A 72,089-nucleotide genomic window follows, 5' to 3' on the forward strand; every position below is an offset into this window, starting at 1 on the left:
ACAATGATAACCGATTTTTTATTGCCATTTGTTCGTGAAAATAAATTGGACATTTACTGGTTCCAACAGGACGGCGCTACATGCCATACAGCGGCTGCCACGACCAAATTATTGCGCGAAATGTTCCCCGGAAGATTGATATCGAAAAACGGCGATTATGACTGGCCACCGAGATCACCTGATTTGACGCCTCCTGACTTTTTTTATGGGGATATTTAAAATCCAAGGTAAACACTGGTAAACCAAGGACCCTGGCTGCACTGAAAGACAATATCCGACAAGAAATTGCTGCCATATCGGCCGAAACATTGGGCAAAGTGATGGAAAATGCCGAAAAAAGGGCACATTTTGCGGTCAAGGCCAGAGGCGGTCATTTACGAGATATCATAATCAAAAAGTAGTTAGAACAAATCTCCTTGGACCAAAATAAATGAATTTCAAAAAAAAAATATTTAAAATTCCACTTCTTTACTTTGCTATTGCAAAAACAAATCCTTCCACTTTAAATGGCCCACCCTGTACTTAATTTTCCGAAAATTTATCTAGACTAACATATGGAAAGGGCTAAATATTTTTGATCATTTTTTATAACACTTTTTATTTGAAAATGGTAAGTCCTACAAAAATGGGATCTATGGAACAGTGAAAAGATGTTTTTTGAAATTCTACACTGAAAAAATTGATTTAAAAAACTAAAAGTCGATTTTCTCAAAATAGTCATCTCAGATTTTGATTAAATGGTAGATAAATTGTAGATAAATATGTGCCCTACTTCCATACATCGCAACTTGTGCATATTTATGGTAAAAAAGTTTTTTTAGCAAAAACTTTTAGAGTAAAAAAAATATGGAAAAATGGTCAAAAAAATTTGGCCCTTTCCATATAATAGTCAAGATAAATTTTCGGAAAACTAAGTATGCCAAGTTGCTTAATAAGATAAAGTCTTCACGCCCAGAAAGTTTCATTAGATTGCCAATCCTATAGACGAGTTGACGCGAAATCTGTCAATAATCTCTTTTTGCTTGGTTCACTAAACGATTAGTCAAATTTCTTAAGTGTTTAAAAAAGGAAAAGTCATTTGAATCATATGTATTTTTCCATCTTTTGTACGCAAGATCACGGTCAATCATATCTTTTTGATTTTGTAGAATTGTCAACACAATTATTTTTTTTTTTGAAAGTAATATTCAACTGTCTTTATGTTTATGTAGATATGCATATTGAAGAATTTCGATCATTGTTATTTAAAAAAAAACAAAACTGAGAATGTTCGAACAAAACTGCTACGTGAAAATCTTGTATATACTAGTTTCATCCCCTCATCACGATGGGGTGGGGTGCGGGGTCAGATGAAGCGACGGGGGGAGGCGGGTCTCGTTACCGGTCGCATCCCTTTCGCTGTTTTGCCGGCATATGTTCTAATTTCTGTTACGTAATTGAAAGTGGTTTCCTTCGGCCCGCCACAACCGGTGTGGGGCCCACAGCGCACCACCCCATGCGTCATTTGCGTGTGCCACATTTGCCGATTCGCCGAAGGAAAAGTCTCGCTTTGATGTTGCGGGGGATGAGATTGCGAACGAAAGAATTCGAATAAGATATGTGGGAAGGTGTTGGAGAAGGGTCAACGGGGCACAAATGTGCGTATGTTCATATCATCGTCCAACCGTACCTGGTTGAGGCACAAAATTTAGCTTGAGATTGAGGTTATACATGCATAGATATGCAAACTCGCCATAGTTCGCGACGCTAATCTTTTGCCGGCAGAATTTTTCATCGGTGAAAAAAAAACGATTTTCTTGACAGCATCAGCAGCAGCAAAAGCAACGGACATGGCCAAAGTAATTGATAGTCATCGCTTAATCTGAATGACAGCCATGACGTGGAAAAAATATTTTTGCTGCCTCATCGGAGAGTCCCGAATAGAGACGAGTGAAGGAATATGAAGGCTTCGGAGTGCTTCGTCGAAATTTTCTCAACAGACAGCCCCAACACTGCCCAATATCAGCGGGCGGCGGAGAGCTGGTGAGCTCTGGCGAACATTCCGGAGATTGTACCGATGCTTTCGCCGAGAGATGAGAAATGAAAAATAAATATTGGCTTGCACGCAAAAAAAAAAAAGGAATGGAAGATAGAAGAAGCGCCGAAGAATCCGGTCGCGCTAGAAGCCGATTTCGTCATGGCTTTGGGTCCGGATCTATGAGGCCTCATCACAGGGCCTCTTGTGTTGTTGTTGGTGAATGAATAATAGAGGAGCGAACCATCGATCTGCGTTGGGTGACTTGGTAACGCGTCGAAATAAAATGGCATGCATTGTGTTCCAGTGTGGGAGCCTTTAAAAACTGTGGAGGGCTGGGTCCCGGGATGGGAGGCCACACCATAATGAGTTTCTTTCGACGAGCGAAAATATACGGGCCAAGGAATGAAATGTGCCATTTTATTGGCAGAATTTGCCGAGGCGGTAGAGAGTGGAGAACAATTTCTAAATTGATTGGAAGATAGTGAGAAGTTTCCGAGTGTGGATTCATTACGTCGGCTCTGGAACCCGTTAACGGACCCAACACTGCTGCTATGTTTGAAGGGGCATCCGGACCATCCGACAAATTATAAACTATCCTCTCCAATTGTACCCAACAACAGAACTAACCGCATCTCGATCCCTGGGTGAAAACGGATCATCCAATTCTTGTCCTGCGTTCGCTTTTGTCTATAATTCTGTATAATTTACTGCAACAAATAACACTTGCAAATATGTAGCAAAAAATCGCGAGCGCCTGGTTGGTTAACTACACTCACGAAAAGATGGAAAAAAAACTAGAGCTCAACTGCAGCGGTCCATCGAAGCAAGCGTAGACACAAACAAAAAAAAAAACGCACGCGGAAAAAAAGAACATAAAATGTGCATAATATTTTCGCGAAATTAACACGCACATCCGCCGCGGCCTACTGCATTTTCCACTACACAAAATGTAACCAAGAATAGACCTCCTCCCCCCCAATTACTCATCCCACTGGGTGGGTAGTGCAGCATTTGGTAGTGCGAAAGCGAAATAAATTGTTGCCCATGCGTGAGCGCGGTGCTGCGAACAGGCGCACACATACAGACCCCAGAACGTGTGCACACATACAGCTATGGTATGGAGTGGCACCGGTTGCTGCTGTGAGAGCGGCAATGAAAATTTAAAAGATGCGGTGTGTGATTAGCAGCGAAATAGGAAATCGTTAAATATGATACCGAAACACAGTAGCAGAAGGAAATGGGGAAGGCATTCGACAGAAAAAGAAACAAAAAAAAATTATTAACAGTAAAAAGGAAACTAGTTTATGAGTGAGTGGCCATTGACACTGGCGAATGGGGGGAAGCGTGAACATTTCCACGAAACCCTTAACTACATTGTTTTCTGGAAGGTAGGGTTCATGTCGAATGGTTCCCGGGAAATGCATATAATTCTGGTCTTTAAAGATCGATACAAGGTATGTTTGGAGTTTCATTCTGATTTGGATACATTCGGCTTTTTGCAGTCTCTGCTCTTAAACTGTGTTGATTACTCCTTGGAAATAACAAAAAAATATAATGCGCGATATGTCATAAAATATCAGCCATTCTATGCCAAATCGATGTAATGGTTTTCTGAATTCCGGTAATTGGTTTTCCCTTCTGCAGGTAATCGATGAAGATTATGCCATACGCATCCCAAAAACCGGAGGCTGAAACCTTCCCGGCCGACCGTTGGTCTTTTGGTCGCTTTGGCCGGCTTTCGTGGCTTGTCAGCCACTCTGCAGACTGCCTATTGGACTCAGGAGTGTGGTAATGGATCCACGTTTCATCCATTGTCACAAAACGTCGAAAGAAGTCCACTCGATTACGCTTCAACAACGCCAAACCGGCTGTTGAATCATCAACGCACCGCTGTTTTTGGTTGACGGTCAGCAAACGCGGCACCCGTCGCGCATATAGCTTTTTGATGTCCACAATGTCATGCAAAATGTATCCCACCATTTGAATTGCCTACGGTCTCAGCTAACCCGCATAACTTCACTTAAGATTGTTCAAAATGAGTCGATGCACTTATTTTTCGATTTCTGTATTCTTTTTTTGGCCTTTCATAGTGAGGTGCATCTGCGGTGCTTGTACGGCCCATTTTAAATTCACTAAACCACCGATAAACTGTTGTTCTCGAAGGAGTAGAAGTGGAATAACATTTCGTCAACTACTGCATAAAATCAACAATGTATACGTGTGAGATTCGATACCATTATATACAAACGCTCTCCATCTGACGTTCTGGAAACCTTTTAGTCGCAACACATTATCGATCCTCTGAGAAGTGATTTCGCTCTGAAACTTCACGTCGACTAAAATGCAATCTAGAATCTAAAAACCACAGGATTCATTTTTCGGATTCCTAATTTTTCCCTGCAAATGGAATTTAGCATAGGAAGTCGATTTCTGGTTTCAGAATCCGAAGAGTGGAATTCTAAATATTAAAATCAGCGTCTGGATTCAGATATCTGTATTAAACGATCTCAGTTTGAACCGTTGGACCGGATCGGCAGTATAGGATATGCACAAAAGCTTGGAATTTGGGAATCTAAATCGAGAATCGGGAACCTGGAATCTGTAAACTTAAATTTAACAAAGTCTTAATTTCAAAATGTCCACAGTAACAGGGTAATCTGGAACTGGAATCCAGCATCTAAAATCTCGATTTTGATGAAATGCTGTATTATGATTCAGATTCAGACATCTGAAATGTGCAATCTGGAACCTGGAATCTTGGATCTGAGATTTGGTTGCTTGGAAATCGAATTCTACATCTCGAACACGACATCTAGTATCTTGAATTTACCATCCAAAATCTTGGACTGGAAAAACATTCTCAGGAATCTTTCTTTCAATCTTTCAAGAAGACAAGATTGATTCCAGTCCAACATTTTTGAATACAGATTTGAGATTCGGATGCTTAATTCAATATTCTAGACTTCATATTCCCGATTGCATAATCAGATGTCTGAATCCGATTGATAATTGAAGATTTCATCAAATGCTGAATGCTGGATGTTTTAGATGCTAGATTCCAGTTTCGAATTCCCTTGTTACGAACACTTGTGAACATTCTGAATTTTTGGATTTTGTTATAGAAAATCTGAAAAAAAAATTAAAATAAAATTTCGGTTTAATTTGTGCAAGCGCCCCGCGCGGTTTAGCCACTTGGTTTTTCTTTAAAAATAACAACACAACTTTTTCCTTTCTGCAGGAGACACGACTGTCCTCCTGCGTGGCATGCGATCGACACCTTTTATTTTTCTCTCTTATCCTAATCCTTCACTGAGGATGTACATCTCTCTCAAAACTAAAATTATGTTATTTACTACCTTCTGCATATATGGAATTTCCCATTAGTATGGAAAATCCCAACAATCCTTGGTTGGATTTTTCCCTATCTCTAATATAAATTTTTACCATTAGAATTCTTATTAAACATATTTCTTATGGGACCCGTGAAAAGGGTAGCTACATCTGTATAGCTGCAAGTTGGGATATGTATATCTGCAATCTTGAATTTAGAACCTGGAGTTCAGATATACGAAGCTTCTGTGAAGAATTTTGAACCAGACGTATACAACCTGAAACTTGAGAGGAATAAATCCGGAATCCGGAATCAACATTCTAGAATCTGGAATCCGAAATATGAATATTTTTTTTATCTTCATGTGAGTCCGAAAAATGGGAATCTGGAATTGCAATTTAGCACCTAAAATCTTGAATTTGAATTCATAAAACCGGAATCTCAACAAAGAGCCGGATTTTGACATCTTAAATGCGCAATCTGGGATTATAGGGAAACTGAAAACAGAAGTCATCATCTGGAATAAATGGAATCTAGAATTTGGCATCTGAATCTGAAATTTAGGCTTTAATTTAAAAAAAACACATGAAAATGAAATTGCAGCGCAAAAAAATTTTTTTGAATTGGCATAGTTTCTCGTAAGCCGGAAGTATGATTCTGAAATCTACAATATAGCACCTGAAAACACGAATTTAGAATCTGAAGCAGCAAGAGAGTTCTGTTAAAAATTTGGAATCAGACGTATTACGTTGGGTTACAATAATGAATTTCGTGGGAAGGCCAACCGTGGATTTGGACTTCACCGATATTGTCAATATTGTACAAAAAAAATTGTAAAATATTTGTTTGTGTTGTATTGTCTTATGAGAAACCAACAGTCGATGTCCACAATTTGTGTTTGACCTTTCTGTAGTTTCGCATATGACAAAAAGAGAAATGTAGTGTTGGGGGTCTGTAATTAATTGTAGTAGAAAAAGATGACGTATGAGTTCAAATTTTTGTTTATATATAAATAAAACAGTAAATCGCAGACCCCCAGGTTGGTGTTTCACAAAGAGTTAATTTTTTCTGGTTAGTTAGTTTTTTTGTTTTTATTTATTTAGTAGAAGAAATATATTTATTTATTTATTTACTTATTCATATATTTATTTATTTATCTATTTGTTTATATATTTATTTATTTATTTATTTATTCATTAACTTATTTATTCAACTCAAAGTTTATATACAATTGCTTGTTTTGTTTGTTCAAAGATTTCTTATTTATTCATATATTTATTTATTTATTTTTCGCGGAAAGCAAGTGTTAGGTTTAGTGCCAAGGTCTAGCATGCTCCCTTAAATGTTCAAATGATAGTTGTAAGTTACAACTATCATTTGAACTTGTGACACCAACCGAAACCAATAGTGTTAAGTTGTGTTTGTGTTGTCGGAGTAGTTATCGTGTTCTTTGTCGTCGCATCGTAAGGGGGACGGCTCGGCAAAGGCATTGGAAACGCTACTTAATGGAAGATTACCAGAAGATATGAATAGGGTAGAGATATTTAATTGCTTTATACTAAAGAAAAAGGAAGAGGAAAGGTTTGAGGGAAGTAAAAATGGAAGAGTTTGGGGAGTCTTCGCGAAGATCTGGGAGTGCACGGTCGCAAGTGATATGCGAATTATTTTTAAAAGTAAAATCCCGCAACCTAAAAGGGATATAATTATCCGTGTATATGAGCTACCGACGCCAATTTGCTAGGCTCTTAAGAAGTGTTTCCGGAACCGGAAAAGAGTTGATTTTCCTGAGTTATTCGGTGCGAACAAATCCTCAGCCGATTCGACCCTCTGAACGATCAGTGTCGCCGGCCACATCCATATCCGGCCGTGCCACGTGGAAAAGGCGTTATTCGTCGTGTGATCGTCCGGCCTGTCCAGTTTATCGAGACTGTCCTGCCTGTCTATTATGTCCAGCCGAAGCCGTCCTGGAACTGTCATTCTACGAGGATTCGTCAAAGTCGACCAACGCAGCGAACGGCCGCAACGAAATCGGCGAGCTCGAGCCAGTTAAAAATTATAATAAAAAAACCAAAAATATGTAAAAAAGATATTTATCAATTTATTTTTAAGTGTAAATTGTGTTGCCATCCAAACCGCGCTGTTTTTTCCTTGTTAGATTGTTCGTAGTAAATCTTGTTTTCCGCCATTCCGTCAGTGATTTTGTAACGTGCTTTTCCACCAAATAGTCCGCCATTTTGTGTCCACCATTTTGTATTGTGTCCTCGTCGCAAGTTTATGTTTGAAGTTTTCCCCAAGATACCTCAACAGACGACCCAAGCTGCGTCGAAAGAACCAGCTTAAACAAAAGTAAAACTATCAAGTTGGAACGAGGGACTTGGATTCTGAACCCTGGAATCTGGGACTCGCAGTATTCTAGTTGAATTGATTTTAAAATCTGGAATCCGAAATCTAAGCTTTAGAGTGTTCCAAGTACACCAAAACAGGGCAATCCTGGACCAGCATTGGGCATCCAAAATCAGGAATTCGTATTTCCTAATGAGGAATCTGAATTCTTTAACCTTGACCGACTAAATCTTCGAGAAATAGTTCTGAACAGAAACTTTCTGTTGAGAATCTGGAGTCAAAGTCTGGAATCTGTAAATGAGGAACTTGCAATCGAAAACTTACAATCTGTAGTCTCCATTAGAGAATCCATAATCAGAATCTTGAATCTGGAATCCGAAATTTAAACTAAAAAATATTCACAGAAATTCGAATTGGAGAATCTGGAGCTGGAATTTGGTATCTAGAAATTTTCTATTCAAAATTGGTAGGTGTTAAGTCAGACCGGACCATGTGATATTTTTCTGATTTCGAGAAAAACGAGTTTGAAGTTTGGTGCTATAAGAGGGTTTTCATTGTACGCTCAAAACAATTTCGATAAGTTGTTCCTGCTGTACGCTCCATTTTCCAAATCTGATAAATGTGGAATGTAGCTTACAAAACGTTTAACCTAATGCAATCAAAAACTCGCAATTTTTAATTTTGCGACTTGGTCCGCTCTGACTCAACACCGACCAAATGCTTGTCAAGAATCTCAATTCTGACAACTTGAATCGGGATTCTCAAATTCTAAAATTTGATATCTGGAATTAGAAATTTAAAATCTGGATCATGGCTTCTGCATTTTGTAATTTGAATCTAGGATCTAGAATCCGGAATCTTTTATCTGTAATCTCAAAACTGAAATTTGGAATCTGGGCTATGGATTCTGGAATGCGAATGTGGAATTTTAATCTGAGATCTGGGATTAAGAATACGGCATCTGTAATCTGTAACTTAACAATAGGAATCGGATTTATGGAATATGTCATTTGGAATAGGGAATATTGAAAATGGAATATGAAATATGGAATAATTATTTTGGAGTATGGAATTTCGAATATAGTAACGAATATTTTATTTAAATGAATATTCCAACTTGAAAATTTCGCTCCAGTTTAAAGAATGAAACGAAAGCGAGCGAAGTGAAAGGAGTTTATTTATAGACCTATTTATATTTTTGAGTTCGAAGAAAGCAGCAATATATCCAGCATGATTAAGGGATAACATGAACTCCTAGAGATTATTAATTGCGTGACTTTGTAAGGCCCTGCCTGAGAAACAGAGGAATCTGAAACTGCGCCTGGAATCTCGAATTTTAAATCAGATATCTAAAATCCTTAAACAAGAATTCAATTAGGATAGCTGAAATGCGAAATATGAATTCTGGAATCTGAGATTGAGAATCTGAAAGTTGCATTCACCATTGATTCGATAAACTGGAAGGGAAGTGATGGTAAACACCTTACGTAACGGAAAATACCCCAAAAAATTACTCGATAACAATTAGAACCTTATTTTTTACAGACGAAAACTTACATCGAGCTGCTATTTGTAGATTACTTTTTTGTTTTTATTCACAACTAGCTGACCCGACGAACCTCGTCTCGCCCAAAATAGATTTTTTTGAATCGAATACTCCCAAACATCCACGTTTTCTTACTAAGTGAACGTTAGTGAGTCCAATCACTGAACTCTTCATTGATTGATTACCCTTTGACCCTTTACAATTTCCTTTTACTATAAATTGTCTAGTACTTCTACAAAAATTCGTCCTTATAATATAAAATTATTTTCAGACACAATTCTCTTTCAAGAATCTTCAAGCATTTGGAAATGACATGTTTCTCCGTTGCATGGAATACATTTTTGATACAGAGAATATTACAAAATAAAGAATGCTCAAATCGGACCATTCCTTCCTCGGATTGAGGGGGCACACCAACACATTTGGCTTTCCATTTTTGTTTATATATAGAAGATTTTTTTTTTTTTTTCAAAATATATTTTTTATTAAGGCACATGTGGCGTTAGCCTGACGGGGCCGGGAGTCCAATATTTTGACAATTTTTGTCTTACAACTATGTTAGTAATATGTAACCGATTACTCGCGGTTGGCTCGAGGTTAGTATTACAAGTGTTCTCATAATTGGTATGTTGCAGTCTTCGATGCTCTGTACGTGTGTCCGACACGGGATACTTCCTATTGGGATGCAGCTGACCATTAATCAGCAACGCCCCCCTAGTCTGTACCCCATATCTAGCGTGGTGCGTCTTTCTCGACTCGAGGAATCCAGTATAGAATGGTCACTAGCCGGCGCAATCATCAGCTCGTGTAGAGTTGTCATGAGCGGTACAACCTTTGGCTTTTGTTGAATCATCAGTGGACTGCACAACCTTTGGCCCGTGTATCTGTAAAGAGTGTGTGTATGTATTGCCGCGACTAAGTAAAAGTTTATAGATCGGATAGGAGGGATACGAAACAGGGACACAACGAAGGAAAAATCATTAAACGTTGACATCGGCGTTTCTGAGGAACAGGTATAGATGAAGCAGAAGATCAGGATCACGGCTACCTAAGATATCCCGGACGGGGATATCCGGTTGTCTGCCTTGTGCTCTCAGTGCTCTAGAGAGCTGAGAGCGAGCAGCATGGAACCGGATACACGACCAGACAACATGCTCGATGTCGTGGTAGCCATCGCCACAATCACAAAGATTGTTTGCTGCGAGCCCAATGCGATAGAGATGCGCGTTTAGGTTGTAGTGATTGGACATAAGCCGAGATATCACGCGAATGAAATCACGACCTACATTCAATCCCTTGAACCATGCACTCGTCGAGACCTTAGGGATAATCGTGTGTAACCAACGACCGAACTCATCTTCACTCCACATGCGCTGCCAACTAACGAGTGTGTCCTGACGAGGAATGTGAAAAAATTCATTATAGGCAATTTGCCTTTCAAAAAGTGTGCCTTCTGAAGCGCCCACCTTAGCTAGCGAGTCCGCTTTCTCATTCCCCGGAATCGAGCAATGAGAGGGAACCCATGCTAAGGTAATCTTGAATAATTTTTCGACCAAAACACTCAATAGATGTCTTATTCTTGTTAGGAAATAAGATGAGCGTTTATCAACTTTCATTGAGCGGATTGCCTCTATTGAGCTGAGACTGTCTGAAAAAATAAAGTAATGGTCGATGGGCAGTGTTTCAATGATCCCTAAAGCATAGTATATCGCACCCATTTCTGCGACATACACGGAACAAGGATCTTTGAGTTTGAAAGAGGCACTGGAATTTTCATTGAAGATGCCGAAGCCAGTGGACCCGTTTATGTATGAACCGTCAGTAAAGAACATTTTATCAGATCCAACTTTCCCATATTTTTCCGAAAATATCGACGGAATAACATTGGAGCGTAGGTGATCTGGTATTCCATGGATTTTTTGTCGCATGGACAGATCAAAAATGACAGAGGAATTGCAAAAGTATGGGAAGCAAACTTGGTTGGAGATGCCTGGTGAAGGGTGCACGTCGTGGGTAAGGTACTCATGGTATAAAGACATAAAACTTGACTGAGGAGTCAGTTGTAGTAGATTTTCGAAGTTATCAATCACCAATGGATTCATGATCTTGCAACGGATGAGAAATCTGTAGGATAATTCTGTGAACCGAAGAGTAAGCGGGGGTACTCCTGCCAAAACTTCGAGACTCATCGTATGTGTCGAATGCAAACACCCCATGGCTATACGCAAGCAACGATATTGTATCCTCTCCAGCTTGAGAATATGAATCCTGGCAGCTGATCGGAAGCAAAAACTGCCATATTCTAACACTGACAATATCGTTGTTTTGTACAACTGAATGAGGTCTCCTGGATGGGCACCCCACCATGTTCCGGTTATTGTTTGGAGAAAATTGATTCTTTGCTGGCATTTCTGTTTCAAATACGCAATGTGTCTCCCCCAGGTACACTTTGAATCAAAATATACACCCAGGTATTTGAAAAACATAGAGTGTTGGATCGTTTTGCCGGATAGGTGAAGCTGGAATTGGGCGGGTTCGTGCTTCCTAGAAAAAACGACCATTTCAGTTTTCTCCGTAGAGAATTCGATACCCAGCTTGAGGGCCCACGTGAACAGATTGTTCAGGGTATCTTGCAACGACTTTTGCAGAACGACGGGATTAGTACCCGTGATGGAAATAACTCCATCGTCTGCAAGTTGTCTCAGCGTGCAGTCTCTAGTTAGACAATCATCCATATCATTGACGTAAAAACTGTACAAGAGGGGGCTTAGGCAGGAGCCTTGCGGTAGGCCCATAAAACTGTAACGAGAAGATTTTGAGTTGCCATGAGAGAAATTCATGTGCTTTTCTGACAGTAAATTGTACAGGAAATTATTCAGAATTGGTGAAAGTCCACGATTATGAAGTTTCTCTGAGAGAATTTCCATGGAAACTGAATCAAATGCCCCTTTGATATCGAGAAAAACGGAAGCCATTTGTTCTTTGCGAGCAAATGCGATTTGGATGTCAGAAGATAGCAGCGCCAGACAATCGTTCGTCCCTTTACTTCGGCGGAAGCCAAACTGCGTATTTGACAGCAAATTGTTCGCTTCAACCCACTTGTCCAAACGAAGTAGAATCATTTTCTCTAACAATTTGCGAATACAGGATAACATTGCAATCGGCCTATACGAGTTGTGATCGCAAGCCGGCTTGTTGGGTTTTCGAATGGCTATCACTCTCACTTGCCTCCAGTCATGTGGGACAATATTCAGCTCCAGAAACTTGTTGAACAAGTTCAGCAAACGCTGTTTCGCCAAGTCGGGAAGATTCTTCAACAAGTTGAATTTAATCTTGTCCGACCCAGGAGCTGAATTGTTACATGAGAGGAGGGCAATTGAGAATTCTACCATCGAAAAATTCTCATAGTCGCATTGGAGCGGAATGTCGCGTACGACGCTTTGTGCAGGAACGGAATCGGGACAAACCTTTTTTGCAAATTTGAAAATCCAACGGTCAGAGTATTCCTCACTTTCATTTGTATGGTTCCAGCCACGCATTCTCCTAGCCGTATTCCAAAGAGTGCTCATAGCGGTCTCCCTTGACAAACCATTGACAAACAATTTCCGCCAATATCCACGCTTTTTTGCTTTAATCAGACCTTTTAGTTTGGCTTCTAGAGCTTGGTACTTTCGAAACCATTCCACTAATCCAGTTTTCCTGAATTTTATGAAAGCGGATGATTTTTCAAGGTAGACCTTTGAACACTCCCTGTCCCACCAAAGTGATGGAGGACGTCGGAAAGTGGTAGCCGGTACACGTTTCTTTTGAGCTTGAAGTGCGCTATCGTAAATCAAACTTGATATAAAGTTATACTCTTCAAGGGGAGGAAGTTCATGCATCGAAATGATTGCTTCAGATATTAATTCCGCAAATTTTCTCCAGTCAATATTCTTCGTGAGGTCATACGCAACATCGACTGACTCACTAGATTTTGATTCATTGGCGATCGATAAAATTATTGGTAGGTGATCACTACCGTGGGGATCTTGGATTACCTTCCATGTGCAATCCAGGGATAATGAAGAAGAGCATAAAGATATGTCTAGCATGCTTGCCCGTGCAGGAGGATTGGCTATTCTGGTTGCTTCCCCAGTATTCAAAACTGTCAATTTGAAGTTGTCGCACAGATCATAAATCAAAGTGGCACGGTTGTCATCGTAAAGTGATCCCCATGCTGTTCCATGGGAGTTGAAATCACCTAAGATTAACCGCGGCTCCGGCATTGCCTCGATAGTATCAAAGAACTGATGGCGGCCTACCGTAGTCCTGGGAGGAATATATATCGAAGCAATGCAGAGTTCTTTGCCATTGATTTGTATCTGGCAAGCGACAACTTCAATGCCTGTAATCGATGGGATAGTGACTCTATAGAAGGAGTGACGTTTTTTGATCCCCAATAGTACGCCACCAAACGAGTCGTTACGATCGAGGCGAATAATGTTGAAATCGTGAAAATTCAGCTCGTCGGCTGAACAAAGCCATGTTTCACAGAGAGAAAATACATCACAGTTAGAACTGTGAACTAAAAATTTAAATTGGTCTAGTTTAGGGATGATGCTTCTGCAATTCCACTGTATGACAGTGGTCAAATCCTTGACCTCTTGCGCTGAATTAGGCATCGAGGGAAATGAACGCTGCTAAAAAGCCACATTTTTCTTTCAAAAATGTTCTCACAACCGGAAGCAAACATAATACTATGCTTTTAAGAGGATTATTTATATTTAAAGCATTTAAAATGTTTTCCACAAGGTCTGAAAGCGCAAGCAGGCCAGGTAGTGGCTGTTGCTTCGACCGCGAAAATGGAACAGACGTGTTCGTTGTTCCGGAAAGTGCTGAGGACCCCTGGTTGGTAGCATGACCACGTAAACCTTCGGCCTATTCTCAGCACGTTCAGTTCGAGGCTTCATTCCAACTTGGGAAGTTTCGGTATTCTTTCTGGGGAGTGATGGAAAAGAAGTAATTTTTCTTTTCCTGAAGGCACCCTGCGATGTACCGGAACATCCGGCATTGGGAGCGTCAGCAACAGGCTCGTCGTTCTGCAGAATGGAGTAGGGATTGTCCTGTGTCGTTGGCACGGAACTCTTAAGCATTTCTGTAAAAGTCCGCTTGGAACGTTCTTTTAAGGAACGCTTGAGTTTTTCCCCTCGTTGTTTGTACACCGGGCATTGAATAAGATCATGAGGAGTCCCGCCGCAATGAAGACACTTGTGCTCTTTCGCGCAAGGATTCTCATCATGGCTCTCTCCACAATCTGCGCAACGTTTTTTGTTGCAACAATAGGCGGCCGTGTGACCGAGTTGCATACATTTGTTGCATTTCATTACCCGGGGTACAAACAATCGAACAGGTAAACGAAGTGCCCCTATTGCAACGTAATTTGGAAGGGCGGAACCCTCAAAAGTCACACGAAAAGAGTTTGTCCGATTGAGAATTCTTTTGTCATTTTTATGTGACACAGATTTCAGTCGATCGCATGCAAGAATCTTCACAGTTTTTAGTGTGGAGTTCTTGAAGCGACCGACACCATCGATTATCTCTTTTCGGGTCAAACCCTTTTCGGTTATTACGCCGTCTATTTCGACGTTGCAACAGGGTACGTATACACGATACTCAATCGCAAAGAGGTCGCAGCGCGTTATTTTGTTCGCTTGGGTCCTGCTTGAGACGACAACTCGTAGTTTGTCTGGCCCCATCCGTGTAATTTCGGTAACGTCAGAAAAATGTTGAGTTAGTTCCTTCGAGATGCGAATGACATTGAGAGGTTTGGATTTTCGTCTAAAGTACACAATGAATGGGCCTTTGGAGCCTTCAGGGTATTCTTTAGGACGAAAATCCTGTTTCTCGTCGATTTCCTCATCTTCGGAACTATCAACTTCGTAAACAGAATTTTCTACCTCAATTTCTGCTTCATCCTCCTGCTCTTCAGGAGGAGGTTCGGTATCAGAAATATTCAATTGCGTCAACGGGGGGTCCTTTCCGCCCTCAGCCATATTAGAAAAATCGGCCAACTGTTCGATATGAACAGAATATAATAATTATCAAAATGAATAAGTAAAAAAAATATTATAAGGTTATGCTGCGGATAATATTTATATTAATTTATTTTATTTATATAAAATTCTAAAATGAAAAAAAAGTTCCAATAAAATTTCAACGGTAATGTTACCAAGAAAAAATAGACACCCCTAATGCCAACGTTTGCCGATTTGGTAAACACACAGATGAACAATGGTGTAAATCGAGCACAGATGGTAGAAGGAATGATAGGAGGACAAAAGAAAAATAAACTTATACTTGCCGCTGCTGTGTGACGTGTGTGATGAATCTGTCTGAATTGTATCCTCTGCGTCTCGGTCGCGCACCACTTTGAGCTTCGCTCTACTCGCAAGCGCAACCGATGAAAAAAAAACACAGTCTGATTCGATGTGGAAAAAAACACCTTTGTTGGATCGTTTCGAAAACCTGTCCGATCTACTTGCGAGTTATCGAACGAATGATATAGGAATGCGTTATTCCGTCTGAAAATCCTTTTCCACAACATGTGGGAATTCAATTTTTCGAATTTTCCGACCTTCCTTCAGGATTTTCCGACAATTTTCCGATTTTTCTCTCCACTATATTGATATACGGGAAGAGACGAATACAACAAAATACAGAAGGCTAAAATCGGACCACCCCTTCTTCGGGTTTTCCGCTTACCAACAAATTTTGCCTTACATTTTTATTTATATAGATAGATAGATATAAGATATGGAAATGCGTTATTTTGCCTGAAAATCTATTTCCACTTACGAACAAAGATTAATTTCGATAGCGCAATCATCGAAAGGATTAACAACGCTTATTATGATGTAATTTTCGAACATGTGGGAATTCGATTTTCCGAATTTTCCGACCTTCCTTCAGAGTTTTCAGAAAATTTTCCGGTTTTCTCTCCACTATATTGATCTACGGGAAGAGACGAATACAACACAATAAAGAAGGCTAACATCGGACCATCCCTTCTTCGGGTTTTCCGCTTACCAACAGATTTGCCTTACATTTTTATTTATATAAATTTAGCAAAAAGCCAGTGTACACAGTAAGTGTCAAAAGTATTAATACACCGTATTGCAAGTTTGTACACCATTAAAATTAAAAATTAAAATGTAATTTATATCCTCTGTATAGTTCGTGTCTTTTCTACCCTGTCCGTCTTTCCCAACTTTCCCCTACATGAGAAAGAGAAACGAATTCAGTCTGGGGGGAGTCACTTCAATATGCAATCAAGTTCATTCGACGGGGAAGAATGAAATGAGATAGTCGTGTTTCACTTTCAATTGAATGCAAAGGCGGATTTCTTCATAGTCCCCTAACTATCCTCAGTTGAATATGACTTTGCCGAGTCCTGATAGTCACGCTTACCACTACACACACATTTTGGGAAATTATCAGGAACGTACCTTTTCAAGATTCACGTCGAGTTGGGCACATCCAAAATTCGCTGCAAGCAACGACGATTGATCGATCGTTCGGCGTAATGAGGCAAATTCGCGCCTTCACGCATCAATTTGCAATCGCGAAAGCTCCACAATCACCACATCACACCTATTATTGACTTATTTTATTACTGAAAATAAAAAAGTTACCTCTCCTCAAGCTGACACCTCTCTCTCTCTCGGATTGTGGATTGTGGATTGTGTTTTCTCGGTTGTCGTTTAATGAGGATCTTGCGTTGCCGGATACTGTCTCATCATTTCCTCCTCCGAAAGGAAGAGGGTAGGGGGATAATATGCAGGAATTACGCGCAATTATCGGGGATATGTGTGTGATGATGACGCTCGAGTTTCGGTCGATTGGACGAAGGCTCGAGTCCCGTTCGAATCGATACCACCGTGCACAAGCGAACGCGGGGGTCATTGACACGTGCAGTAATGGCGCATTTTTACGCAATCACCAGCAGCGCCGGGAGTTAGGAGAGTAATGAATAGTGCCCCACCGCTCGGAACGGTACGCAGCGGAAGTGCAATATAGAAGGGGTGCGTTTTTTTCGAAAGAAATATCTCCCCATTAGCGGAATGGTGTATGCGTCAGCGAGGGAGAATGGAAGACCCGTGAGTGATGTTGGGAAAACGGTGAGGCGTCTATTTTCTTCCTCTAAAATGCTATTAGTTCGAGCCGGCCGTTGTGTTTCAAGTAATAATCAACGCGTAGATATGGCGAAGTGCGTATGAGTATATGCGATACGTGAAGTAGATCGACAGTCGTTGGTTGGCCAGCCTAAGGGGATCCGAAAAGAAAGTTTATTCCAGTAGTATCTGTACGGGACACGGAGCGTAATGAAACACAACCCTTGTAATGGAGGTTAATGTCGCTCAATAACAAGCCCCCGGAAGCGAATGCACTTTCGAGAATCGCATTGTTCTGGGTCAGGATTCGTATTCAAATATTCCCCTGGGGGTTTGCGTCCACTCATTCCTCAAATTCGATCACTTTCAACGCTCGCAATTCCAACGGGTGTCAAACTTTCTAATTGTTGTAATTCGATTTCCACGTGGCAATCCTTTCATCTTCCCCTATTCGCCAGATGTGTTACCTCCCCGTCGACAGCAGCATTAGCAGTATCCTAAATTAATTTCATGTGAGCTTTAATGTGATTAGCACAAGAGTGTGGGAGAGGGTTCCATTATATGTTACGGTGTCAGCACCACGGTGCACCAGCACCGGGACCATTTTCCGGATGCCCTTCCAAGTTTTCTCCATTGAGTGATGGGATGTGGCCAGGGGCGGTGACAGTGGCGAGAGGATTCGCTTTGGTTCCTTATCTCAACCGCCGTCAGACCCTTTTGTGTGACATCGCCGTGATTCGATCACACCCGCGATTCAGGTTCGGAATGTGGGAAGTGACTAACGGACTAACGTTTTGGTTCGGTTTCCCGGAACTCCGGAGTGAGTGTTCCACTTGTCGCGCAGTAGTTTCCTGCAGGTTCCGGGATTGATCGTTCCAAAATCGGATATCACCCTAGTTGGCCTTCTTATTCAAAACATATCCTCAATTCTACACTAATATTGGAACGAAAATGATTAGCGGTTCATTACATCAATGCAGCGACAAGCTACGTATATGTGTACGTATAAGTGACTAGCTGACCTGGCAAACTTCGTCCCGCCCAAAATTTGTTTGTTGTTATCAATACCTTCAAACTATAATATTCAAAAATCAGGAAGAATGGAAATAAAAATTGGGAAACAATCAGGATTGATAATTTTACCGGAAAGTTAGTGTCAATGGGAAAAATCATCGGTTTTATAGGCGAGCCTAATATATGCGTTGGGGAAAAAGTAACCCGTTATTTCTGGGTGAATTTTAAAACTAGTTTGAATATGCTTCGGATTATCCGATTTGGGTGAAATTTGCACCGTTTTGTTGTAAAATTTGTTGCCTTTCCAAAGGCAGCTTGATAATGTCTCTATCCTTAGAGTCTTGGTCCTTATTGGCGAAAAACTCTAGCAATAGATTTTTACAATCTTTTCTTGATCCCTATTTCTTGTCACTCTGGATGTTTTGCAATGCTGGAAAAAGGTGGCAATCGCTTGGTGTCAGGGCTAAACTATATAGTGGATGCATTAAAACATCCCAATCAAGCTCTCGGAATCGTGTGGCCTTGCGTTGTCCTGATGGAACAAAACGCCTCTTCTTTTGGCCAATCCTGGACGTTTCTGGTCAATCGCTAGCTTCAAACGGTCTATTTGCTGACAGTAGAGATCCGAATTTAGTGTATTGCATTTAAAAAAAATAATAAATAATAATTAAATTGAAAATTGGAAAAAAAAATTCCGAAAAAAAATTTTTGAAAAAAAATATTTTACTATTGCAGTATCGGTACCATAAACATTATTCACAATTTCAGCGGCTTGATTCGTATTTGCGCATTTATAAAAGGAAAGTGTAGAATGCACCGAATTTAAATTTTGTTGACCTCCATTGTTAACATCCTGTAGCTCACAACTGAATGAAGCAAACAAAAAATAGCAAAATATTTTTTTTAGTGTGGAATGTAACCTTTACAACGAGCCTAAACTTGAAATTGTATGATCGATGTTACACTATTGATATTGATCACTAAAGCCAACTACCGAGAAAATGATGGAGAACTTTTTCTCCAACCTCATATTTATTCAATATAAGAAAACTATGCGTATAAGTTTTTTCGCGTTATCTACACCCAAAATTGATTTTTAGCACATATTTTGTCATCCCGATTTATGACATTAAATAAGACATAACATAACAGAAAATGTCATGACTCACAAATACTAGTAAGCATATTATACAAATACATGGTACAGCAATATAAGATTAATACGAGCGAGTGATACAAAGTGTCAAAGTATGCGAAAAGCTTTTGTGCGTGCTTATTCACTTATATTGATCTTATCTTGCTATACAGGGCGGACTCGATTATATACAGTTTCTGATTTCTTTTCACTGTAGGGGAAAAGCGGTTAAAATGAACACCCTAAGGAATATGCCCATTTACTGCGTCCACATACTGCTACAATTTCCGTTATTCGGAGAATATTATAGCTTCACTAACTGTTTTTCAAGATATCAAACGGTTTTTATTCAAAAAAAATTCAATAGTACATTTTTCATTAAAAGAAAATAACATGTAAAATCGAGCATTTTTTTATGTGCGGTGGTGGAAAAATGAAGAATTTCATATATCATGCTAAATGGGATAGATTTATGCGTTGTTCCTTATCTAAATTTGTTTAAATCATTATTGAAATAGTAGGTACTCGTATGAATCAAGCTGAGCTTATTCACCTAGAGTAGTAATTAGAATTTACTCATACGTGCGAAAAAGTAGTAAGAAACACATATTGAGGTTTGGTTTTGGTCGGGGTGGCATATTTTTTCAGGGTCAAAGCCACAGAAGGAACCCCTTGAAAAGCAACATTTGATGAGCTTTGGAAAACATGACATTGTTAGTCGTTATCCAGTGGTGGCTCATTTTGCCCCAAAGAACAAAGTAATTTCGAATGCGAATTAATCACTGAAACCAAACAAAATATTTGTTTACCTCTCATTGAATATGTGAGAACAATTGCCCAAACTGATGATTTGTCGAAGATATCAGGTCGAATAATATAATTTTCACGGGAAATTCCTTAAATACGATGCGCACAAAATTACATCAAAATGGCTACCGTGAGAGAAATTATTTTTATTTTTTTATTTTTGAAGCTGTTCTGATGTGATTTAAAACAAAAAAGCTCTTTATCATTATTCTTCTAAATGCAGGCATTTTCGGGATTTTTTAAAAAATATTTCTAATTTATTGTCTTTTTTTTATAGTAAATAGTAAATTATTTTAATATGTTTGTAGTGTTATACCAATGCTTATAATTTTCAACAACTTATCCAAATACATCATTATGACAAAACAATATGTTTAGAAGTTACGTTGAAAAACATTATCGCTAGGTTCATAAAATTTCTTGAACATGGCTACTGGTAGCTATAGTTCGGTTTTCCGCACGAATGAGGTCATCTGCTGTTGCTAGAAGATTCCCTTGTGATTTGTACACTCTACTGCCGATGCACGGGCAGTATCACTGTTGGACCATCCAGAGCTAAGTAGACAGGGAAAGACATTCGCGAATCGCTGCCCGTAAAAACGCCGTCCCATTGTACCGCCCGGTGAGCTCCCCGTTACCCAACACTCAAAATCCACGTAGAAATCGTGATAAGGTGCGGTACTAATTTCCTTCATAAGCGCTAAGCTCCGTTACAAGCACTAATACCCGTAGTATGCTCTGATGGAGCATAAAAGAGAAATGTGAGCTGAGGGAGAGAAGTGATATTGAACTGGTCTTTTTTACGCGGGTACCGCGTTAATTGAAAAGTTCGCGTGAAAAAACCGCGTTAATTGGAAAATCCGCGTAAAAAAACCTCGTAAAAACTGCGCGAAAAAAAGGGGAAAAAACCTGGGTGTACCCCAATATGTTCCCGAAAGACGTAATCCTACGTCAAAAAAAATTCCATCAAAATATGATATTCTTTTTTTTTGCATTTTCTATACGAATGCTCAGGTAGTGGCACTGAAACCACTGTAATTTGTGAACAAATAAACGAAATATCATGAAACTTCACACATAACCTAGTGACAGATGAACCTCTCGAAATTAAATGAACAGCCGATTTCCTGTGATGATATGTTGTACGTACATGGGAAAAACCTTGTTTTATATATCAAGACGAGTATCCAAAGATGCCTAATCAGCTAATCTCTCGTCATCTACAAAGTTTGAATTAATTCTGAGAGAGTGCTAACAACCCCGACGAATTGGCGCGAAATCCCTTTGTATTCTCTTTCAATCCTTTATGTTTATAAACTCGCATCATCTCAACTGAGACAACACAAAAACGACAACACCACCGGCACATGTCAAACGGGTGAGAACGACATTATTATCAGCGCACTGAGCGCCCAGATACAAATACAAAAAAGTTTGGCACGCAAAAAAAAAAGAAATTTCCCTCTTGACAACGCTCCGATGAGCAGTGTAAATATTTATAGTCTAGCGACAATGTTTTCTCACTGTCAGTGCAAAGGAGGCGGCGGTGGCGGCGAAACGCATGGAAAAAAAGTTTTTCCAACTGTATCCGTTTGAATGTCCCATCCACGAGATATCCGGAAAAGGCAGGCTGTTTGAGAATTTGATTTTTTTTCACTCATCTAACCACATCACGCTTCCGATTGGCAACATTTGATGAGCTTTGGAAAACATGACATTGTTAGTCGTTATCCAGTGGTGGCTCATTTTGCCCCAAAGAACAAAGTAATTTCGAATGCGAATTAATCACTGAAACCAAACAAAATATTTGTTTACCTCTCATTGAATATGTGAGAACAATTGCCCAAACTGATGATTTGTCGAAGATATCAGGTCGAATAATGTAATTTTCACGGGAAATTCCTTAAATACGATGCGCACAAAATTACATCGAAATGGCTACCGTGAGAGAAATTTCTTTTTATTTTTTTTTTATTTTTTACATTTGACTGTTTCCTGCATAAAAGGGCGTCTTAAACAGCTTCAAGTGATCTAAGAGTAGGATAATGAAGAAGTATCAATTTGTTTATAGTTAAATTATCGAAGTACTGGTTAATTTTACCAACCCTGTTCATTTTAACCTCATTTCCCCTATATAATCAAATCCTGTATATAATCGAGGAAAAAAATTTTTTTATTGGTTTTTTTTGTATGTATTTTTTGTTTTTTGAATATAAAAGAGGAATTTTATTTTTGATTCATCCCCTTAAAGCCAGAAACACCTTTCTCATATGAAAAAAATAATTTTATTCTCTCAGAAGGCAATAGAAGATCATATTTGATGAAAAACATGCTTCTACGCATATGTTCGAATTTCAACAATGACTGAGTTATAGAACTTTTTTTTGTTTCGGATTATGTTGCCTCGAACTGGCTCTACATTAAAAAGTACGCTACGGAAAACGAACCTGTTGTTTTCATTCGAAAGATGAGAGAATTTAGTACAGGATATAGTAGTGGAACATCTGAATTAGTGGATTTTAATAACATTTTAGAAGTGAAATACTTGAAAGTGAATAATTTTGAATGTGTTATTACAAATTTTATCCTTAAAAATTATATTCAACTACATTTTTTCTATCAATTAAATTGAAGCTCTCAAGCCGCTCTACAATTTGTCCTTTGACACCCAACTTATATCTTTCTTAATTTGGCTGCAGTATCGGTAAAAACGATTCTTGGTGAAAGTAAGCAAAATCCTCAAAAATTACGATTTTTACCCCACTGTACATGTAATAGCCACTTTAATTTCATCTTAACGTTGAAAGGTTTTGTTTCTTCTTGAAATAAGTCATATTTGAAGTATAGAAAAAATATTGTTTTCCAAACTGTATACAATCGAGTCCAAAATTGTATATAATCGAGTCCGACCTGTATCATATATACTATAGTGCAATTCCAAATTGAATCGAACAAAAAAAGCCGATTTGAAAAACTTGTATTATTGATTCGCACGAATGTTGTTTGTATTCCGTTTGGGTTGGAGGAAATATGAGTTTTCCACAGCATTTGGGAATTTTTTTACTCAAGTGCAACTTTTGAAAAGGGCATATCGATTTTAGTAAGATAAATCTTTGATGAGTTATATCTCAAAAACCATGAGTCGTATCGAAATAGTGTCTTTGAAAGAATTGTAGGGTATTGATGTTAAAACGAGAAAAAATGTACACTGAGAAAAAATAATAGGACTCTTTTTTTATTTACAAAAAAAAGCAACTTTAATCTGTAATATCTAAAATACATATTTTTAATTTTTTTTAATTTTTTCATATAAAATAGAAGTTATGTAAAAAAATTAAAAAATGTGTACAAGATGGTAAACTATTTTTGACGAACTTTGTGGAACATCGAATTTTTATGAATTTATACTTATTCTTCTTTATACTTATTCTTCAAAATGCAGGCACTTTCGGGATTTTTTAAAAAATATTTCTAATTTATTGTCTTTTTTTATAGTAAATAATCCCTTTTAATATGTGTGTCGTGTTATAACACCATGTTCAAGAATTTTGATGAATGTGCTTATAATTTTCAACAACTTATTCAAATACATCATTATGACAAAACAATATGTTTAGAAGTTACATTATCGCTAGGTTTATAAAATTTCTTGAACATGGCTACTGGTAGCTATAGTGCGGTTTTCCTCACGAATGAGGTCATCTGCTGTTGCTAGAAGATTCCCTTGTGATTTGTACACTCTACTGCCGATGCACGGGTAGTATCACTGTTGGACCGTCCAGAGCTAAGTAGACAGGGAAAGACATTCGCGAATCGCTGCCCGTAAAAACGCCGTCCCGTTGTACCGCCCGGTGAGCTCCCCGTTACCCAACACTTAAAATCCACGTAGAAATCGTGATAAGGTGCGGTACTAGTTTCCTTCATAAGCGCTAAGCTCCGTTACAAGCACTAATACCCGTAGTATGCTCTGATGGAGCATAAAAGAGAAATGTGAGCTGAGGGAGAGAAGTGATATTGAACTGGTCTTTTTTACGCGGGTACCGCGTTAATTGAAAAGTTCGCGTGAAAAAACCGCGTTAATTGGAAAATCCGCGTAAAAAAACCTCGTAAAAACTGCGCGAAAAAAAGGGGAAAAAACCTGGGTGTACCCCAATATGTTCCCGAAAGACGTAATCCTACGTCAAAAAAAATTCCATCAAAATATGATATTCTTTTTTTTGCATTTTCTATACGAATGCTCAGGTAGTGGCACTGAAACCACTGTAATTTGTGAACAAATAAACGAAATATCATGAAACTTCACACATAACCTAGTGACAGATGAACCTCTCGAAATTAAATGAACAGCCGATTTCCTGTGATGATATGTTGTACGTACATGGGAAAAACCTTGTTTTATATATCAAGACGAGTATCCAAAGATGCCTAATCAGCTAATCTCTCGTCATCTACAAAGTTTGAATTAATTCTGAGAGAGTGCTAACAACCCCGACGAATTGGCGCGAAATGCCTTTGTATTCTCTTTCAATCCTTTATGTTTATAAACTCGCATCCTCTCAACTGAGACAACACAAAAACGACAACACCACCGGCACATGTCAAACGGGTGAGAATGACATTATTATCAGCGCACTGAGCGCCCAGATACAAATACAAAAAAGTTTGGCACGCAAAAAAAAACGCAAATTTCCCTCTTGACAACGCTCCGATGAGCAGTGTAAATATTTATAGTCTAGCGACAATGTTTTCTCACTGTCAGTGCAAAGGAGGCGGCGGTGGCGGCGAAACGCATGGAAAAAAAGTTTTTCCAACTGTATCCGTTTGAATGTCCCATCCGCGAGATATCCGGAAAAGGCAGGTTGTTTGAGAATTTGATTTTTTTCACTCATCTAACCACATCACGCTTCCGATTGGCCGTTTCGCTATTCAAAAAATACGGTGGAAAAACCGTTACAACCGTGTTTTGTCTACCTATCTGTAGATTGTTATGTAAGCTGGGATGGAAAAAAAATCGGCCATCGAGTTTCGTTTTCAACGGCAATAGTTTTCACATTGCGATTACATACATACATACATACACACACAAATGCACACATGCAGGCAAACGACAGACAGATGGATGACAACTCCGCAGCAGCAGCAGCGGAGGGTATTTTTTTCGCCGCCTGCTCCGATCGACCGAAGGCACGCAAAGTATTAATTAATGCGCAATGGCAACAAAAACACTTTTGTCGTCAGTCGTCTGCTGCTCAACGCGGCAAAAATGAACTCCGCACATTGTGAATCTATTTAATGAGCTCGACAAATGTTGTTGCGAGATAAACTTGTTTGTTCAGTAACCTGAAATGTGCTTTTTTTCGAGAATCTGCGCACAAAAAAGGCCAATCTCTTAATCCGTCATCTGAAGTGTCATCATCATTTCGGGTGCAATAGCTTTTTGTCACATGCATACAAAAGCCGTTAGTGGCCGGCAGTTGACTTGCTACCCTTCTCTGAGCCGTGAATGGTGGCCGCCACTCGGGTTCCAAGCGGGACCATTCACGAGAAAGGTTTTCAAAGAATTTTGCATGTGCGTTTAGTTCACCGTTTTTGTTGCCCGTCGTGTGTGACACAATCATCTTACCGTCATCTTGCCTCTGCGGTTGGCCATCAAACCATTGCAGGCGGTCGGTCGGTCGGACGGTCGGTCTTTTGGACCGCGGCTAAATTGAACGACGGCTTAGCATTTATTCGATTCGCTGGTGTTTGGCGGCGTTTGCCACCGAGAAGTGCCTTCCCGCTTTTGCCCGGATAGTGCAGCGCAACCACGGATGGACGGAAACGAAGTAAAGCTGCGTTCCGTGTCGGGAATGCACATTCGCGAGGCTCGACCAGTGGAGACTTCTTCAGATTCGTGCCGTCGTTGTAGCTTTTGATGTGATAATCCGCCTCGTTTCAGACGTGTTTGGACTTCCATTTGGGCGGTGAAAAGTTAGAACGGAATAAGTTGATTTATTTTTATTTTGAGACAACCGAAACATTGGTTTGAAGCTCTACTTTGGATTCTACTCAGCCTACAACAATTTTACTAGTGGAACCACTTTTAGTGGAGTTTAGCTTTATTAATAAAAACATAAATAAAATTGCAGATTTGTCAAGGATACAATAAAATGTAAGGCAAAAAAATCGATCGAATTCAATACAAGAAATATTTGTTTTTTTAACACTGCTATACTCGCGCATTGGTCTGTCAGACCGAGACATCAATAATTCGTTCATTTCTCAGAAAATATCAACACTACGACTTTGCGATTCTCTCTAGCTTCGTTATTCGTCGTCCGTCATCGTTTAGCGTTTCGCATGTGTTGGTACAAAGGGGACGTGTGCCACTTTTTTCACACCTTCGGTCTGACACACCGACGCGAGTATAGGAGTAACTTTTTTGGACAAGTGTCTTTTTCCATATTCTAGAATATTGTTGAATGAAATGTATTAATTAATGTTAGTGGCGTGAAAAATTTATTGAATATAATGCATAAGATCATTACCGGACTATTCTTATTTGATTTCAGTCCCTTTTGTAACTGGATTGAACGGATCCATATATTAACTATTCGTCGATATATTCGTCGTTAGCTTCAAACGTTCAAATGCAAAATAGAAATGTTTGACTTTCGTATAGTTATTCTCTAAATATAATGGTCATACATATACACACTTGTTGAAGAATTTCGCTTGTGGAAGGATTGTAAACAGTAAACTATAAACTAATCGGTAGCTTATGGTAATTTTTAACAGTTACAGTTTCGGGGTTATTTTTGACGTGGGACTACGTCTAACCAGAGAATATGGGGGGTAAAATGAAAACCTAAACACAGAACATGCAGGAAAAAATGAAAGATTCCGAATGCTTATAACTCGAACATTTCTTACTGGATCGGAAAGATGTTTGCATCAATTGATAGGGAATATTTCTACGCATCTATCGCAATTAATACAATGTTATTTTTCATTAGATAAACAATTAAATAACTGTAAAATGTTGGCGTTATCTAAACGCCCTAACTGCCTCGTTTTGATTGGCCCGATTTACGGTTTCCCCAACACAGCCATCATAATCAAGCAGCCTTGGGGAAATCGGCATTGCAAATACATAGAGGTATGGGTACTTTTGTTCTCACCGAAATGTGTTCCCTAACACAGACTTCATAACCAAGCAGTGTTGGAGAAATGGGCATTGCAAATACATGAAAGTCGGGGGTATTTTTGATCCGCCTGAAATTGTGTTTCTCTAACACAGACTTCAAATCCATGAAGCGTGGGGAAATTGGCATTGCAAATACATGCAAGTCGGGGGCATTTTTGTTTCGACTGAAATGAGTTTTCCCTACACAAACTTCACAATCAAGGTGTCTGGGAAATCGGCATTGCAAATACATGCAAATCGGAGGTATTTTTGTTCCGACTGAAATGTGTTTCCCCAACACAGACTCAAAACCAAGGTGTCTGGGGAAATGGGCTTTGCAAATAAATGCAAACTGCGAGTACTTTTGTACTCGCTTGTCTTTGTGCGGACTAGAATATTGTTGATTCATTCAAGGCGAGGATACTTCTGCACCCGTATGTTTTTTTGCACTCCGAAAAGTGTTTTCCTAACACGGATTACAAAAGCGGGTACGAACACAACGCTTTGGCTCGGTTATTCAAGATTGTATTGAAGGATATGCCTTCATTTCTTCTGCTCACTGAATTTCTACGCATACCATTTGATGATTTGGCAAAATGTTGATAACCATTTGCTGCGATAACGCCTATTGATTAAACAATATGCGTTCAACGTACATGTCAAAATCAGGCAAATTCGCGGTTCGAGAAGTACGTACATTTGAGATATGTAAACTTCAGAGGGAAATGTAAAATAAAATAATCGTTTGATAATTCTTCCGTTCACATATTTTGTCCAAATGTACAGCAAACGTAAAAGGACTGTCATTAAATCTACTTGTAATGAAGAACATAATCTATCACAATGCATGAAACATGGCATTTATTCAATCTCTTTACTCACAAAGCAAATATATTGAATTTAATTGAATTCGGAAATTGTTTCAATCAATCAACAATTTGATCAATACAAACAAATGATTGCTAAGCTAAGGCAGTCCCACGTAAACCTTGCGGTTATATTATAGATATAACCCACCCATTTTTTTATAATGGACAATATCGACAAGAAAACAAGAAAAAGAAAAAGAAGTTCCTAGAAATCCTTTTATATCATCTTTTTATGCCCCATCTAAAAAAAGGCATTCACCAAGAAAACAGAGACAAAGAATATCAGAAATATGCAAACTTTATATTCCAGAACCTTTACCATCTGAAGGTCGTTATACATTTTTCTCTTCGATAAAAGACCCGAAAAAAACGTAACAACTGCATGAAATATAAAATATATGTTTGTTTCGAGCATGCAGTTATGCTATGTTCTGATTCTTACTCCAATGAAACAACAATCGATTTATACGTTTTTATGTTATTTTACAGCAATTTCTACTTCCATGTATTATATTCAGTAGCTTACTTTTAATTGATAACAATGAAAAATTCGAATCTCGTTGTTTGTGTTGGAGTATCGAAAAATACTGTACTTAAAGTACAGGAGGCTGAATTAGATGACTATTAGAACATAATAAAGACGAAGAAAACATAGTTTTTTCATTCAATCAAATGAAAACCTAAACACAGAACATGAAGGAAAAAATGAAAGATTCCGAATGCTCAAACATTTCTTACTGGATCGGAAAAATGTTCGCATCAAATGATAGGGAATATTTCTACGTTTCTATCGCAAATAATGAAATGTTGTTTTTCATAAGATAAACTATTGTATAACTGTAAAATGTTAGGCGATATCTGAACGCTGAACCTCGTTTTGATTGGCCCGATTTACGGTTTCCCCAACAAAGCTATCATAACCAAGCAGCTTTGGGGAAATCGGCATGGCAAATACATGAAAGTATGGGTACCGAAATGTGTTCCCTAACACAGACTTCAAAACCAAGCAATGTTGGAAAAATCGGCATTGCAAATACATGAAAGTCACGGGCATTTTTGTCCCGACTGAAATTCCTAACACAGACTTCAAAACCACGGTGTCTGGGGAGATCGGCTTTGCAGATAAATGCAAACTGCGAGTACTTTTGTACTCGCTTGTCTTTGTGCAGACTAGAATATGTTTTCTTAACACGGTTTTCTAAACTTAGGAACTTGGGAAAATTCGGCAGACATTAGAGACGAATGAACTTCCAAGTTTAAAGCCTCTATAGTATAAAAAGTAGAAGTTGAAGTTGTTGATTCATGCAAGCCGGGGGTACTTCTGCACTCGCATGTTTTTTTTTGTACTTTGAAAAGTGTTTTCCTAACATGGATTACAAAAGCAGGTACGAACACAACGCTTTGGCTAGGTTATTCAATATTGCATTGAAGGATATGCATTCATATCTTCTGCTCACTGAATTTTTACGCATACCATTTGATGTTTAATCAAAATGTTGATAACCATTTGGTGCGATAACGCCTATTGATTAAATAATATTCGTTCGACGTACATGTCAAAATCGAAACTGAGTGCCTGAAATTCATCAAATCAAGCAAATTCGCGGTTCGAGAAGTACGTACGCTTGAGAGATACAAACTTCAGAGGAAAATGTTAAATAAAATAATCGTTTATAATTCTTCCGTTCGCCTATTTTGTCCTAGGCATCATACCGAACGTAAAAGAAATGTCATTAAATCTACTTGTAAGAACATAATCTATCACAATGCATGAATTGACCATACATGGAATTTATTCAATCTCTTTACCCACAAAGGAGATATATTGAATTCGGAAATTGTTTCATTCAATCATAAAATTGATATCAATACAAACAAACGATAGCTAAGCTAAGGTAATCCCACGTCAACCTTGCGGTTATATCAAACCCTCCCATTTTTTCACAATTTTTCTTTCGTAGGTCGATTTAGTGGTTGATTTCAAAGGAAACATTGTTGTTTGAAAAAAAAAACCACGAAACAGTGCCCTTCTTTCGATGTATGAATGACTTCTTGATTATTGTGTGGGCTATCTATATATATATATATAGATTATATATATATATATATATATATATATATTTTTTTTTTTTGAAATTTTAAAATTTACGTTTTAGAGAAAAAAATTATTTTAATAATTTTTTTTATGTGTCATTAAGAATGTATTAAAAAATAAAATATTATAAAAATATATATATATAAATATAGTCGCTAACCTTTCGGAATCCGAACGACTCCAGAATGGTCCGTCCGAGTGAAGTAAGTGGTCTGCTTTTCGGTTTGGTATTTGCTCTGTTATTCTTACCAGTGTTTTCGAGCTCTTTCCCTGTTAGGAGTTCTGGCATTGCGGATGATACACTCGGCTGGTTGCGTTCGGCTGGCTGGACTCAGCTGACTTGATTTTAATAGTGAACTTGATTTTGAGAAATAGATACGTCCTGGTTTGCTTCCAATATTGTTTATTTCCTTGCTATCATGAACCTTTTGGTTTGTCTAAGTAAATTGAAGTAAGAATCCGGACTATATATACACAAACTCATACTATAATTAAAAATTAAAAGAGAGAGAAAAGATCTTCCTTTCCTACTCTGATAATTGAAACCGCATCGGTTATCTACCTGAATATTTGCTACATAAAATTCATTCCATGGTTCATCCTTCGCTATCGCCAAAGGGGCTCAAATTGGTGAAGATTCCACGACCTAACTATTTGCTGATTGTCAGCAACGGAATTCCTATCTATATTTTCCTGTTCTTATTCTCCACTGAGCCCCCCGCGTGGGATTCTGAATAAACATTCTTTTTTTTGTCCTATTCCTTTACTGCCCGTCGCGCTCATTCCATGCGGTTAAAGGGCGAGACCTCAACAAAACAATTCTTATCACCTCTCGAGTTATGGGCCAGCGCTCTCGTCTTGGGAGCTATTTAGAGAAATTGAGGAAAGAGAAACGAAACATGTGGTGTCCTTTTGCTGGCATTATTTTGTGTTTCAAATACACGTTGCGCTACAAATTTGATATTTCATTATTTTTATTTATTTTTAGCCCTGCTGTCTAAGCTGAGTCCGTTGCAGTGTTCTAGTTTTTTAGTCAGTAGGGTTTGTAACTTTGAGTTTTTTTTCACTATTTTACAAAACAAAATATAACTAGAAACCAAAAAAAATTAACTAAGAGTAAAATTCAAAAAAATATTTATATTTTCATTAAAATGTTTCAAACAGTTTTTAAGAATACACTGAAAAAAAGTACTTCAAATTTTTTTCAAATTCTGAAAAAAAATATATGAACGTTCCATACAATAACCAACAAGTCGCCATACATCGGAAGAAGGGCTCTTCTACAGGTATCTAGTTTTTCTAACAGCCATAAGAGTTCAAAAATGACGTTTTAATTTCACAAAATTCACATTTCTATATAGTGTCTTACACTATATCATCAACTTGACTTTAAACAACATTAGCATTAGTTGAATTTTTTCAAAGAAAACATGAGAAAGTTATTACTAGAAAAAATCTTTTCTTGTAGAAGCACCCATTATTCGATGTATGGATGACATGTTGTTTATTGTATGATATATTCATATAATTTTATTTGAAAATTTAAAAAAAATTTAAATTAAAAAAATTCTTCGGAAAAAAATAATTTCAATTTTTGACATTTTTTAAGATTTGTTTTTAATAGAAATTTAAATAATTTCCCACATTTCATTCATTGACTGCAATTTTGTGGGTCTTATAATTTTTAAGTTAGAAATTTGTATTAAATATTAATAAAAAAATAAGGTCCTTTTCAAAAATTCGTCTACATTTTTTTTTAATTCCAAGTATGCCAAGCTGTTGAAATGGCTAGTGTTTTTACACCCACAACTCCTAACACGAGTCGGCATGAAATTGGTCAATGCTAAAAATTTAAAGATGAGAAAAAGTATTGTCGCAATAATTTTGAACTATCGAATATAGACTTACGTAGCTAAAACTTGCCTAAACTTGTTAACTGTTAACTGTCAAATGACAGGAAAATCATATTCTCCCACTGCATAGAATTAAAGTGCTGTTGCATGAGAATAGAAACCCCTCATAGATGATAACCTACTACTAAAGATGAATAATTGATTTTTATTACAAGTTATCTCGAGGGTTTTATTTAATAAGCTCCCACCATGGGCCAAAAGGTCGCATTTGACAATTTGTATAATGATAGATATTTGTCAGTATATATTATAAGATTTCATTATCAGATTTGGTTGACCGGATTTGCGGTTTCCCCAACATAGACTTGAAAATCGAGGTACCTGTGGAAATCCGCTCTGTAAATTTACATGCAAGTCGGGGGTATTTTTGTTCCCACCGAGCTGTGTTTCCCTTACACGGACTTCAAAATCAATGTGCTTGGGGGAATCCGCGTTGTTAAAACATGCAAGTCGGGGGTATTTTTTCCCACTGAGCTGTGTTTCCCTGACATGGGATTTAAAATAATGTGCCTGGGGGAATCCGTAATTGCGTAGTTCTACGTCGAAAATATGCGGTCGTGTCTGAGATAAAACCCCTTACAATTTTTTTTTGCAAAATTCAATTTCATTATTCAACATAATTGCCTTCGAGGGCGATACAGCGACTATAGCTATCTTGGAACTTTTCGATACACCATTTTTATAGTACTCTTTCGGTTTTTTCCAAAATGGGCCTCAGTTCCGGTTATCACTTCATCATCGGTCTTAAATTTCTTGCCAGTTACTCATAATTTTTTTTGGGTAATTCCATAATTCCATCCCTGTACAAAAACTTCTGAGGTTTATCGGAGAGTATTTTTTAAGTGATTTTCAAGCTCTCGTACAACCAAAGTAGCGTTGGCCGAAAACATTTCATCTTCGTCAGAAAACATGCTTTTTCGTGTGCTGAAAGGAGAAATGAACAAATAAATTCACCCTTTTCAAAAGTTTCAAAATATTTGTATGTATGGGAGCAGACATCTCTTTCTTCCAGACTGAACGTCAGCTTAGGATTGTATAAAAAAATTCGAGGGGTTGTATCAAATACACGACCGCTTAGGACGTAGGACTACGAAATCTTTTTTTTTTATTTGTTGGTTTATCATTTCAGATATCATTTGCGAATACGTAAAAAGGTCATAAATATCTCTTTAGTAAAATGTTCCGGTTTTGTTTTGTGTTGTTTTGTTTTGCGTGGTTTTATAGAATCATTTCCAGAAGCAACGATTCTTTCTTGCCTTTGCGAGAACAATACACTAGTTGGTCATATGTCGCAATTTGTTTCTTTATATCAATGCACGCATTGCACTGAGTATTTAACGAGAGACATCTTCCGTGCATCGCCATACAACAACCATCAAACACGCGTCTAACAGATGCACACAGTTGCAGCAATAAACTTCAAGTGAATATTCGCTGGTGTTCACAGCTTGAGGGGAAACATAAAACACAAAACGAGCAGAATAAGCGTCCTTTGCTGTTTCGGGCACAGAAAGATTCTGGGCATTTTACTTATCTTATACACTTATACTGCTTACTTACTTCGCAAATATTCTCTTTTCGTTATTCCTCTTCTTTTTATTCTTTTTCTTCTTCTTTTCTTTTGTTCACGGAAACATTAAATCCAAAGATTCTTTCGTCTCCGACTGCCACTACATAAGCTGCTCGTTATTGACAGTTCTGTTCGGGAAGGCACACAAATTGACAGAACAAATGTATGGGGAAATGGGAATACTTCCAATTTTCATCAACTTAAACCATATACAGACTTAGGATTGTAATGTATAGCATATCAAACAAATCTTACAAAATTTCCGATTCGATTGGTATGCGAATCGTTAAAATCCGTTCGCAGCAAAAATAGTTATTAACATTAACTTTATTCCATGATTTGGCACCCTTAATGTAAGACGTAGTCCTACGTCAAAAGTCCAAACGATGTCAACGGGGATCGAACCAAAGCCGGCTGGAATGCATGGCTGTTTTGCACGACCACGCCATTCATATAGCCCCTGGTGCTGTTGCAAAGATGCGTGGTAATATTATAAAAAGAGGTTGGAATGTGTTTTCTAAGAGTAAAAAGGAGAGCATAAACGTGAATCTATTTCGTCCTTGGTCTGGGCCGTGTGTGCGGCAAAGTATGCGAAAAGCTTTGTTGTGTGCTTATTTGTAATGTGTTTTGTTGTCGCTCATATTGAGCTTGTATTACATTAGTATATATTAGGGTGCCAATGAATGTATGGGAAAAAATCGACCCTAAAATTTTAAAAAGTTACCCTACAAAATGTTCACCACCTCGAAAAAACACCCTATGCTGAATTTCAGCTCAATCGGACTTAAGGCAGAGTGGCGCAAAGCGGTCAAAGTTTGAGTTTTTTGAAAATCGAAAAATCACCCAAGGATGGAATAAAGGAAAATTTTGATAAAAAATGTCTTAAAATTGCATGACACGTTGAGATTTACAGTTATCTAAAGAAATTTGTTTGTCAAAAATCGATTTTTCAGGCGAAAAAGCCAAGTGCCAAAAAACCTTTTTTTTTGACAAAAAAAAATTCGAGATAACTGTAAATCTCAACGAGTAATGCAATTTTAAGATATTTGGCATCAAAAATTTGTTTTCAAAACATCGGTTTTCGGTGGTTTTTTCGTTTTTTAAAAAAAACTCAAATTTTAACGTTTGTGACGTTTGTGACAAATCGAGATAACTATTTTTATTAGCACCCAAAACCGTACTTTTCGTTTCGTACTCCGAAAAAAAAACTACGTCCCACAATGCCGATTTTTGACAAAAAATTTTTTTCATCTCGACGTTTCATGCAATTTTAAGACATTTGGCATCAATTTTTTTTCCAAAACCCGGATTTCCTTTACTCCGCCCTTGGGTGATTTTTCGATTTTCAAAAAACTCAAATTTGACCGCTTTGCGGCACTCTCCCTTAAGTCCGAATGTGCCGATATTTTGCATAGGGTGTTTTTTCGAGGTGGTGAACATTTTTTATGTGGTAACTTTTTGAAATTCGAGATGACAATTTCCATTGGCACCCTAGTATATATATTGTACAAATGAGAGGATCAGAAGGAAAGGACTGTAAGTGACTTGATCGATTTGTCTTCATCTACTTTTTTCAGTTAATATCTCAACTGAAAAACGTTCTAATTTGAATTTACTATAGAATCCGATAGATGAGGTTCTGACCTATCTTCCATATTGTCCAATTCAGCTGGTAATGTCTTTGCAGCTATGTTTTGACCAAAAGAGAGAGTCGCTGTAGAGAAATCGATGATGTCACTTACACCCCTTTCATTTCATGTACTCTATAAAGATGCCAAAACATATGCTAAAAATTATATTTGGGTGTACCAAAGTTTCCCATCAAGAGAAAGTTCTACAGAGAATGAAAGAAATGAAAGTCAGACGGTGCAAGGTTCGGGCTATACGATGGATGCAACAATGCTCCTTCCCAACCAAGCTCCCTCAATTTTTGGTGAGTCATCGAACATGTGTGTGTCAACAACATTTTTTCTGTTTCAACTCAATTCTTCAATTCTGGTCGTTTTCTCTTAATCGCATCGTGTAATCTCATCAGGTGTGAACAGTAGGGCTCACAACATCGCCTTATTTGCAGTGTTGGAAAAAATCATCTTCGCTAAGATCAAATGCATAGATTTTCGGGCTAGGTTGCATCGAAAACCTATATATTCCAAACGAAAATTTAAATTACAGATCCAGGCAACCAGTGAATATGAGCAAATGAACTTTTGTCCTTCAATATGTTTTGATGTTTATTTTTTCCACCCAGTTTCATTTTCATCTTTATTATGGGAAACGTCAGAACTGAATACCATTTCAGCCAAATGAATATCAGCTGTTGTTAACTTCTAACCTGAGCCTGCTGTGTGCGGTTGTGTTTTGCAGCTGCCGGATGCCGTATTCGGAAATACCTTATGAAATTCCCGATGTCGCTAATAGCTTGACGGCAGCTAATACCACTCGTTGTATCCATTCTGCATATGCCGTTGCTACCGTCTCGCCAAATAAAATTTACTTTGAACTTAAATTCACTGCCAGAACGAATATCGTTTCGGATGTGATGAATATCAATTTGTTGCTTTTGATATCCAAAGTATAAATAACAGCGAAGTTATGAACCCCACTCAATTTCATGCAACAGCGATATGAACAAAATGAACTCGTTTGTTATTGTCATCAATATAATGAGGGCAGTGTGTTTCAAGATGAAAAAAAGTCATTTGCACTGGAACAAAATCATATTCGTTACTCGTGAATATTTGTTGATATTCTAAGACACTGCTTGTTTGGCGTCGATCCTTCGTGAAATTTCACGCATAATCTCGTGTATCTTACATGATTTAGTTAAAGAACTTCATAAGATACCAAATCCAAATTCTGCAATTTGTTTACGATGGAGCATCCTGAGCATTTTTTGTATACTTCATCATTAGTCGGAACCGGGGGCCGTCCCAAACGAGGAATAAGCAAACAAAAAGAAAACAGAAAATCAAGTAACATTTGAAAAGACTCACCGAAGCAAACAGACCAAAGCCAAACTAGTCGTCATCATCATCAACAAAAAAAAAGGATGGTGGCGTCGGTGGTGGCGGGCAGGCGGACGGTGTATGTGTGTTGCACACACGAAAACGCACCGCACAAAGCACAAAAAATCCGGTGAACACAGAACGAAAAGAAAGAAATAGTAATGGATTTCTGTGAATAATGGCCGAACCACCGGCAGAAGACAAGCGGTCAAATGGTATTCAGCGACAGGCAGAGGGCCAAATGGATGCGGTAGATGGGTCGAGGGAAGGTGGTGGAGAAGGCAATCTAAAAAAATAAATATATGAACGAGAACGAACACTGAGTGGGGGCAAGCGAATGAGACGAGGATGCACTTGGGTGATGCAGAGAGGAGGCGGGCCAAAGCCAAAGAGCGAATGAGTGACTGCTGCTCCTGTGGAAGCAGCAAGAGGAGGAGCGGGGAGGTGACGGCAGGGGACTGAAAGAGCAAAGCGAAACGAAAGCAAGCGGCGAAATAAGTGCATAAGCTAAAGAGGAAGACGGGAAGGTCAACGAACCTGTCTCAATTTTTATTTTGTTAGGTTAGGTTCGGGTTTCAGTGTGTTTATTTTTGTCGTCTGTCTACTGATGGCTGATGGAATACCCCCTCGTCCTCCTCCTTTTATTGCACTCATCCCCTCACCCGATGACTTTTTGTCGTAATGTCGTGAACCCGTCTTTTTTTTGCGCACTACCCAAACAAACAAATAAACAAAGAGCGAAATGCAGGAACAGCAGTGGGCGATGGAATAGAATTACTTATTGTTTCGATGGATTCTCCGTCGGATTCGGAAATTGCGATCCGATGTTTACCCATTCAATTTTTTGAAATCAACCTCTTTTACGCGGCGGCCGACTGCTCAGTCATTAGAGGAAGGGTGGTGGGTAGCGTTCATGAAGGACAAACAAAATACGGCATCCGATTGACACCTCCTTTCCTGAGCTGAGAAAGAGGGAAGCCATTAATTATGCGGCGTCATAATTAATGTGTTAGTCAAGCGAAAGCTCATGCAGTGTGGTTTCCCATTAGGAGAATTTTAATGAATAATTATGAAATGTGAATAAGCGAATTTGATAATTGCTATACACACATCTGTCCGTCGACATGTTGTTGCCTTTTCGAGTGCTATTTCATCAACACACATTGCGGCAATGAAACGCAACAAGAGCCGCATAGGTGGCGCTACCATATGTGGCTCATTTTGAAAGCCCAAATCAGTACTCAAAGGCGGTTAAAGGAAACGAATGAGAGGAGGGGGAGGGGAGTCTCAGAGGTGTGACATTTCGTGAATAGGTGCCGCCATGATTAAGAAAGCGGAACAGTAACATGAATGTTTTTATTTTGACGAATAGAGCCGTGCATAAGGCTGTTATGTTTCGTATGGATAATTAAAAATTATCTTTTGTATGTGAATTTATTCAGAAGCAGCGTGTTCATTACTGGAAACATCTTTTATGACAAGATCCTGGTTTACTATGATTCTTTCATATTTTTGAAAGAAAGCAGAAAAAATACAATGTACAAAATAGCAGACTGGCCCAAGAGAAAAGCTTTTTATATCAACGGATTTCTCATTTTTTTTGCCTTTTTGTGAGAAAATCACCGTTTGGAAGTTCAGCTCATTCAGTTGGATGTGAGGTTAGCCTGGGACATTTAATTGAAGTGGAGGCGATCTGGCGTAGTGGTAACATCCATGCCTCTCACGCTAAAGGTCACGAGTTCAATTCTCACTCCCGACATTCTTCCAAAAATGGAAGTAAAAGTGACGAACCAGCCAAAATGAGTTGAAAGTCACTATAATACAGATAAAAAAAAAAAAAAATTTAATTGAAAATTTACAATAGCCTCCATTATCCGCGAAATAGTCTGGCAAAGTCACCGTGTATAACAACAACTAATAACTGAGGTGCAAACATGGAAAAATTCCAAATGAAATCGTCCTAAGGATTCAGAACATGCATTTTTGATTCGAATGAAGGTTTGTATTCCGTTTGGGTTGCAGGAAATATGAGTTTTCCACAGCAATTAAGGATATTTTGACCCAAGTGTAACTTTTCAATAAGTCGTATCGATTTTATTAAGAGAAATCTTTGATAATGTATCCTAGAAAGTCCTAGAACGTGTTATAGAGTATTGAGGTTCAACCGTGAAAAACATACAGGGTGCGTGACGAGTTTTTGCAGTGAATCACATTTATTAGAAAAATAACGCCAATTAGTCATATATGTGCGATAAATGTTTTATGATATATTTTTTTTCGTAACATTTTGGAATTGTAAATTATTTCGTTCAAAAAACTCGCGTCCCTTTTCGATGACTGTTGATATACGTTTCCGGAAATTGCCGCATGTACATTTTAACATGTTTTGATTCATAGATGGCATCAACTCCATGGTCTTAGCTTTGAGCGACCTAAGTGTGGGTGAGGCGTTCTATTGATATTACACTCGACGACGCCCCACATAAAATAATCCAAAGGATTGACATCGGGACTACTAGGGGGCCGAATTTCCTTCTCTCAAAACTCCGGAACATTTTCAGCGAGTCTTTTCTGTGTTTTCTTGGCATTATGAGCAGGTGCTCCATCTTGTTGGAAGATGAAATTACGGGTAGCAGCACCTTTTTCATTCACAGGACAACAGCATCCTGCAGAACATAGAATACATCGGCTATTACATTTATTATTTTTTTTAATTCGTTTATTTTTACAGCCTCAGTTACTTAAGTTTAAAGGAGCCGAATTCTTAAATATATTTTTAAAACTATATATGTATAGAAACAATTTTCTTACATCTATGGTTAGTAAGGTGGAAAACCGATTACTCGCGGTGTACTCGAGTTTAGAAGGGTGACATATTTTTAGGAGAAGGATGGGATATAAGGAAATTGTAACAATGTTGATAAGCACTCAATTCTTAAATCTATTCGTATATCTATAGTTTATTTACATTTCAACTTATTCTACTATTTATAGCAAGGGGACGAATTACCCGCAAAGGAAGGAAAGGAGGGTATTAGGATGTAGGGACAATCACACACGAAGATCTATAGCTTTAAGGAAAACATATATATGGGACATGTAATCAAGGTCTAACCGAGCCAACACATCTCTCACCGGCACATTGGGCTGTCTTCCTCGGGCCCGAAGGGAGTTTTCTAAATTCGATCTGGCGACCAGATACACCTCGCACGACCAAACAACGTGCTCGATGTCGTGATAACCTTGGCCACAAACGCAGAGATTGCTGCTGGCAAGATTGAAACGGAAGAGTAGTGCATCTAACGAACAGTGATTGGACATGAGTCGGGAGAAGGTGCGAATAAAGTCCCGATTCAAGTCCAGACTTTTGAACCACGGTTTGAGGCTAACCTTAGGGATAATCGAGTGAAACCACCGGCCCAATTCATCTTCATTCCACTTGCGTTGCCAGTTAGCGATGGTATTTTTGCGGACTAAAGAATAAAATCCATTGAAGGCGATTTGACGCTGATAAATATCGCCTTCAATTGCACCTACCTTTGCTAATGAGTCAGCCCTCTCATTACCCGGAATTGAGCAATGTGAAGGGACCCAGACAAAGGTAATGACATAACAGCGTCTGGATAAAGCACTCAAAATTTATCGTATTCTCTCAAGGAAGTACGGCGAGTGCTTTTCCGGCCTCACTAAACGGATAGCTTCGACAGAGCTAAGACTATCCGTTACAATGTAATAGTGTTCAACAGGTCGTGAGGCGACGCTGTCCAGCGCCCAGTATATCGCTGCCAATTCAGCAATATATACCGAGCAAGGATTCTGAAGACTGTGTGAGGTGCTAAAAAATACGTTGAACACTCCAAATCCTGTGGACTCATTCATCGAGGACCCATCAGTAAAGTATATATTATCACAATTGATACGCCCATACTTTGCACTGAAGATTGTAGGAACGAACCCCAATCTAAGATAATCTGGATTTTCATGGATTTTCTCCTTCTTGAACAGATCGAAATGTACAGAGGAATTGATGTAGTCAGGAAAACAAACACGGTTGGGAATATACGAAGAAGGAACAACCTGCATATAGGTGAATTCATGATATGAATTCATGAATCCAGAATGAAAATTTAGCTCGATCAATTGCTCAAAATTTCCGATCACCAATGGATTCATAACCTTACACCGGATGAGGAACCGAAGAGATAATAAATTGAAGCGATTTTTTAGTGGGAGTAGGCCTGCCAAAACCTCGAGACTCATGGTATGCGTTGAGGGCATACATCCCAACGCAATACGGAGACAAAGATACTGAATTCGCTCGAGTTTATTGAGGTGTGTTTTGGCAGCTGATTGAAAACAGAAACTGCCATACTCTATCACTGAGAGAATAGTTGTTCGATACAACATAATAAGATCTTCGGGATGGGCTCCCCACCAGGTGCCGGTAATTGTACGGAGAAAGTTTATTCTTTGTTGACATTTTTTACTCAGATACCTAATATGGGCCCCCCAAGTACATTTAGAGTCGAACCAGACCCCAAGATACTTGAATGACATAGCATGAGTGATCGGTTTACCCAAAAGTTGAAGCTTTGGTTTTGCTGGTCTATGCTTCCTAGAAAAAACCACCATCTCTGTTTTCTCCGTGGAGAATTCGATCCCTAGCCCAATGGCCCAGGTTGAAAAATTGTTCAAAGTATCTTGTAAGGATTCTTGCAGGTCGGATTCGTTTGATCCTACGACAGACACCACTCCATCATCTGCAAGTTGTCTTAGGCTGCAATTTTGTGTAAGGCAATTGTCGATGTCGCTTACATAGAAGTTGTACAAAAAGGGGCTTAAACATGAGCCCTGGGGGAGGCCCATGTAAGAGACCCGACTTACTGCCGAATCTCCGTGAGAAAAGTTCAAATGTTTCTCACAAAGCAAGTTATATAACATATTATTCAACAGAGGCGGCAGACCCCGAGAGTGTAATTTGTCTGACAAAACCTCTATTGAAACAGAATCAAAGGCCCCCTTTATGTCCAAGAATACTGAAGCCATTTGTTTTTTTTCGGCGTAAGCCATTTGAATTTCTGAAGAAAGCAACGCAAGACAATCATTCGTCCCCTTGCCCCTGCGGAACCCATATTGTGTATCTGAGAGTAGGCCATTCGTTTCAACCCATCGATCAAGGCGAAACAAGATCATTTTCTCCAACAATTTCCGTATACAAGACAGCAATGCTATTGGGCGGTACGAATTGAAGTCGGACGCGGGTTTTCCGGGTTTTTGAATAGCTATAACTCGTACTTGTCTCCAATCATCTGGAACAATATTATGCTCCAGAAACCGATTGAATAAGTTCAACAAGCGATGTTTCGCCACATCAGGGAGATTTTTCAGCAAGTTGAACTTAATTCTATCCGATCCCGGAGCAGAATTGTTACATGAAAGGAGAGCAAGAGAGAATTCTACCATCGAAAACTCGGAATCAAGATCGCACCTATCTTGTGAAATATCTCGAACAATTTTTTGTACGGGAACGGAATCGGGACAAACCTTCCGTGCAAAATTCAAAATTCATCAATGTGAATATTCCTCGCTTTCATACGTTGAAGAGCGATTTCTCATGTTTCGAGCCACTTTCCATATTTTTTTCATTGACGTTTCTCGTGACAAACCTCCCACGAAATTTCGCCAATTAGCACGTTTTTTCCCTTTGATCAAGTTTTTAAATTGATTTTCAAGGTCCAAATACGTCTGAAAATTTTCAGGGGTTCCACGTTTCCGAAAAGCTTTAAATGCATTCGATTTTTCTACATAAAGCTTGGAACATATGCTATCCCACCATAGATTGGGAGGCCTTCGACGAATAGTGGAACCTGGGATGGGTTTCGTTTGAGCGCGAACCGCGCTGTCATAGATCAAACGAGAAAGGAAGTTATACTCCTCCAATGGAGGTAAACCATCTCTGGAATTGATGGCTAGAGCAACCGCGTCCGCATATTTTTTCCAGTCAATGTGTCTTGTGAGGTCATATGCCATGTTTATAGATTCAGAAGAATTCGACCCAATGGTGATGGAAATTTTGAGTGGCAAGTGATCACTTCCGTTGGGGTTCTGGATTACATTCCACTTGCAATCTAACGATAGTGAATTCGAGCAAAGCGAGAGGTCAAGAGCACTTGGGTTAGCAGGAGGTTTAGGCACACGTGGTGTTTCCCCAGTGTTCAAAACGGTCATATTGAAGTTGTTACAAAGGTCATATATCAACAATGAACGATTGTCGTCGTACTGTTCCCCCCAGGCAGTTCCATGAGAGTTGAAGTCTCCCAAGATCAATCGAGGCTCAGGAAGGAGTGAGCAGATGTCATCAAGTTGTTTGCGGCTAACCGCAGCTCTCGGAGGCCAATACAAGCTGACAATACAGAGGTCTCTGCCTCTGATGTTTGCATGACAAGCAACAGCTTCGATCCCTCCAATAGGTGGAAGGTCAATTCTAAAAAATGAGTGGCACATATTGATCCCCAAAAGCACCCCTCCGTATCTATCATCACGGTCCAAGCGTATAATATTAAAATCGTGGAAAGAGATATCATCTCGCGAAGAAAGCCAAGTTTCGGACAGAGCAAAAACATCACAATTGAAGTTATGAATTAAAAATTTGAATGTATCCAATTTAGGGATAAGACTACGACAATTCCACTGAAAAACAGTGATATCTCCGACCTCTCTATCTAAATTAGACATCAAGAGAGATAATCATTGCAAGGAGGGGCCATGTTTGCATCAATTGCTGTAAAATTGTCTTTAATACTGGAAGCATTGAGATGACAATGGTTCTGATGGAGTCGGAAACATTAAAACACGTGAAGATTTTATCCAAAAGGTCAGACAACTTTATAAATCCCGATTGGGAACTTAAGCTTGACGGCGAAACAGGGACAGTTGGGGTTTTTGATGTCCCCTCGAGTGCTGGGTCGTTCGAAGATGAACTATTCCCACGGAAGCCAGGAGGAACCTGATTTTACTTGTCCGCTGCACTCGATTTTTTAGGCAAGCTAACTGGGGGTATCACCGGGGGGACTTGTTCTTGAACTTTGGGAGTGGTCACATTTTTGCGCCGGGGATTCCCTTTGAAAATAAACAGTGTGCCCCCGCTAGCTGAGTCCGCTTCCATTTCATCAACTGGCAACGTGGAAAAGGTATTGTGTGTTGAGATTGGTTGTTGTTGTTGTTGGGCCAGTGGAGAAGCTCCCTTTAAAATTTCCGCAAAAGTGCGCTTCGAGCGTTCGTTTAAAGAGCGCTTCTGTTTCTCCCAGCGACTCTTGTAAGTTTCACAAGCTGAGAGCGCGTGTGGGGATCCTCCGCAATATGGACACTTATGCTCAGTCGCACTGCAGGATTTCCCCTCATGTTGCTCTCCGCAAGTGGCACAGCGCTCCTTGTTGGCACAATAATCTGAAGTGTGACCAACTGACTTGCATTTGTTGCAAGTCATGGGCTTTGGCACGAAGAGTCGCACAGGTAGTCTCAATTTGTCCACCATAACGTAGTCAGGGAGGGCGGCACCAGCAAAGGTGACTCGAAACGAGTCGGACGGCGTAAATTTCGTTTGGTCCCCATCATGGGAGAGGTTCCCGAGTTGGCGACAGTCCAAGATCTTTACTTCCATTGAGGGAAGCTTCTTGAACTTGCCTTTTCCTTCTTTTTTTATTTGTTCGCTCGTCAGACCCGTTTCAGTTATCACCCCCTCAATTTCTACGTTATGGGAGGGTATAAATGTTCTATATTCGAGAGTGAAGTGTTGGTCAGTAACAATCTCGTTTGCGTGTTTCCGTTCATTCACGACAACCCGCAATTTGTTCGGTCTAACCCTGCGAATTTCAGATACAGAAGTGTATCTGGCCAGATCTTTCATGATCTGAATCACGTTAAGGCTTTTTCCTTTTGGTTTTGGCCGGAGGAAAACAACCCAAGGGCCAGTTCCAGGTGCATCTTCTGGATAAACTCTGACACGTGGAGCGGAAACAACAGAGGGAGAAGACGAGGACGAGGACGAGGACGAGGATTGGGTTGGATCGGAAACATCAGAAGGGGGAAGCGAAATCGATGATGGGAGAGGGGGAGTGGAAGTAACAGTGGGTTCAGAAGGGAGGCTTGCTATTTTCTTAGAGGGGGGCTTGGAAGGATGAGCAGATTCGTCCCCAGAAGAATTATCTTCTTTTTGAGGGACTCGTTTATGTTTTTTCCCAGATCTTGAATGGGATTCATTATCGGAGATCTCCATCTCTGGAGATCCTCCACTATTCTCCATTTTACAAAAATTTTTGTCTTATTTCTAATCTATTATTGATTTTAACAATAATCTCAAAAAAAAAAAATAACAAAACAAACAAACAAAAAATTATGATGATAATATTAAGCAATGAACATATGAGTTGAACAATAATATTAATATTAAATATGTGTACCTTAATATAAAAGTTGTTCCGATACTGCGCTCTACTGCCCTAACCAGGGAGAGACAGAGGCTACGCGCTATGGATCAACACAATAGCGCAAGAATAGCTCACACGGTCACGTGATGATAATTCCCGTTAACGACAGCCACACGATGGCGATCCCGTTATGCCAATGTTCAACAGCCGCCAAGGGCTGCAAGCTGCAAGAGCGCTGCTTCCTTTGTTCCACTTCACAAAAGGTCAATTCGAAAGCGGACAGCAATGACCTTCACTCGTACACTATACCAATCGCACAATAGTAAAAGTGGCAACGCACAATAACGAAACTGAACTTTACTCGTCAAGAGTTGGATAGCGAATGGCTATTACATTTAGTCCTTGGTCAAAGAAATACGGGGGCATTAGATCCCCCTCACTGGAGACTATGTCTAGAATCTTCACATGAGTCGGAAACTTCGAAACCTGTTATACTTTCGATTCAGCGTTCCGGAGGAGATTCGCATACAGAAACTATCCAAGTTTGCCAAAAAGTACATGGTGTGGCAAGCGATCTGCTCTTGCGGAAAGCGGAGCGCCCCCTTCGTGATGACCGGCACGTTAAACGGGCAGGTTTACCTTAAGGAGTGCCTACAGAAGCGCTTACTATCACTATTGAAGCAGCACGAGGGCCCGACCATCTTCTGGCCGGATCTCGCTTCGTGCCACTATTCAAAGGACGTGTTAGAGTGGTACGAAGCCAACGGGGTCACCTTCGTGCCAAAGGAAATGAAACCGCCCAACGTGCCGGAGCTTCGCCCAATAGAGAAATATTGGGCGATTATGAAGGGGTAAAGATGAAGGTGCGAGCATACGGGCTTGGGCTCGAAGTATGAATAAAAAGAAAATGCCAAAAGTTGTTTAATAGTTTTTATTTTACTGTCTAAAATTTTCAAAAGGATCGGTCTACTGGGCGAATTTCTACAGCGTTTTTTCCGTGATGCAATTTGATGTGACACACCCTTTATGAGGATGCTTCAACCGACTCAGGAGTTTTTTTTACATCTGACCTACATCTGACACTCAACAAAATTAGCTATCCAGTGCTGCCAGATATATCTGAATCATGTTCCGCAAGCAAGAGAAATTGCTATTTGAAGTGTACTGCAAAAATTCGTTACGCACCCTGTACACTGAGAAAAAAAAATAGTACCGATATAGTGATTCTTAGGTTTTCGTGAAAAGTGATTGTTTTGTTCCTTATCGAAAAATATTAGACCCGTATTTCTAATGTTCCCATTAGGCCAATTTCCATCTTAGGGTGGTCCGAAAATTCAATTTTGAACAATCGACATATTAAATTGAAGTTAATGAGCTAGTCTTCTTTAAAAAAATCACACATGAAAGAAAAGATAGATTTCGATTTCGTAATTATTGATTGCATTTGTTTTTTATAGTTATATCATTAGTTAAAGATAGAAGGGCGCTACATTTTTTAAATATTTTTTTCTTGAAAACTGAGGTTTTTCTACATAAGACATCCAAAAATCAGCGATGTGGTTTTTATCGCTTTCGCGTTATGGTTTTTTACAGTTAACTTGTTTTCAGTCTTCGTTCAATATTCTTATGCGAACAGACTAGAACTATGCGACTAGAATCCTTTTTTTTCGCATTTCTAATATTTGTTTAAAGAAGAACAGCTAATTGGTTTTGATTTGATATGTCGATTATCTTAATCGGTTCAGTAGTTTAAACGTTATGATTTTTTAAGAAAGGTCATTTTTGGAAAAAAAAGATTATTTGGAACATCGGTTAACCTTTAAAAATTATAACTCAAAAACGAGAAAAATCACATCATCACTGATTTTTAGATTATACGTAAAAAAAACACTTTTCAAGAAAAATTATTTGAAAATATAGTGCCTTCTGGTCCGAAGCCATGTAAACTATAAAAAAAAAACAAATACAATCAATAATTACGGAAATAAAATCCAAATTATTTTGCAAGTGCAATATTTTTCAAAAAAAAAGACCAGTTAATTGTCTTTAATTTGATCATCTGAATCGGTCTAGTAATTCGAAAGTTATAAATTTTTGAAAATAGTCAAAAGTCAAAAGTCATTCAAAATTTTCACGAAAATCTAAAGGCGCGTCCACTTTATGCCGAATGGTGCCGATCGGCCTGTGCCGGACGGCATGTTCGATTCGTCACTTAATGTGGACATCTCATGGGTTGCAACGCTGCTTATAGCGAACTCGTTTTTGAACCTGTTCCAACCTGACTTTGTAATAAAAAAACGTTTTCGGTTCACGAATGCGGCGGTTCGTTGGTGTGCGTTATATATTCTGAGTTGTTTATATCCGCGTTGACGGCATTGAGCTTCGTTTACTAGTTTAGGGGAGCGTAAAAAAATAATTGATTTATATGCGACTAGAATCCGGAATGAACACGTTTTTGAGGTAAAAATTATGAATGAAAATCAATTTTTCCGTACCAAATTAGTATTCTATTTAAATGAAAAACCTTTTTTTTGACGTAGAACTACGTCTTTCATTAAGGGTGTCAAATCAGAAAACAGGTCACGTTTTTATGAAATTAAGTTAACGTTAATAACTATTTTTGCCGCGAACGGATTTTGGCGATTTACATACTAAACGAATCGGAAATTCCATAAGATTTGTTTAATATGCCATACATTAGAATCCCCTGGTTAGTAAATGGTTAAAATTCATGAAAACTTTAAGTGTTTCTATTTTCCCATACATTTGTTCTGTCCATTTGAGTGCTTTCCCGAACAGAGCTATCAATAACGAGCAACTTATCAACGACCAACGGAGGGGAAATCGTAGGATTAAAAGTCTCCGTGAACAAAGGAAAAGAAGAAGAATGAAGGGGAATACTTGCCTAGAGTATAAACAGTGGATCTCGCTGAGGCAAACTTTCATTCGGCATCGGACTGTTGAGTAATCCAGTTCACTTTGCTTTCGCTGCGCTTCGATATAAGATTGGACCCCCCCAGTGGTAATCCAACTTGGTAATCGTCGTTTGACTTTTTTTGTTCATTATTCGTATCGTGTGTTTTTCTTCCTGCGTCATAAATTGGACGTTTCGCGTAGTGTGTGATGAGCAAGAAGAAGAGGGGGCAGGCTCTAGCCCTGCAAAAAACAAACGCATTGCCAGGGGCAATGAAATTTCGAGGCAAGCGTCATCTAATGATGCACGCGATGTTGGTGCAGTGAAAAGCGCGTGCACTGAACCGAGCCTTCGCGAGTGTGACACCGCATCGAACAACAGCAAAATAGGCGATTTCGGCGCGTCGGTCGAAAATGTAAACGGCATCTTTGATGCCTTTGAGAATGCATCAATGCATTAAACTGACGTTATGGCGAAGCAGGCGCTAAGGTTGTGCTCCAAAAAAATATTTGGGGAATACCAAGCATCATGAGTTTATTTCGCTTGTTTAATCACCAAGAAAGTAAATGCCGTTCTGGAATTTTGTATGTGATTAGGTTTCACTTACCAGTAGCAAAAATTCCTCCACTAAGGGTGACAGCTGCGCTTCTCTCGAACATGAGAAAGTAATGCAACTTCTTTTGAGGCCAGTAATATTAACAAAAGTGTTTCTTTTGAGAATAGCGCAAAATGATGAGAAGTATTTGTATTCCTAGTAGCTTCAAGCCACCAATGTATGGCTCTGTATGCATGCTATGGCGAACGCTTGTTTGGCGCTTGGTTTACGTTGTACGAACGATACGGATTTGTACAGCACAGATCAACACGGATTTGTACAGCACAGATCAACGACAACAAACCTAATGTGTTACACTCGCGTTCTATTTGATGAAGTCGAGAACAGGAACCAGGTCGATTCCATTTACGTCGACTTTTCCAAAGCATTCGACACTGTTCCGCATGAGTACTTGATTGGGAAATTGAAACACATGGGATTTCCTGAACACATAACTGGATGGCTACACTCATATCTCACCAACCGTGAAGCTGCAGTGTGCATCAACTCAGTTTGTTCCGAAAATTTTCCCATTACGTCTGGTGTGCCACAGGGAAGCGTGCTTGGTCCTTTCGTTTTCATTCTTTTCGTGAATGACCTATGCTATAGACTGAAGTATCCGAAGAAAATGTTTGCCGACGACCTAAAATTATATAGAACGATTTCATCTGTCCTCGATTGTCTTGTTCTGCAAAGCGACATCGATGAGCTCATGCTGTGGTGCCGTGAAAATGGTATGGCGATGAACATAACGAAATGCAAGATAATTTCATTCTCACGGCGGCTTGACAAAATCAATTATTCATACAAAATTGGAAACAACACGTTGGAACGGGTCGACTCTATACGCGATCTGGGCGTCACATTGGATTCAAAACTACGATTCCAAGATCATGTCTCAGCCACTGCAGCCAAAGCATTCGCGGTGCTTGGATTCATTCGGAGACAGACTGTTCAGTTCACGGATGTATACACACTCAAAACACTGTTTTGCACACTGGTTCGCAGCATTCTTGAGTATGCAGTTCCAATATGGTCGCCATACCAGACAGTACAAGTTGCCAAGCTAGAACGAGTTCAGAAGCAATTCATTCGATATGCCTTACGACAACTTCCATGGAGCGATCCTGTAAACTTGCCTGACTACGCCTCGCGTTGCATGCTCATCGGTTTGGAAACCTTATCAGCTCGTCGACTCAAACTCCAACAAACGTTTATATTCGATATAATAGAGAGTAATATTGATTGTTCGGAGCTGCTGCAACAAATCAATTTAAATGTACCAACACGAACTCTTCGTAGTTATCCCGTCATCAATCTGCCATTTCACAGAACCAGTTACGGACAGAACGGCCCATTTAACTCATGTCTGAGAGCATTCAACGCGGTTTGCCATGTCCACGATTTTGGAATGTCCAAGAATAGTTTTAAGGCTAGGATTAAAGACATAATTTAAGTTTCAGTCTGTACGATTATAAATCGAAGACGAGGACAAATAAATAAATAAATAAATACCTAGAGGTGCGATTGCATTGAGGCAATACTAAAAACATGTAGCATGATATTTGATACTTGCAAGTGTTGTCATTGTTGTTGTTTCCATGCGGTGCCAAAGATATATTGACGTAGTTATGAGATGTGGAATAATGGTGCTGGTGTAACATGTATATTAGCGACTGTAGCCGAGTCTATGTCAATTGCGAAAAAGGCGAATGGAATAGCGTTCGAGGTGAATTTTCAATGTATTGACATGAAGTAAATTGCGACATACGATCAGCTAGTGTATTGTTTTGCGAGGGCAAGAATGAATCAGCAATCAATTATCGTCAATTGATTCTACAATGAAAAACCATTTCAGAGATTATTCTACTAAGCAGTTTCGAGAATTTAACAGCATTATAGAATAATATCCGAAGGTATAAACAAGCGACTTATATAAAATAACAGCGTAGTTCTACGTCAACAATGCGGTCGTGTCTTGGACACAACCTCCTTTAATTTTTTGTTGCAGGTGATGAGAAAATTACGTACGAAAATTATTTTTGAAGACATTATAATGAAAAGTTTGAAAAGTTTGAGTATCAATGTTGGAAATGTATAGACAAATAGTTAAATAAAAGTCAGAAATACATGTTTCATATAATTAAATGATGTAAAAAATGTCTTTCATATATTAACTTGTTAAAACTGGCTTCGTGTCTTCTAATCTGAGATTACACTAACGAGTTTGGGATTCCTAATTTTTATTTTCAGTCCTTTCATTCCTAATTTTCGTTTTGAAAGCATGATTATTCCACCAAAAAATACAGGCAAAGCTTAGTGCCGTTAACGCGAATGTACTTCGTTTTGCGTCGGTTGGATTTTCTTCGATCCGGACCGACTTGTTTCTAAGGCCGAACGATGCCGATTGGTGTAATGTAGACGCGTCTTAAGAACTACTAGAGGAGATGTGTCTAAAACGCGCCCACCGGGCAATTTGATTTGCTTGAATGTTTCGGAAACCAGCAAGAATATAAATACAATTGTTATGAGGAATCCTGAAGGTTAATGATGGTATCTTACTACGAAAGTTTGACACTTGTAACGTGCTTTAAAAAATAATAAAAATATTTTTCTCTCGAGGTTATTTTCGTCATAAATCCATCACATCGTCATAAATCCATACATCATTTCTGTAAGGTTTTTGTTGGTGGAAACCGATTCAGAGGCGATAATTTTAAGTCAGATTCAGTGAATTGAGTGCCCGTTGAATGCCTAAAATGAAAAACACTGTAACAAAGGATAAATTTTCTTCTCATTTGATATTTTGCGCATTAGCTTAACTTCAGGCAGTACGGCATACCCTCGATCAAGACAGTTTGCTCGCTTTCGACCGAATAAGATTCTCATGATAGAAACGGCTTGTATGCAAGTGATGCCAAAAGATTTTTTTAATATCTCTACATGATACGAAAAGTAATCATAATGTACAAAAATAAGCAAATCATGACGTCATTTCTAAATCATGTTCGATCAATCACATATACAAATGTTTTCCTATGCTCTAAAATAACTTCAGTTTTATTCGCGAAATCAAATGGCTTTAAAATGAAGGCATACCTTTTTTTAATTCGTTTATTTTCACAGGCTCAGTTGCATTTTGTTTTGTTTAAAGGAGCCGAATTCTTAAATATATTTTTGAAACTATATATAAACAATTTTCTAAAACTATGGTTAGTAAGAAGGATAACCGATTACAAGCGGTCATCTCGAGTTTAGAAGGGTGACATATTTTTTTCAGAAAGGATGGGATATAAGGAATTGTTACAATGTTGATGATCACACTCAATTTTTAAATCTATTCGTATTTCTATTGCATATTTATCTTCTATATTGTGTGGTCAGAGAAAGTAGGAAAAAAGTGCAGAGCGAAAAATTCATGCACATAAACTGAGAGAACCCACTCACCGAAGGAACTGTACCTTCTCTTAGCTTGCGGGCATGAAGGGAATACGATGATGAAATCTCGGGAAGAATACATTTTTACACATTTTTCAAATAAAAAAATTAATGAAAATTAACTAGTCCGGTAAAAAGTAAATGTTCTATGCAATCGAGTAATAACTCAAAACGGTTTTAGGAAAACCGTCATAAATCCATTTAATCGGCATGTGTTTTCCGATGGCGATTTTGTACCTTTGTACATTCTAGAACATCTATTCAATGGTTTTTCTTATTTTTCCGATATTACTGTTGTTATGAGTTCTACTGTCAAGGAAGCGACACAGAGCCAGCTTACAACGCTAGTCTTGCATTTGTTGATAGTATAATTGGTGCAGATATTGTTCCTAAGGAAACTTTTTAAGGAACTTTTTATTTCATAGACGAATATGGTTTGTTCACATCACTTGTCGTACAAGAGTACGATTATGATGGAAACATTATCCCGTAAAATCCATGAACTTGCCTATACTTGATCACATTGACACTATCTCAACTGGTTTTGAATGAGGCTCTAGATAAGAATCAGCAAAAACGTCTCAAATTGACTGATAGTTATCATATTTACGGAGAAAAACGCAATCGCAAAAATAAGCTGTCCGATAATCTAGAAAATGTTGTTCTACTGAGTCTTTTATTCAAACAAAACTCCCTTGATGGGATCATGAGTTCCTGAAAGCACCCACCCGATCCAGGAATTTAGACACTTTACCCCATACCGAAAGCAGCTTAAACAGAATCAAGCATGCAGAGAATGGCTTCACATTGATTGCATTTACATAGATGATGATTCCGTTATTTGTTTCTTTGTATTATATTGAAGCTACCCGTCCAATCTACTTGAATCTGTTGAAAATGTTTGTTTCTCAAATAAAATAAGTTGGATTTTAATAAAATTATATCATGTATTCTTTAGAAATATAAATATTTTGAAAGGAAATAGAATGCGACACCATTCCGACCAAATTCTCGTGGATTTTTTCAACAATCTCGTGAATTTATGTGCTAAAGCTGTTTCATTCCGAGAACAACGTTTGTTGCTGGATGCTGATTGTAGGTAGCTGTTTGTCGTCACACTTTTCGATGTTAATAGAAAAAGATAGCGTTATACTCTACTGTTCTGGATTAGCAAGCGTATGCGTTCTGTGAGAATATCGCTACTATGAAGTGGAACTAAAAGGATACTAAAACTTATGAATGAAAGTTAACTAAGTTAACTTACTAGAAAAATTATAGTTGATTATGAATTGGGGCTACGTGTTTTAAGTATACAACGAACGTTAAGGAATAGTTTTCATTCAATTTTCAACAATTCAGAACTGCCTTTAGGTGGGACAATCCGAAAGCGGATATGTTTACTTCACGCTAACTGAAAACATTATATAGATGTCTACACTGTTCCTTTGTTTTGATCAAGGCGCCTAGAAGTATATCCTAAGGTGAGGCCGTTTCGTCACTAAGTTGGTTAGGGGAGCGGTATATGAAAACAGTACGGAAGAAAGCAGAAGGGGCGTATTGTGTTTTGTTTACAACTTCCAAGATGGCTGAAGAGTGGTTTTAGCAAGTTGGCCCACCTTAGGATATACTTTTAGGCGCCTTGGTTTTGATATCGAATACCATAATTCTCTCTTCTCTCATCCACACAGGCTGTTTCTCTAAGCTTCACAGTTGTTGAGCGAATCAGTTTATGAGCATATTATACTTGTGCTGGGTCATTCAACACCGTATGATTGAAAAATGTATAAATTGAGCGTCTTCAAAATAATTGGTTATCTAGTATCTAAAGCACAGAATGGTTATAATTGATTCATTGTTGGCTAATCTACGTGCTTATGTAGTTGTTACCTGATTTTCGAATAGCATAGTCAAGATATATGAGGGGCTTAGAAGGAAAGGGGTTTAAGTGACGATTTCTCTTCATCAACTTTTTCTTTAGTTAACAACTCAACTGCAAAAACGTCTCAAATTGAGTTTGCTATAGAATTCGATAGATGAGGCTCTGACATATCTTCCACATTGTCAAATACAGTTGGGAATGTGTTTGCAGGTAAGTTATGACCAAAAGAGAAGAGAGAATCGATGTAGAGAAATCGATGATGTCACTTACATCCCTTTCATTTTGAGTCCCTCATATCAATTCTCGCTTTGGGGGTGCGTATTACGCACTTCTCCTATATATCGGTTTGGCATGGAATGGCTGTATATTGCAATAGCATATAAGGGAAGGTCAGGAAAGACGGACAGGCTAGAAAGGATTATCATTTGTTTATATCGATTGGAGCACTCCTCAGATCTTAGTTAACTTTTTTACCAGAGATCATTAGATTTTTTGAAACGCACGCTATAATCCAATAATATATGGGTCAAATTGATTGTAAGAATACAATGTAACAACAACAAAAGTGCAATGAACGCGAACGCAAATCGATGTCGTGAAAAGTGGTCAGCAGTAATCCAAATGTCAATTTATTCCTTCCTTGCTTCCTGAGCCTTTTCCCTTTGGCTAATTTGTCCGATAATCAGAAACCCGTCCAAATAGCACACGTCGTCCGAGAGTGCGAGCGTGAACCAAAGGGCAAGTACCTAAACCTTGCAATGGAGGGAGGGCAGAATTAACTTAGGCCAAACCAGCAGCCAATACAATTAGGCACTCATTGGAACTGGAACGCATGGGAGGAGAGGAAAAAAAATAGACTCGACGAAAGGAGGAAATTGTCGAAATTTTCCACCATCTTAGTTGTCTTGCTGGTGGTAACCCTACCATAGCAGGGTAGGGCAAAGTGTTCTGTTCCTTTTTTTGAAATGTCATCATCATTATCATCATCATCAACAGCAGCGGCGGCGGATCCAACATGGCTTGGCTTTTGTTTGGCTGAAATCGACTCGCGTCGGTGGGGAAAAGATGGCCCCATTAAGTAAGAAGAACAAGGGGTATATAGTACCCGGGAGAGATAATGCCCTCCAAACATTAAAAAGTGCTCCGTCCTTCCGCTCCCTCCTCTACTGCGCCCGGCCTTAATGCAGTTTGTGCAGCAAACACAACGCGGTCGACATATGAAGACGAAGACGACGAAAAAATTGATGCATTTTAAAATTACCGACAAAAAATGAAACTAGAACCCGGGGAGAGCGAACCACTAAAAAGCACTAACTAACAACGCTAGAGAAGAGAGTGGCAGCAGCAGCAGCAGCAGCAGTAGGACGATTTAATTCAGTACATTAACCGATTTAATACCGGATTTTTGCCCTCCATGTTTTCTGTCTCTCGACCCGATGAAAAAAGAGGGCTATTAAACTTTAATACTTGCACTGTCATCAAGCGCTCCCTTCACGGTTGTCGGTCCGGCCATGTTGAGGTAGGCCATGTGCCGAGAATGGGGGGGGGGTTGAGGGACAGGGTGGTCGTAATTTGATCTGGCAGCACTGGGAAAGAGTGCTGGGAGGGGGTGAAGAGGGATTGAGACAGAGGAAATAAGTGGACAAAATAATCTCCGTTCGATCGAGCGCTTCGCCGCCACTTCCATCCATCAAGATGGATAATTAAACCGACATTTGCACTTACGTGTCGAACAGTCCAAAATGGCAACGCAATTGGCAACATGGCGTGGTGGCGAGCTTATTGTCATCCTTTGAGGGGCACTTCTAAGTGGATTCATCACAAAAATCACCATCCCTCCTCCCTGGACTGCTGGAGCAGAAAGCCGAGAAAGGAAGAAAGACGAAAAATGCATCTCTGGTTTTGCCAGCGCTAAAAATATCGCCACTGACCTTGAAGCTGGTTGTTGATTTTTCGAGTGCACGCGATGATGTGTAGCGAGCGAAGAATTTACTCTTCGCTCGTTCGTCGGAAGTGCTCGACTCTCGACTGCAAGACGCTTTTGTTGATCGATTTATGTTTGCACATTTTGCCCCTCTCCTCACCACCACAGTCCAACAACACTAACACGATCGCTTTTCGTACTCATCGTCGCCGAATCGGCACCGGAAGTTGGGATGTCGCCTTAAAATGACGCAAATATACTCCAGGAACCTAGAGGCGAATGAACTGAAAAGTTTAAAGCCTCTTTAATCCAACATCATCATCATCCAGGAACACGATACAAGCAGGGAAAAAAATTAAGAATTGCGAGATCTCTGAATTTCAAATTAATTTGATTCACTTAAAGTTTTACGTTCCATGAAAAACAGTAAAGCATTCAAAGTATGCATATGTTTTTTTTAAATTTATTTTTAAAGAGACTTTGCCTAATGTGGCATTCGCCTCTATGCATATGTTATAATCATGCATATGTTATATTTCAAGTTTAATGTCGTTCATGACATTAAACTTCAAAGCAAAACAAAATTTCGCCTTATGTACAGGGTCTTTCAGATTAAACGCTCACGCAAAAAATCGAATAGCTCCTTATATATTTATTTTCGATGGTAACACTCCATTCCTCACTTCGGGACGATAATATTCGGCTACTCGTTCAGTCTGATCGGATGGTTTTAGTGTCAAGATGTACAATTTACAAGAACTTGTTTTTTTAGTGAAATCGTATTACTCGAACAACCGAAGGCTTAATGAAATTTTGTCCTCTTATGGTAAGAATTTCAACATTTCTCGTCGTCGATTAGTTCCTCTGGGGGTACGTGAAGGATCATTGTTATGTTAATAAAGGGTGTGTCACATCAAATTGCATCACGGAAAATACGCTGTAGGAATTCGCCCAGTAGACCGATCCTTTTGAAAATTTTAGACAGTAAAATAAAAACTATTAAACAACTTTTGGCATTTTCTTTTTATTCATACTTCGAACCCAAGCCCGTATACTCGCACCTTCCTCTTTACCCCGTCCATAAGGTTCTGTACAACGTCAGGTTGTAGTTTTTTTTTGAACAGAAATCCATTTTCTCTTGAAGTCCGCCTCCGATTTGACAACTTTTGGGTTCTTCCGGAGGGCCTGCTTCATAATCGCCCAATATTTCTCTTTTGGGCGAAGCTCCGGCGCGTTGGCCGGGTTCATTTCCTTTGGCACGAAGGTGACCCCGTTGGCTTCGTACCACTCAAACACATCCTTTGAATAGTGGCACGAAGCGAGATCCGGCCAGAAGATGGTCGGGCCCTCGTGCTGCTTCAATAGTGGTAGTAAGCGCTTCTGTAGGCACTCCTTAAGGTAAACCTGCCCGTTTACCGTGCCGGTCATCACGAAGGGGGCGCTCCGCTTTCCGCAAGAGCAAATCGCTTGCCACACCATGTACTTTTTGGCAAACTTGGATAGTTTCTGCTTGCGGATCTCCTCCGGAACGCTGAATTCGTCCTCTGCGGAGAAGAACAACAGGCCCGGCAGCTGACGAATGTCCGCTTTGACGTAGGTTTCGTCGTCCATTACCAGGCAATGCGGCTTCGTCAACATTTTGGTGTACAGCTTCCGGGCTCGCGTCTTCCCCACCATGTTTTGCCTTTACGCAGGCCCTCCCGCTGCTTGGTCCGCTGGACGAATGAACTTGACAAATTCAGTTTATTGGCGACATCCCGGACCGAACTTCTCGGATCACGTCTAAACTGCTTAACTACGCGCTTGTGATCTTTTTCACTGACGGAGCATCCATTTTTGCCGTTCTTCACCTTCCGGTCGATGGTTAGGTTCTCGAAGTATCGTTTTAGTACTCTGCTGATCGTGGATTGGACGATTCCCAGCATCTTACCGATGTCCCGATGTGACAACTCCGGATTCTCGAAATGAGTGCACAGGATTAATTCACGACGCTCTTTTTCGTTCGATGACATTTTTCCAAATTTACGAAAAATTGACAGTGAAGCATGGCCAACGTGATCTATACACTCTTATCTGATTATAAGCGAAAGCAGAAGATATAATTCCTAAAAAATAAATTCCTACAGCGTTTTTTCCGTGATGCAATTTGATGTGACACACCCTTTAAGCCAGAAAATTTGGAGGAGCTCAAAGAAAAAATAACTCGGATTTTGAGTGAGAATAACTCGGACGTGAACGTTTGATTTGAAAGACCCTGTATATTTTTACAAGTATATATCAACATGTGTTCTTAATTCTAGGGTTAATAAAGTAGGAAACTGCAGCAATCCTTGAACAATGAATGTATTAGTAATGAACATTAGTCTTGATATGAAGTCGTCATACACTTCAAGGCCTCAACAAAATAAGAACTAGCTTCGGGGAAAGTCGTACTGCTGGGTAATAATGGAGCAATTTCACGCCACATCGGTCAAAAAACAGCAAGTTTTGACCTGACCCGCTCCGATTTTTTCGAAACTTGGTGTCCATAATGGAAGCTACCCAAAATTACAATTCAAAAATTTCATTATAATATGACCAATTCAAATCACGACTGATTTTTGAAAAGGGCGTATTCAAAATCATTTATCTTTGTTTCAAAAAATCGTTATTCAAAACCCAGATGTCTGATTAAAATTCAGGAAAAATAACATTTAAAATACACTGTTGAAAAATATTACTCAAAATTTGAGTACAATAACATTTATATCTCATTTATATTTCAAAACACCCAATCTTCGATATTGACGTACAACTACGACTTTCATTTCTATACCGGGGTGTGAAATGAAAAATGGTATGTAGGGGTTTTTGAGGCCGGCGAAGGTTTTCGTGATAGTTTGAGACCCTTCCCCCCTCTCTAAGGGGGGGCTTTCATACAAATGAAACACAAATTTCTACGTAACACGCGAATTAATCAAGCAAATGCAACCAAATTTGGCATGTGCAGGTTTTAGGGTGTAATAAATGTTTCTATGGTGGTTAGACACTCAACCCCCCTCTCTAAGGGGGGGCTGCCATACAAATGAAACACAAATTTCTGCATTACTCGAGAATTAATCAAGCAAATGAAACCAAATTTGGTATGTTGAGGTTTTAGGGTGCAATAAATGTTTTTACGGTGGTTAGACTCCTCCCCCTCTCTAAGGGGGAGCTGCCATACAAATGAAAGACAAAGTTCTGCATGACTCGAAAACTAATCAAGAAAATACCACATTTGGCATGCGAAGGTTTTAAGGGACACAAATAGATTCTATGACGAATAGACACTCCTCCCGTCTCTCTGAGGGGGGAGGAGGGCTGCCATACTAATGAAGCATACATTTCCGCATAATTCAAGAACTAATCAAGCAAACGGAACTAAATTTGGCATGTGGAGGTTTTATAGGGAAGAAACATTTCTAAGGTGGTTCGACTCTCCTCCCCCCTCTCTAAGGGGGGCTACCCTACAAATGAAAAACAAATTTCTGCATAACTCGAAAACTAACTTAGGGGGCACGAAACGTTTCTATGGTGAATAGACACTCCTCCCCCTCTCTAAGGGGAAAAGAGAGGAGGGGTCTGCCTTTATTCTATCATATTTTATGTATCAAACATTTATTCCATGTAACGGAGAATCATGTTCTTTGCAAGTGGTTGAAAAATCTTGAACGAGAATTGTGTCTGAAAATAATCTGATATTATAATGATGAGTTTTGGTAGAAGTGCTATGATTTTTTTAGTGAAGGGTTAATTCAACGAGGTCGATTTTAAGATCAATCAATGAACAGTTCTGCGATTGGACTCATGAACTTGCGCTTAGTAAGAAAACGTGAATGTTTGAAGGTATTGATAACAAAAAACAAATTTCGGGCGGGACGAAGTTTGCCGGATGACTTTATTTATACCAATTGTTTCTTTTCAGTTCCACGCATGGGCTAACCAATCAAACCATCCGGCAATCACTAATTTCAGATCCACATAGCACCAAACCGGTTCTTTCCAGAACCACTTCACAACTTTGAAAAAGTTCAATTGAAGTTTTCTAAATATATATGATATTTTCATAAATATACTCATTCGCTCACAGATTTACAAGAAGAATTTCCTCCAATCTTGCAATTGATTCATCCGTCCATTCATTGAGAATTGATTCAGATTCAACTTCGAACAAATGATCACTAAATCAACGATAGTCCTACGTCACCCTTGCGGTTATACCACAGATATATCCCACTTCCTGTTTTTTTAATTTTATTTTTATTATAAAGCCCTTCTAATTTAACAAAGTTTGACGTATAGCGGTGCCTTATCGAACTCACCGAAATGGAGATATGAATTTTTGAAAGTTTATGAAATTTCAATATACTTTGTGGAATCCTAACCATTTAAGGGATGTAATATGAAAAATAGAATCTAGATGCGATCTAACATGCAAAACGATATATAACGTTTTATCTTAAGACTAACCGTTTGCTCAATGATCAATTCAGGCAAAATAACTCGGCGGACTCGATTGTATACAGTTTAAGAAAAAAAAAATTTTGACGTGATACTACGTCTAACCGGAGTTTATGGGGGTAGAATGAAAACCTAAACGCAGAACATCCAGGAAAAATGAAAGATTTCGAATGCTCAGAACTCGAACATTTCCTAATAGATTGGAAAAATGTTTGCATCAACTGAAAGGAAATGTTTCTACGCTTCTATCACAATGAACAAAATGTTATTTTTCATGGGATAAACAATTGGAGAACTGTGAAATATCAAGCGTTATCTACACGCCATAACTGCTATGTTTTGATAGGCCCGATTTACGGTTTCCCAACACAGACTTCAAAATCAATGTACCTGGGGGAATTCGCTTTTAAAATACATGCAAGTTGGGAAAACTTTTGTTCCCACCGAAATGTGTTCCCTAACACAGTCATCAAAACCAAGGTGCCTTACATTACACAGCGTTTGTTAGAAATTATTTACTTACACAGAGAATTTTTTTTTCTTTCTTTATTGAAGAGATTTTCAGTCAAAGGCTGGTTCATCTCTAACAGATACAGAGAATATGTTGAATTCAATTGAATTCGAAAATTGTTTCATTCAATCAATAATTTAATCAATATAAACAAATGATTACTAAGCCCACGGTAGTCCCACGTCAACCTTGCGGTTATGTCATAGATATAACTCACCCACTTTTTAATATTCCAAATATGACTTATTTCAAGAAAAAGTGTAATATAGGGTTGGGGAAAAAGAAATGTCGTATTTCCGATCGAAATTTGACGCTTTATTTAACATACTTAAAATTATCCAATTTAAGTCAAATATGCGTCGTTTTGTTCGCAAAATTGTGGCCATTTAGAAGCTACTTCATTATCTTCATTATCTTCATTATCGGTCAATATTTGAAACCTCATCTTAACAAATTACTCATGCTGAAGCTACACCCAAACTAGCGTTGGCAGAAAACATGTCATCTTTGGCAGAAATGATGCCATTTCCTGTGCATGAGAGTCAAATGCGCAAATAATGAGCTATTTTAAGAGCTTAAAAATGGTTTGTATGTATGCAAGCAGACATCTCTTTCTGTTCTCTTTTCTCTTTTCATTTGGGATTGTGCAAAAAAAAAAGTCCATACAACGTTAATGGGGGATCGAACCAAGGCCGGCTGAGATGCAAAGTTACTTTACACGACCACTCTATCCATATAGCTGCCAGCGCTATCATAAAGGAGCGTGATAATATTAAACTTCTTCATAAAATGAAGTTGGAAGGTGTTTTCTAAGACGATAAAGAAGAACATGAACGAGAATATATCTTTCTCTGTTTGGGCCGAGTATTTGGAAAACTATACGAAAAGTTTTCATATGCTTTCATTTAAATGTGTCTCCTGTTTCGCTCCCTTAATTGGCTCTAGCATATATATTATACAAATGATATACATGTATTGGGGAGAAGAACATTTTATGTTATCTTTCAGCTCATTTAATGTAATAAATCAGGATGCCAGAACATGTGCTAAAAATTAACTTTGGGTGTATCCTTCAAAGTCCTATAATAAACACTTCTGAATCGCATTGTACAGATGAATTAAATGTATAAACAAACACACACAAATAAAAATCCACTCAAATGTTGGCCCTTTTCACTTGTTGAATCAAACCCAACCGTCATTCATTGATCAATCGGCTGTGAATTCGAATCGGTAGCGTGTTACAAAAGAGAACACAGAAAAAAACACAACACCAAAAGGCCAACCCAAAGTGCAGCAGACGTGAACTTGTTGTGTTGTGTACAAAATAAACGAATAAAAAAAAAACGTTACTTCAATAGCGTATAAACGAGTGGAGTACAACACATCAAAGGATGCAAAAACAACGATCAAAAAAATAAAAACATTACTTCATTGGGATTTTTCATGCACCTTCCGAAAACCCGACACGGCGAGTAAATGAGGAAGAGTTGGTTGGTTGGTTGGTGTGTGTGTGTGCGAGGGGTGTGCGGATTGGGTTATTACAGTGCATTTTTCGGTTGGCCAAATCGGCGTACTAAACATCATCACAGTTGGCGTAGGTCAATTTGGTTTTACGATGCCGCGCGCATACAGACAAACACACACACAAAACACCGTAAGAGTGTCTGCATATCTGGTTGCATTCACTATCCATTCACAGCGGGAATATTTGAGGTTACACTTTTTTGGCAATCTGCCCGGCACGAAATCTGAATGACGGCGCGGCGGATTGTAACGCGATGTGTGGCGTTGTGTGCATACTACGAACGAAAGGGAAAGTTTTACGCGAAACGATTTTTTTTCTGTTTGCCAATTGCATTTTTCGTCGTTTTGGTGGTTCCTTTCTGGGTGCTTTCGCGAGTGCATTTTTTGCAAGCCGGTTTCGGGGGTTGTTTTCAGAGTTGGATGGGCTTTCGTCATGCGCGACCTTTAGCGGCCCTTGCTTGCTGTGGACAGCAACATTCCGCGCTGGCCGTGGAGAAATGTGCTTGTTAATCGGATCCAGTGGTGAGTTCATAATAGCCCCCTCTCGAGATTAATGGCCATTTATCGGTAGGGCAAGGACCGGTTTTTTCGAATTATTTTTGATGGGCGATGTTATTTTTTAATGTCTGCGGGGCATGGTTAAACTTTGCCGTAAATGTTTCGCGACATCAGACAGCGACATGGTTGAAAACGAAAACCAGAGACATTACCCAAGGTTAAGTCTTTTCGGTTCGGAGAAAAATTGGTTGCATAATCGGCTGAAAAGGTCGGTTTTGAATGCTAATTTTTTCACAATGTCGTATGCGCTGATTCCAATCCAATAACTACCATCAACTTGATCCTGCCTTAACACATCAACTTGATTCCATCAACGCCAGTAATTAATTCCAACTTCGACTTGTAGTCGATGGTAAACCATTCAGTCACGTCTTCTATTCCTGGCCATACGATCCGCCGAGAAGGGTCACCGCTATGGTATGCTCGGTAGACTTTGTAAAAAATACATAAGGATGCATTTGACTGAATGTGTAGCGCAGCGTTTCCCGAGGTACCTCTTCAGAGAAAAGTTTAAAAAATGCTGCGAACCGCACATCGGAGAAGCGTGCAACTTCTAAATAGGATCAGCAATCAATAAAATGCAACTGCGGAGCACATAGAGCAACTACAAAAAAGTTATATTAAAAAAAGGATCGAGAGCGGGTGAATTGAATCGTGAAGCGTCCTTCCACCCCGCGTTCTACTCTAATCGGCAGAGGAAAAAAAACGCATATGTAGCATAGAAACAAAATAATCTGAGCTCATGAAAACAAAAAAAAAAGCTGAAAGAAAGATAGACGGCCAGCGAACGAACGGAAGAACGAGAGAACGCGTACGAATAACACTGCAGCCCCGTATCGAGTTTCGTCCCGTGAACGCACACACCTCTTCACTCTCCACTCCACTCAGCCGCCATCCGCGCTTTCAAAACGCGAGATCCATTAGATGAGTGTGTTTTTATTACACATTGATTGAATCAAACTAAATTTGATCAATAACTTGTGTCTAACGCACACAAGAGTGCTCGCATTAGGCCACAGAAAGCGACTATCCACCGAAACATTGAATAGCCCTCTCGGGTTATTACAATGCACAATAGTCCAGGAGACTGCTCTAACTTTTATATATAAAATTTTACATGCAAACTGTCTTCGAAAGATTTTTAGAGTTTACTAATGCGAACATTTTTCGATGCAGAACTTGTCAATATCTCACCTTTACTCAAAATTATTGATAGTTCAAAACAGTTTTTTTCTTGGTAACCCTAACGTAACTTAGAAAAAAGGTTATTTCAAGAGATAGAGAAAAATATTGTTCTACAAAGATGTCTCAAATAATTGGAGCTACAACATTGTCGAACTATGTTTTCCTCTATCTTTAAAGATAAGAAAGTTAGATTTTTTAATCATCGACAATTTTGATCACCCTATTTTTGACAACATAAAAACGAGCGCTCTCTCATGAGTAACAACTTTGTCTAAGACAGTTTTTGTCTAGAGAATAACTATCAAGCTCTAAATGCTGATTTCCACTTAAATGCATCTCCTGGACCATTGTGCAATATATGCTGCTGATGTCGTGAAGCCTCTCGAAAGAACACAACAGAGTTGAACATGACACTCGCTGGTACCGGAGTTCCTCCGAAGCGACTCACCGAAGTAATTGGCGGATAGATGACAACTTGTGTCGTTTTTTGACGTAGAACTACGTCTTTCAGGAAGGGTGCCAAATCTGCATACCAATCGAATCGATCGAATCGGAAATTCTCTACGATTTGTTCGGTATGCTATACATTAAAATTCGCTGATCTCTAAACGGTTTAAATTCATGGAAACTGGAAGAACTTCCTTTTTTCCCATACATTTGTTCTACCGATTTGTGTGCTAACCCTACCCGTATTTCGAATGCTTATAACTCGAACATTTCTCAACAGATCGGAAAGATGTTTGCATCAATTGATAGGAATAATTTCTACGCGTCTATCACAATTAATAAAACGATATTTTTCATGAGATGAACAATTGAATAACTGTAAAATGCCAAGCGTTATCTAAACGCCCTAACTGCCAAGTTTTGATTGGCCCGATTCACGTTTTTTCCAACACAGATTTCAAAATCGATGTACCTGTGGAAATCCGCTTTGCAAATATACATGCAAGTCGGGGATATTTTTGTTCTCACCGAGCTGTGTTTCCATAACACGGACTTCAAAATCAATGTGCCTGGGGGAATTCGCTTTGTCATAACATGCAAGTTGGGGGTATTCTTTTCCCACTGAGCTGTGTTTCCCTAACACGGATTTCAAAATAATGTGCCTGGAGTGAATCCACTTTGCAAATACATGCAAGTCGGGGGTATTTTTTTGGTGTTGTGTACTTTTGTGCTCGCTTGTCGTTGTGCAGACCGGAATATGTTTCCCTAAAACGTCATTTCGTCATTTCAGATACTAGAGGTGAATGAGCTGTCGCGGATCGAGAATTCCGTAAACATGAGATGTGCAATATTTTCAGAGGGAAATATAAAATACAATGATCGTTTGACAATTCTTCCGTTCACATATTTTGGTAGTCCTAGGCATAATATCAAACGTTAAAAGACGTTCATCAAATTTATTTGTAACGAAGAACATAATTCATTACAATAAATTCGATGCATTCTAAAATAATATTCAAAGTGGTAAACAAGTGGAATGCATAATGTAATTGCGTTGTTCTACGTCGAAAATATGCGGTCGTGTCCTAGATACAACCCCTTACACTTTTTTTTATAAATTCGTTTATTTTTACGGGTTCAGATACATAAGTTTAAAGGAGCCGAATTCTTAAATATATTTTTAAAACTATATATATGAACTATTTTCTTAAATCTATGGTTAGTAATGTGAGAAACCGATTACTCAACTTGTGTCGTTGTTTGCTACCGTTTTGTCTCAAATTCCGAATACTTTTCTTTCGTATAACATCGTTCACAGATGCCAACCATCCTGATTTTTCAGAATTTCCCAGACTTTTTGGTATGCTTCCTGATATCCTGACGAACACTCAATTTTCCCTGATTTTTATAAAAAGATCCTGATTTTCCTGATTTTTTACTTTTTGCTAAATCACAAAAAAAATATCCATAATAAATTCCCTGGCAAAGTTTTGCTGGTTGTGTGTGACAACTGCCATAATAGTCTACATTAAAAAGCTTTTCGGTCTACGCTACTCTTTCTTTCGATTATCATCTGAGTGTTCGCCTTTTCGAAGGTACAGTGTTGACATTTTTTAAATCTTGAAGTTAACGTGAAAAGAGAGATACTCTATCAGAAGCATACGCCCGAAGGTAATTTCGAATCGTTATATATTGTTTTATTGTTATTGATGTTTTTCAATTGTCGTAGTTATATTATCACAAATTACAATCGAAAAACATGTGGTGAAAATGCCTTAAAAAGGTCAAGCACCAGTTGGAAGCGGAAGTTTGCTCAAATATTAGCAAAGCGGTCCGTAAAAAATATGAATCATATGTGGAAGATTATGTTAGTAATCATTGATTATTTTTTTCCCAGAAAATCTTCCAAGTCAGTCGCTTCCGGAAGAAGAGTTGATTCTGATGGAGGAGTTCATTCCGGAGAAGCAATCAGTTCAGGAGGGGCAATCGATTCTACACCCGAAGTTAATTTAAAGCACATGTTATGGCATCCCGATTTATTACATTAAATGAGCCGAAAAACAACAGAAAATGTCCCCAATAGTATATATCATTTGTATACTAGCTGACCCGGCAAACTTCGTCCCGCCCAAAATTTGTTTTTGTTTTGTTATCAATACCTTCAAATATTCACGATTTCTTACTGAGCGCAAGTTCATGAGTCCAATCGCAGAACTGTTCATTGATTGATCTTCCAATCGACCCCGTTGAATTTACCTTTTACTATAAAATCCCTAGTACTTCTACCGAAGCTCATTATTATAATATCAGATTATTTTCAGACACAATTCTCGTTCAATATTTTACAACCACTTGCAAATAACATGTTTTATATGTTTGATACAGGAAATATGATAGAATAAAGGCAGAACCCTCCCCTATTCTCCCCTTAGAGTGGGGGGAGGAGTGTCGAGCCATCTTAGAAACGTTTCATGCCTCCTAAAATCTTCACATGCAAAATTCGGCTCCATTTGCTTGATTAGTTTTCGAGTTACGCAGAAATGTGTCTTTTATTTGTATGGCAGCGCAACAACTTTATTGCGTTATCGGTTATCGATTTTTGTTTTTCGATGTAACCTTAGCGGACTGTTTCGCGTATAATCGAAATGGAGAGTAGAACCATGGAGAGTGAGAGATTTCGAATGCTTATAACTCGTACATTTCTTATTAGATTGGGTAGATGTTTGCATCAATTGATAGGAAATATGTCTACGCATCTAGCACAATTAATAAAATATTATTTTTCCCGAGAATTATTTTTTTGAATCACTAAAATGGCAAGCGCTATCTAAACGCCCAAACTTCCTCGTTTAGATTGGCCCGATTTACGGTTACTCTTACACAGCAATCAAAACTAAGGTGCCTGGGGAAAGTGGCATTGCAAACACATGCAAGTTGGGGGAACTTTTGCTCCCACCGACATGTGTTAGGGAAAAAAACCAAGGTGCCTTACATTACGTGACGTTTGTTCAAATTCTTTACTTACACAGACAATATGTTTAATTCAATTGAATACGAAAATTGTTTCATTCAATCGACAATTTAATCAATACAAACAAATGATTACCAATCCAATGACAGTCCCACGTCAACCTTGTGGTTATATCATTGATATAACCCACCCATTTTTTGTAAAAATATCATATAATAGTTCAAAAGTTATGAATTTATGAAAAAAGACATTTTCGGAAAAAAAATGAGAAGAGTTGTTTTTTCGGACCACCCTAAAATAGAAATGGGCAGCCCAATGAATAAATGAAAAAATGCGGGTCTTAATTTTGCGATAAAGATAAATCGAGTCCGACCTGTATCAGATTGTCGGTTTTCAGTTTTTGAATATTTTTTTTTCGATTTTCAATTTTTGGACATTCCTATTTTTCGATTTTCAGATTTACAATTTTTCGATCTTCCATTTTCGTTTTTTAATTTTTTTATTTTTACGAATTTAACTTTTAACTTTTTACTTCTAATTTTTCGCTTTTCGCTTTTCGCTTTTTGCTTTTTGATTTTTGCTGTTCGGTTTCGATATTTGATCTTAGTTTTCGATTTTTCCATTCTGTGTTTTCAGATTCTCGGTTTCTCGATTTTCCAATTTTTAGATTTTCAGATGTTCTGTTTTCCGATTTATCGATTCTCGATTATAAGAATTTCGATTGTCGGTTTTTTGATTTGCGCTTTCTCGATTTTCGGTTTTTCGATATTGATTGTTCGATATCGAGCTTTACGATTCTTGATTTTTCGATTTTCGTTTGTTGGTTTTTCTATTTTGGGTTTCTTTTTCGATTTTAATTTTTTCGGTTTTACGGTTTACGGGTTTTTTTTATTTCATTTTTTCGATTTTCCAACTACAGGGTAACTTTGATATAACGTACGTTTCACTTTCAAAATTGTATGTTGTATCGAATTGTACGTTATATCGAAGCATAATAAAGAACTCAGAAACGTAGTTTATATTACTTGATTGTGTTGCTGTTTGGGTAAGGTTAATGAATAAATTCAACTAGAAGACGAAGCCAACCTTTCTTGTGATGTTTTCCTTCGTACTGTTGATTAAAGCTCGATTCATTTAGAATCAGGAATCACGAACCTAGTTGTATTTCGGGATAGGTTAAAAGTAAAAAACATGTTTTAGTATCAGAGTACAGATAATTTATTGTTCTTTAAATATATATATATATATATATATATATATATATATATATATTTGAAAAATTATTCCTATACACTTTGGAAATGTGTGTATGTTATAACGAGGGTACGTTATATCGAAGTTCCCCTGTATCCGATTTTTTATTTTTTCGGTTTTTCGATTTCAGTTCTTCGGTTTTGCGTTTTCTGGTTTTTAGTTTTCTGATTTTCCGAGTTACGGTTTTCGATTTTTCGTTTTGCCGATTTATGATTTTTGGGTATTTTTGATTTTAGGTATTTTTGATATTTTTTTCTGGGTATTTTTCGATTTTTAGTTTTTTGGTTATAGGTTTTTCGATTTTCCAATTTTCCAATTAACAATTTATCGGTTTTCGGTTTTTCGATTTGTCGATTTTTGTTTTTCGGTTTCTAGTTCTCCGATTTTAGATTTTACATTTTCCAATTTTTTGATTCTCCGATTTCCCGATTTATAATTTTTTGATTTCTCGACCTATAATTTGTCGGTTTTCGGTTTTTCGATTTGCCGATGCAGGGCGGATTCGATTATATACAGTCTCTGATTTCTTCTCACTGTATATAATCGAATCCTGTATATAATGGAGTCAAAAAATGTTGTTTTTTCGTTTTTTATGCATGTATTCTTAATTTTTTTTTGTGAATATCAAAGAAAAAATTGATTTTTGATTCATCCCCTTAAAGTCAGAAAACACCTTTCTCACATGCAAAAAAAAAAATTAAATAATCCAGCTTTGGTGATTCATATTTGATGAAAAATATCCTTCTACACATATGTTCGAATCTCAACAATGACTGAGTTATAAAACTTTTTTTTTGTTTCGGACACTGTTGCCTCAAACTGGCTCTACATTGAAAAGTACGATACAGAAGACGATTCTGTTGGTTTCATTTGAAAGATGAGAAAATTTAGTACAGGATATGTTAGTGGAACATCTAAATTAGTGGGTTTTTAATAACATGTTGGAAGTGAAAAACTTAAATGTTAATAATTTTTAATGTGTTATTATTAATTTTATCCTAAAAATTTATATTAAACTTGATTGTTTCTATCAGTCGAATTCTCCAACCGCTCTACAATTTTTTCTTTGACACCCAACTTTTATACTTCTTAATTTGGCGGCAATATCGATATAAACAACTATTGGTGAAAATTCAAGCAAAATCTCCAACAATCACGATTTTAACCCCACTGTAATAGCCACTTAAATTTCACCTTAACGTTGAAAGGATTCGAGTCCAAGATTGTATATAATTGAATCACATATAATCGGGTCTGTATATAATCGAGTCCGACCTGTATTTGGTTTTTCCATTTTCAGTTTTTTGGTTTTTGTTTTTGTTTTTAGACTTAAGTTTTTCAATTTTCCAATTAAAAAAATATATATGGAAAACTAATGAGAATGATTCAAAAGATTTAAATTTAGAACTTTAAAGCTAACCGAGAAGGGAGAGAAAATGAGAGAAAGTTGATTTCATTTCATTTATTTTTCCTATCCGAAGAAACTAGTATATATATGTATTATATTTACAAACTAAGAATGTTTATCATTCAATATTCTTTAAGGGAGACATTTCCACCGTTTCATCCATCACAAACACGCTTGATATCCAGTTAAAACGAGACTATCAGCATATACGTGGCATACACCTTACGTTGTCCTAGCGGATGTGTTCCGTCGTGTTTCGTTCCCAATCGAATGCAGCTTCCACCCAAGTGTTACTGTCGTCACCCCCGTAAATGGGAACCTCTTGCTCTAGATTTGCACCTGGGACAGCAAAACTTTGATAGTCTATAACCGATATACTCCGCGCCCCTTCCTTCCAGCCCTGCGTGTGTGTGTGTGTGTGTATATCGCTTTTTGGAATGCACAAAACTGTGAAAATTTAATCAGTGGAATATTTATATGCAAATTTGTTACCAGCTCATTGAACCAAGTGTTGCTCGCTCGTTCACCGTGTTCCTCTGATCCAACCGGGTTCCTTTGATTTGTGCATGTGTGTATATATTTATGTATGTGTGTGTGTGTGTACGTGTGCGCTTACGACGAAACATCCGCTTGCTTCGATCGGTGCGATGTGACGATTTTTCTTTTATAGGGTTATCACGCTTGGTTAGCGATACTCGTGTTTCTTCCGGGAAGCTGCCGTTTCCCATGCACGATATGATTCCAGCAATATTGGAAGATTAATAGGTGCGAAGCAGCGTCTACCTGCACCAAGCTTTCCCCGTACCACAAAAAAACATACGGCTATTGTGGACGTTATGGATCGGAAAAAAACAGTGCTCCGGATTAGGTGAGAATCTTCCGTGAGTAAGTGATTTGCAAGCGATGGTTTACATCTTTGAAAGAAGATTTAATGCATATATATTATTTCCGATTACGAAAGTGTTCGCAGCGGCCGACAACAACACCCACGAATTACAAAGCAGCGCAATTAAGATTCACAAAGAACCACGCTCTCCGAACGCGCATCGCATCCATCATCGATTCCACTCACATTTCGCATCAGCGGGAACGCAACCGAAAATAAATAAATAAATAAATAAATAAATAAATAAATAAATGGAAGAAGTACGAATCGACCAAAAACACGTTTCGTCAATGCGATGGCATTGGCTCCGAAAGAGTGCACTCACCGACGCGTATTCTTTGGCGCGCTCGGCTGTATATGACGCGAATATGCACACAGACACACACACATACACACACACACACACACACACGCACCCACAATAATTGCGCCAAAACAACGTCCAAATTGTTGCACCCACTCCCACCTTCTCATATCTAACCGTTTTTGCGTTGCGCTAGGTTAGGTTCGCTTACCCCGCTTCACGCCACTCACTCACTCACTCAATTTGCGCACGTTATTTTTCGTTCTTGCTCGTAACCGACTGAATGGTTTTTTTGTGTTTCGTTTTGTACATGCTTTGTTTCATTTTTAATTTTGCAAATAAAAATACATGTTCTGGTCATTCACCTCCGCATTAGAGCGAATGTTCGAATTTGTACATTTATACACTGTAATTCGGCTCGAG

This window comes from Toxorhynchites rutilus, chromosome 1, assembly GCF_029784135.1.
Source record: "Toxorhynchites rutilus septentrionalis strain SRP chromosome 1, ASM2978413v1, whole genome shotgun sequence".
In the NCBI taxonomy this organism is placed as follows: domain Eukaryota; kingdom Metazoa; phylum Arthropoda; class Insecta; order Diptera; family Culicidae; genus Toxorhynchites; species Toxorhynchites rutilus.